At 40.3% G+C, this 71,830-nt stretch overlaps 3 protein-coding genes and 2 long non-coding RNA genes across 16 annotated transcripts; 3 read left to right on the forward strand and 2 right to left on the reverse strand.

Moving 5' to 3' along the window:
* Positions 1-4,716: 4,716 nt before the first annotated feature.
* Positions 4,717-6,818, reverse strand: LOC116060194. The gene is made up of 2 exons (XR_004107451.2): positions 6,559-6,818; positions 4,717-5,512 (listed from the first exon to the last, which is right to left on the reverse strand). It is a non-coding gene; the product is annotated as an uncharacterized LOC116060194 (long non-coding RNA).
* Positions 6,819-13,350: 6,532 nt separating this feature from the next.
* impdh1b (IMP (inosine 5'-monophosphate) dehydrogenase 1b) lies at positions 13,351-30,815 on the forward strand. Of its 10 annotated transcripts, XR_004107425.2 has the most exons (18): positions 13,351-13,898; positions 17,845-17,943; positions 18,111-18,191; positions 21,710-21,758; positions 25,059-25,160; positions 25,279-25,353; positions 25,563-25,568; positions 25,752-25,958; positions 26,089-26,176; positions 26,255-26,454; positions 26,961-27,051; positions 27,273-27,368; positions 27,952-28,095; positions 28,291-28,435; positions 28,534-28,677; positions 28,766-28,849; positions 29,364-29,448; positions 29,544-30,809. XR_004107425.2 is itself a non-coding variant. In XM_031313234.2 (17 exons), the coding sequence occupies exons 1-17, from the start codon at positions 13,678-13,680 to the stop codon at positions 29,383-29,385; spliced, it is 1,854 nt and encodes a 617-aa protein (XP_031169094.1). In that variant the 5' UTR covers positions 13,351-13,677; the 3' UTR covers positions 29,386-30,809. The 10 variants fall into 10 exon arrangements, 9 of the variants coding, with proteins under 9 accessions (XP_031169094.1, XP_031169095.1, XP_031169096.2 ...); XM_031313234.2 differs by having other exon boundaries at positions 29,364-30,809; XM_031313235.2 differs by having other exon boundaries at positions 18,114-18,191; positions 29,364-30,809.
* Positions 30,816-31,006: 191 nt separating this feature from the next.
* Positions 31,007-54,473, reverse strand: prrt4 (proline rich transmembrane protein 4). Of its 2 annotated transcripts, none has more exons than XM_031313232.2 (4): positions 54,308-54,473; positions 47,554-48,700; positions 41,239-41,373; positions 31,007-34,371 (listed from the first exon to the last, which is right to left on the reverse strand). In XM_031313232.2, exons 2-4 carry the CDS (start codon positions 48,605-48,607, stop codon positions 32,312-32,314), a joined length of 3,249 nt encoding a protein of 1,082 aa, XP_031169092.1. In that variant the 5' UTR covers positions 48,608-48,700; positions 54,308-54,473; the 3' UTR covers positions 31,007-32,311. The 2 variants fall into 2 exon arrangements, with proteins under 2 accessions (XP_031169092.1, XP_031169093.1); XM_031313233.2 differs by having other exon boundaries at positions 54,312-54,452.
* On the forward strand, positions 35,333-40,716 carry LOC118493938. The gene is made up of 3 exons (XR_004895976.1): positions 35,333-35,972; positions 36,488-40,516; positions 40,578-40,716. It is a non-coding gene; the product is annotated as an uncharacterized LOC118493938 (long non-coding RNA).
* Positions 54,474-62,737: 8,264 nt separating the features above from the next.
* On the forward strand, positions 62,738-66,396 carry LOC116060147. Of its 2 annotated transcripts, none has more exons than XM_031313582.2 (3): positions 62,738-62,943; positions 64,226-64,881; positions 65,895-66,396. In XM_031313582.2, exons 1-3 carry the CDS (start codon positions 62,918-62,920, stop codon positions 66,254-66,256), a joined length of 1,044 nt encoding a protein of 347 aa, XP_031169442.1. In that variant the 5' UTR covers positions 62,738-62,917; the 3' UTR covers positions 66,257-66,396. The 2 variants fall into 2 exon arrangements, with proteins under 2 accessions (XP_031169442.1, XP_031169443.1); XM_031313583.2 differs by having other exon boundaries at positions 62,758-62,943; positions 64,235-64,881.
* Positions 66,397-71,830: the final 5,434 nt, after the last annotated feature.

Raw genomic sequence — 71,830 nt, forward strand, 5'->3', positions numbered from 1 at the left:
TGGAAAGTAGTTATGTTAACTAATTCTGGCATATTTACATGGTGTTTTTATACAACAATGTTCATAAATATGAATGGTTCCTGTCAATTAAACCAATAAAATAAAATAAAAATAAACTGTAACCCCTGATAGAGAAAAAAGGCTTTAAAGCAAGCTGGTACATTCCCTCACCCTGGGGCAGAGGGAAAACAGAACAGAGGACAAAGAAACATGTCCACTGCGGAGGGCTTAATAGTCTTAACTGTACAATCTCCATGGATTTGTTTCGTTTTTTTGAAAAAAGAAACTCCAGGACAAGCCTACAAACCCAAAAGCCTGATATATTGTTTGGCCACTTCTAAAAATCTCTGTTTTTATTGCATTTTCTGTGTAGCTGTGAAGCACCTTGTAACTTAAGTTGTTATTATATTGCCCGAATGGGTCAAGCTATATGAACTGCTGAATACCCTCAGTTTGTAACAGGCATCTGGCTTTTCAAAAACAGTCTTGTGAAATATTATTTTGTACGGGACATATGTAATAGTTTTGGAATGCACTGACAAACACCGTCATCCTGCCAATAAGGGCTTTCGATTTGAAAATGCTTATATAGTCATGATCCTGGGTTTTGTTTAGTTTCCTGTTTTATTTTGAATGTTCTTCTCATGTGTCATGTCTTGTTTTACTTCTTGCCCTCTTCTGTTATTGTCTGCCCTGCCCTGATGTGTTTCACCTGTCCCTCGGTACCAACCTCCTTTCCCTGTGTATATACAGTATATGTGTTCTCCTGTTTCGGTGTCTGTTTCTTCTGGCTCTCAGAATATCTTCTACTGTGTAGTGTTCTTGTTTTGTTTTTAATCAGCCTTATGTTTACTAAAGCTCGCTTTTTGTTCTGCCAACCTGCCCGACTGGTCTTCTGCTTTTGGGTCCTCCTTTTGAACTGTCAAACCGTTAACATAAATGTGTTGTTTTGAAAATGTTACAGCTCTTAGACAAAAACAGGAGACACATGGATATACCAAATAACAAAGTGATTTATTTACAAATAAATCAAACAAATGGGTAGCACAAATCTGTAAAGTCAGTAGTGTAGGGACTGGATGAGTGGAAGTGGTCTGCATAGGTCTTGTGTTGTAAAAACGAAGACATTGGAACAAAATACCACAACACAGAGGCGTGTGGGGACAGGGGATTGTGTATATTGGACTGTCTGCTGCTCCAGCCTTAGTCTGCTGACTAATACTGCCCTGCAGGCCGACAGCAGAGGGACTGCCAAACAGACAAACAGCAGCTTATGTCATATAGTTAGGAAAACATGTTGCTATTAACACACTGAGCAGATATGAAGCATTCCTTTGGGCCATGTGATGATAGAGTGGGAAATTACAAATCTTTTTGCCGATTTAAATCATTCAGTCCAAAGCTTCATAATCTCTGACTAGACCAGTTTCTTTATTTTTGTCTAAGCTAAGTATATTGGCCTATTTCAGAGGCCAAAAAAACACATCATATAACAGGCTTAATGCATTACTAGAATAAGGTGTTCTAATCACCAGCCATTCATTCAGCACATCTTGAGCTGGAAGAGGTATCAAGATGATGTTTTCTTTATGTAGCTAGGCCGGACTATGTTGTAGGAATTCCACAACTTCATAAACTCAAACAACAAACACCTGCAGTTCACTATGTCATCTGAGGAAAATAAAATCAACTGATGATTAAAGAAAACAATAGCCTAAAAACTGACCTATACGGTAAGCCTACGGAGAGCAACTGTCTTCTCCATGGTGAATCACATCCTCCAATATCTCTCAAAAACAATCTTCCAGTGTCCCAGTTCCAACCGAATCAGACGGCTCTGCAGATCTAATGTGGACCTCTACCGTCAAACTAAAGAGCTTGAAAGTCGCTTCAGACAAAGAGTATATATAGAGAATTAGATTAAAACTTGGAGTAAATAGTAGAAATAAATAGCTTAAAGTAATGACTAAACAGTTCAAGTGATTCACTTAAAGCACATGTGTCAAACTCAAGGCCCGTGGGCCAAATCCAGCCCCTCGCACATTCTGATCCGGCCCGCATATCAATTTAGGTTCACAATATATTTTGGCCCACCTAGTTGTGCACCAAACCAAAAACATGGGAAACTGTTTTTCAACTTGCAATTACGCAACACTCAAAGCAGAATTTGGCAAATTTGCCAACTTTGAGACTCAGAAATTCCCACAGAACCAGAGAGTTTGCATATTCAGACTGTGAAAGAGGTTGTTGTAAGTCAGCTGTGTGGTAGCCTACTTAGAAAATGTAATCATTGTTTTGCTGGATTTGCTAAATTCTAGGAAGGCTTTGGAACTTTTTTACTCACTTTTTCAGGGCTTTATGTGGACCAAACTGTAAGTGAGAAGACATGCAATAATTGAGTCAAAGATATTTTACTTTTTTGATGAAATAAAAAGCATGAAATTGAGTTTGACACTCCTGACTTAAAGTATGGAATAACATATGAAATGGTTAGCTTAAAGCTACGTATAGTGCGTAGTTTCTGTCCTCCCCATGAGGAATTCTAAGTAATGACAACAACACTGTTGGCGCGTCCACATGATACAAGCCTTACGTGATCGTGCATGCGCCCCCAACCCTCCTCGATGCAGTTGCTTGCAGCTAAGGAGGACAGGAGGATTAAAAAAATATGATGGAAGTTACGCACTGAAGCTTAAGCATAGTAGTATTGCATAAGTGGCTGAAAATGGTTAGCTAAAATGAATGGATAAATGGTTGAAACATTCAGCTTTACTCCAAGTAGTTGTAGTAGTAGTAGTAGTAGTATGATTGCTGACTGAACCAACCTTAATATTGAATGTTCAACAAGTATGAAAAAAATTAACAATATCCACTTTTATATAATGAATAGTGTTATACATTTGGAAAAAAAAAACATTGGGAATGGATGAAACAGTACGTGAGTTCATCTGACAGGGCTGTGGGGGGGGACCTCAGACCAACAAGTTTGGGAATCACTGTTAAGCCAAAGCTGTGATGCTTTGTGCTGCTTCTAACTGTCTTCAGTTTAGGAGTACATTCAGTCTGTTGCAGGTTCAGGTTACATTCAGTTGAGTACACATAGCGCTTGTTTCTGTGGTTTTTAACGAGCTCTTAACCAGGAAATGACACGTTGTATGGCTGAGTTAACAATGTTGCTTTCAGTCACCGGTGAGGGGAACTCCACTGCTACAACCTAGTGACTCAGTCAGAGACAGTGGTAATTTAATTAGTACATCTTGAAGATTATGTTAAATATTAGTTTGAACATGTACTTACTTGTTCTACCTGATGACTGTAATGAAAGTGCAGTATTCACTTTCCATTTCAACGTGAGAGAAAAATGATCTGGGTCTGATGAGATTATTATAATGAGACTGAACCACAACTGGGGCTAGCTCAGTCTTGGGAACTGGACTGTCGTCAGTTCGAGTCCCTGTACAGACCAAGTACAGAGTGTGGACTGGTAGCTGGAGAGGTAACTGCTGGGCACTGCCTAGGTGCCCTTGAGCAAAATACCAAACCCCCTGTTCATTGGCAGGCATCTGTTCATTGGCTCTGACATCTCTCCATTAATGCATGTGTATGGGTCCTGTTTGTTCATGTGTGTGTATTTCGGGCCTGTGTGTAATGTAAGTGCCCCTTGGGGATCAATAAAGTCGGTCTTCTTCTTCCATAAAAGTAAAACAATGAACTAAAAGAGGCTGAATTGCTCCATAGGGCCAGACATCACTCATAATTCCCCGTGGTTTTATCTCTTTGAGCAGTCCCTTTTACATTACACAGATGCATCCATTTGATTCATTGTTAATACATACTCATAGACCAAAGGCACAATGATGAAGACAGTGCTCACAGGGCTCCTGTTGCGCAACCAGCCATCTCTCTTCAATTGCCTCTCCTGCGGTTTCTTCAATTTGTCTTTCTTATATGTTGTTTTTTCTTGTACACTGGAGAGTTTAGGCCGTGTTGGTACACGTTGCTCTTGTGGGCTTTACCGATGAGACATTGCATATGAAATCAGTTGAATCAATACACTTGGCATGACTTGACTAGTTAGTTCAACTTGATTTCACCATTATATGTCCTGAACACTTGCTTTTAATTATACAGTAGTATTTGGTATAAAAGTAGCATGTCTTAATTAATTCTATTCAGACAAAATAGACAAGGGATGCAGTCAAATAGTCATTACGTCCTATTCCTAAACACCTTCTCAACCTCGATGAAAAAAAGGTAATGAGGTCAAGGAAAGATGTGAAGGCTGAAAAACACATCATTATTAGTTCAGTTTTAGTCTTGTGGGGTGTTGGGATGATGCTGAGGGGGGTGGTGGTGTGTGGGGAAAAAGCCTAAGTAATTACCTGTAACCTCAGGCGATGTAGTCTGCTGTCCTTGCGGCGTTAAGATGAAAAAGACAATGAATCAGCAATATGTTAATGTTTACGTGTACATTTTAAAAGAAAGGTCAGACAGAGGAAAATAAACAGTAATTATTAATGTGCAGGTGGAAAGAGTTAATAGATATGAGTATTTACCTTAGCTTCATTGTTTACCAATTGTCCTCAATGCACTTAGCTGAAAAGCCAGATAGTCAACCAGTGGTACATCACCAAGTTTTAAACAGAGTCAATAAACTTATGCCACTTTTAAAAAATGTTATACATCACATTGTGATGAAATTGTGTCAGTATTTTCCACCTCATTTTATACTTATTCGTCAGCCTGGCTTCCAACGAACTCTTCAGTAAACAGGAAGCCCATGACTTTTTTCTGTAGCTAAGAGAGGCAGCAGTTCATACTCATTGCAACACTTTTTAAAATTCATTTTATTTGAATACTAAAAACCTCAAAATACACACGTCGCAAAGTCAAAACATTCTCATTTTAGTGCAAATTATTGTTCAGTAGTGATGTTACAGTTCTCATCCAATTTTGAGTTGCTTTAACACATCCTAGCTGATACAGTGTTTAAAAGCATACATAGTACAGCAAACACAAACACATGCTGTGGGATTATCCATCCATATCAACAAACTAACGCAGAACGCATAGCAAGTTAGACATTACATTGATGTTCATACTCAGCAATAGAACAATCCGGATCATTACATTGATGTCCATACTAAGCCATAGAACAATACGGATAATTGTTATCTCCAGTGATTAGAAACGTAGTCTCACTGTCTATTGATCCATTGCCACAGTAGCCAGCATGCCCATCCAGCTGCCATTTCTTGTAAATCATGCCAGATGTCTCCCTCAAGAGCCAATGTTTTTAGTCACGAGCGATCCTCTCTGGTGGTTGCTCGAGGACAGCTGCCTCTGTGTCTGTTGGTCCAAGTCCAAAATGTAGTGATGGTCCTGGGTGTACATCAAACCACCAAAGGAGTCTACTATTCCAAAAATGACTGCAAGGATGCTCAGCGCAGTTCCAATAAAATATAACTTAAGGACTGCTGCCACCATGGCTCCCGTGGTAATCGACGATTAGCTGCAAAAGAAAAACAATGATCAGTTTTAAAGATTAGTTAAAGTTAGTCAGTTACATTTGTTCAGACTGCACCTTGGCCCATAAAGTAAAAAAAAACCAAACAAAAACAACAACAACAACAACAACAACAACAACAATCTATTTCTCTATCTCCTGTAGCAGTTAAAGTAGATCTGCATATTTTATAAAGTTAAGGTTTTTTTTTTTGGGGTGTAAGTGGCTTTGCATAAAAGCTGGAGCCGAATAAATGTAATGTAAAACGCACACACATTTTGGACAATGTTCCAAAAGATGGCTGAAACGGCATCTTCAAATTTCCAAATCTAGGACATTTCACTTCATGTGGCTCACATCACAATCGTAGCACAAAGGCTTTATCAGAGCGTGATGATGTGAGCCAAATAAACAACTGAAATGTGCTGAAATAAAGATATGCTACCTTTTCACCCTTTCTTGCAACATTGGGTTTAGCAATCCACAGAGAATCCCGTTGTTGAAGTCCAACCTTGATACACTTTGGACAATTCCAAACCACAATATACATGTTAAGTATCTTATTGTGGTGCACAGTGTATTTTTGTGCGTGAACTGGTAAGGATTGGGTAGAAAGGACTTGAGTGTGGAGAAAGCGTATATACAAGGAAGCTAGAGACCACACAGGAAGAACCATATAGTGGTGCATTTTAAGGCTGTTGGAATTGTCGTAGGAAATATTTCAATATTTATCCGTAAGTGATGCAAGCGACTATTTATTTTCTATCTTCATTTGACTTTAAAACATCTAGGACTCTGCTCTACATCCACTAAACGCCACATTTGTTACAAGAGTTATTGCGGTTTTGTTCTGCACACACATTCGACTAAATCCCTCACTGAAAATCAAATGCAGACGCTCAGAAACGAACGTGAAGGTATATCCAATGCACATGGCTTTGGAAACGAAACATAAAAAAACCACAACACCACGTAGCGATAATACTTTGGATCTTTTCCTTTAAGCACTACTAAAACTGGGACAGACTATTTCGTTGGTTGTAATAACTTACCAGATGCTCGGCTGTTTTGCAGTGTCTATCTTTCTTTCTCTCGCGTAGCTGTGTAGGTTGAGGTGTTTCCAACAGCAAAAACGGCAGCCCAAGAGAAATCCGCTGATATTTGTTGGTCAAAAAAAGAGTTTTTTCTTCCACCGCTGAAGCTGAAATCACCCAGCTGCTATCTGTCTCTGTCTCCGCTGCTGTGTGTGAGCTGTAGGCTACCTTATGTCAAGCAGTGTTCAATTATAACGCGTATCCTGCCAGTGACATCACGTTGTAAGTATAGTCAGACAATTTCCTGATTCATGTTTACAGTGGATGACCTGAGGAGAGTTGAGGAGTTTCCATGAGGTTATGCTTCATACTTTAATATAGTTATAGGTTTCAATGTGGTTTTTTTTTCTCGTCAGTTCTTAGATTGTGCTCATTTTTTAAACTGTATCACTGTCATAGATAAAGACAAATAGGAAAAAGATAAGACTCACTTTTGTATATATTATTTATTCATTTATGTTCAATTAGCCTAGATATTTCCTGTAGATTGTATCTCCCAAAAGTCTCCTGTCAATTGTAATTATATTGCCTATAAAATAGAATGTAAACACTCCAGGGGCCATATTACAGAAGCTTCCTATTTTAAGTTAAAATTGGAATAGTCTGGATCAACGCAAGTACATTTCCAGGATAATTGCCGACATCACCTTACTCTCCCTGTGTGTTTGCCTTTGTCAAAATCCCTTCGCTTCGGGAAACAACAACAAACTTCGAGCTAGCAAGCTACACGCGGAAAATGGCAAGTTTTAAAGCAACACTACTACAGCTCGCGCGGCTGTAGTTCCAATGAGACAACCTGTAGGGGAACAGAAGAGGGAAAAGTTACATAGTGTTGCTTTAAAGAAAAGTTGCATCGTGTAATACAGAGCGGGTTTTTTTTCCTACCCTAGAATGTATTTGTGGTGTAGCCAGACCCAACTCCAAAGAGCTGTGGAGATAGGTCTGGTAAAGTGGGACTATAGGAAGAATTGTCAACCACATGGTAGTGCTAGAGGGATAGGATTCATCCTCTGGGGACAATGAATGAGATATTTCAGTCTGGACCAAAGTGATGGACAAAGTGATGGACAGACTTTTAGTTTAGTTTTAGAGACTTATGGCATGGTATGTCTGTCTTAGGATAGAAATACCATATACCATGTTTTTTTAATGGCTTTATGGCCCACATGCAACCAAGAGGATTAAGAACGAGATGATATCTGAGAGTTTTTACTTCCTCATTTCAGATCTGGTCATAAAACAGTAAGGTGTTTGTTTGAACAGTTAGGTTGACATTTAAAGACAAAAGGAAAACATTGACTGTTGAGCAATGTATTTGACGTATGTTCTTAGTCACTCACAGGCAAAGTGAGTAAGCATTAAAAGAGATACCTATTGAACTCACAGACACACACGCACGCACGCACACACACACACACACACACACACATGCACATACATTTATGGGATCGCTCAGACCTGTTCCAACACCAGGATCCGCTCTGTATGAACTTGTTAGAAAACCTGCTATCTTTTATCCAAATAAATAAATACAATCTTGGTATTTCCTGTTTATTCACATGCCAGAGTGGAGATTCCAGATTTTGTATCTGGAAAATTCCCCATTCAGCAGAATGAGCTGAACAAAATAGCAGCGCTGTTCTATCTTTGTTCTATTCTTGTCATGATTTCACTTCCTCTGAGGCTTGGCACCATTTTTGAGGAAACTCCAGCCTAGACAGCCACCACAGTTCACTGAAAGCGTAATAGCAGATGTTGGGCTAACTCTTAAATCAACACCAAGCATTTGATATGACAGTATATGATTTATCAGTGCTACCTCATGGTTAACACATTCTTAATTTAAAAAGTGGCATGGTCTAAACTTTCGAGGCAATAATGCTGAATATGGTTTAAGATACTGATATGAGTCAAAAAAACTTTTTCTCACACAAGCCTGAACAGCTAGACATTACTTCCATCATTTCCTCTGTGCGTTGCTTGTTACTTTTGTCCATTGTTTCCTTTCCGGAGAATCATGTCTTATGATTACCCGAGGTTTAAAGAAAGTTGTGTAGGAATGGTGTAAGCAGCTTTGAGAGACTACTCTGCGGTTTTCACTGCCAGAAATTGGCAGGCAGCCAGTAGTTCAGATTACTCAACTACACACAGACATTCATTTCTTTTGTTTTTCATTTCACTGACTAAACTTAAAACAGGTTAATCTCAATGAGAAATACTGGTATTTTTCTTAGAATTAATCATAGGCTACTGCTACTGCTATACACTGAAAGATTGGCAGAGCCAGTAAAACAGGCAAACAATGGGACAGAGAGAAAGCACAAGATTATATCAGAGGAACCTCTTTTGACCCAAAATCCATCCAAATGTTGGAGCGATCATTAAAAGTGAAGAAATGAGCACATTATGAACAAATTGTAGTAGTCACTTTTAGTATTTCACAGTTGCTATCCAAGGATAGGAAATAGATCCTGATTTCCTTTTGATACATGGTACAGTAAATCTGTGCAGAACAATGATTAAACTGCACTCAAATCTGACCCATTTTCAAAAAGTTTCTATTACAGAAATGTGGGTTTCTTTCAACCAAATTGTCAAAAGAAATAACGTGGATGGTTCTATACAATGCTCTTCACAAGAAGAATAAATGCTCAGTCCACTACTTTCATTGAATTGTCTGTGTTTTATTCAATTTTATAGCATTTGAAAAAAAAAATTGATAAAAGAGCGTTGAAAAAAGGGACAAAAATGTCGGAAAAAGCTTCAAAAACATTGGAAAAATGAAAGAAAAGGTTGAAAAAGTAAAATGTTGAGAAAAGCTTCAAAAACATCGGGGAAGCAAGAAAAGGGTCGTAAAGACGACCAAAAAGAGTTTAATTTAAAATTTTGAACAAGAAAAACAAAAAGTTGCATGGTTGAACGGAAGATAACACAAGGGGTTAAAGGTCCAGTGTGTAACGTGTTTTGTTGTTCATTATCAAAATCTGTGTTGCCCGTTCACAAACTTGTCCTTTTTCATGAATATTTACCTCCACCATCAATTCCAAGTATTCCTATTGGCTTGAAATTTAACATTTGCATTCGCATGAACTGGGGTAGACCTTAGACAGTATATAAGAATGGACCAACAGATCCCGTTGCTCTGGACGGAGACCAGTGAAGGCCGTTAGAAGCACTTTTCCGGTGAGCGCTGAGCGTTACTGCGCAGCATTCAACTGAGAGAGACGACGTAAATGTGCCGTGAGCAACGTGTCTGAAAGTTGTAAGTCTTCTGGTAGCTGTGCCAAGAGAAATCTCAATCATTCCCAATCTTGCAGAGACGGAGAGCGTAGGTATATGTAAGGAGATAACATAGGCACAGGCTAATTATTGATCACTAAAATGATAGTTAACATTAGTAATTACACTTAAACAGCTAATGTGAGACGAAACTGCCTGCGCGCTTCTCCTGTACTATACGGTAATTACTCTACTATGCGACAGTAAGTCGCGTGGTTATGACACAATCGTTAGCCTATTTTTACAAAAACGTCTGCTACGGAGCCATAACGTGAGATACAAGGTAATGGAGTCTTTTATACATTGTCGTGTTTCTTTAGAAATAAACAGTGGACAAATAGAGTATTTAAACGCTTCAGATGTAAAGTTATTCTCTGTCAAAGTGACGTCAAAATGAATGGCAGTCAATGGAATGCTAACGGGGGGTGATCGCTTTGTAGCATTAAAATGGCGCCATAGGAGGTTCGCGGTCCGAGGAGAAGCTTACCCCCTTGGGGTATGTCGGTACACGATCCATATTCATGCGCCATCTTGAAATACGTTAGCCGGTAAGGGACATACAGGACATACTGCTCCGCCTTTTGCGTTTTCGCTGTCACATGATAAACTCACAGGTGCTACTAATGCTGCTAATGGGTATCGTAGCTTCCCGGCCCCGGCAAGTTTGAAGAAGGAAACATAGAGGACCACACGTATTCAAAATCCAAATTTCAGGAACAGGAGTCTTCGCCCAGAAAAAGAAAAATTATATTGAAAAGAGCAAGAGACCAGCTTTTTGAAGCGTGAAGGCTACCGCAGCTGTAATACGTACTTTGAACTGCGTGGTGCGAGAGAGTTGATTGCGATATATGATCTCAACGCTAGATGGGAAAAATTCCTACACATTGAACCTTTAAAGAAATCCCTTTTACTCATGAAAGTATAATGGTGTTTGGGGTAATAAAACATTGCATCCACTAGATGTCAGTGTAGCACAGTTAAGAGCTCAGAGCACAGGTTTCAGGCTTGGAGAGTAGAATTTGGCACTACTGCATTTCAGTAGAATGCTGTTTGTATTGTATATTTAGTTTATGTATGTTGTGTTTAATCAAAGCACCACACGCACTGTTTGTTGTCTGGGAATACAATGAAGCTGCCATGTGGTGAATGTGTATGTGACAGGGTACATTCACAGGGGATGGTAGGTGGCAATGGACCAACTGCAGAATATTGCCCAGAGTTTTTTGTAACTCAGGCTGCCCTGTTACTTTCTGTGACGTAAATCCCTCACCACAGCCACAGAATACATTATACAACTATTTTCATAGGCTGCGTAGTACTTTCCATGACTAGTAAATTGATCTTGATGTGAAAAATCAAGTTTTACTTAATATGTTCCTCTGTTAACAACTCTATACTGATACTTCTGCCTACTCTGTACATATGGTTTGCTTGCTCTTATCCTGAGATGATACTTATCTTTGGTAAAAAAAAAAATAACTGCAGCAATTACAGTGAAATAAAAACTCATAAATAACAGTGTATCACAATTTCACTTGCACTTGAAGTGAAATGACTGTTTTAGAGGACATTATACCTGTCTTTAAAAAAACACATAATAGAAAAGGAGACACATTTATTTCCAGTCCCTTATAGCTGCAGTTCTACTTAAAAAGAGGCCTGTGTTGCATCAGAGTAATGTAACGTGAAGTTAATTACAACTTCTACCTGACTTCCATCCATCTGATAAATTATATCTTCAGTGGCCAGTCATTCACACACAATGAGTACTCTTTTGTTGGGAATGGTTAACCTTGTGGTAAATCGTATGACTCTGATTTGCCTGAGCCAGCCAATGAGTATCCACACTGTGCACATGACATTCATTATGATAAATGTAAATGAATGAGTGAGTGGAGTTAACAACTTAAGGACATGCACATGTGAAATTAAGAGTGTGCTCCCATCCCTTTTAGTGCATGAGACACTAACCCTTTAATGCCATTGATAACATGATCTTAGGGTACAACAGCAGCAAAGGTCTACAGTCAGAGGAGCAGCATTTTGTCAATCCATTTACAGTAGATTATACAAATGTATATATTCAGAATGTATCTTTGATACTAATAGTCAGTTTTCTAATTTGTTATCTTCATTGTGTTGGGGGGATGGGGTTTCCGTTACCATGTGTTAAAGATAAATGCGAGTTGTAAGTGGGGAACCTCAGAGGACGGGCTTAAGAGGATTTTCCATCTTAACATCTCACCAACTGTCACAAACAGTCAGTCACCTGGAGGTGATCCCTTTGAGAAGAGTAACGGCCCACTTGTGTGTCTGTGTGGAGGGGAAACATTTCCCCTTGCTAAATTTCTACACTTGTTTAGCAAAAAAAACAACGGCTAACACAACACATACATTCTGTACATTGCATACTATATGCACATCCCACCAAAGGCATGAGTTTACACCATTTTCTGATGTCAGAAACAATTCATTTGACATGTGAACGGATGGCGCTGCATGTAAAAAACATGCTTGCAGACCATAGGGTGCATTCTTTTGAAAACAAAATTCTTAGAGTGATTATGTAACACTGGCACTTTGGTGCAAGCTTCACTCGGGAGAGTCAAGGTACAAGTACATGTTGTGTCAGCTTGTGAGTCTAATCTCTGCCTTTTTTTAGGAGGTGGAGTGGTTACATCAGAGCTTATTCATATACAGACTCATTTTGTATAGCCCCAGTTTCACTTAGCAGTGGATTGGAAACCCACATTTTCCACGAGGCTTGGACGTAAGCATAAGAAGCATTACAAAAAACACCTATCGGTCCTGGTGTGAGAAGCTAAATTTATCATTCAAGTCCGGAGTCGTTAAAAAAAAAAAAAAAAAACGCTCCTTGGTGCCAAATATTTCCAGAAATGATATGTGTTGTATGTATTTGGTTTTAGTGGAGCCCAGCGAGACAAATAAAAAGAACACCATAGTGATGATCTTGCTGTTTGCGCTGCAAAAATGTGCTGCTTTTTTTGCAAAGCTCATCTCTAGTCCTGTTTATTTTAATTCTGAAATCCTCTTTGTGAAAGTGACGTGGTGCCACCGATAGAAAGCAGGATTAACCCATACATGGAGAGGGAGCAGGACATAGAGAGCTTGATAGAGCACTCAGCAGGACAGTAGCACTCACTCCATTCAACGTGTAAAGGAAACGCTCGGGGCAATGAGTGCTTTATCCTACATATAAGTACAGTACAGGGCTCATCTACCCTCTCCATTACCCTCTGCCTATATGACAGAAAATCTTCTCCAAGATTTCGAAGACATCACCACAACAGTCTCTCCACAACAACGCTCTGCTGCTGGCATCATTTCCACGGTGACACCCTCTCAGTGGGAGAATCTCCTAGGTGACGCCCTTTATCGACACGCCTAGAGGTGGCTGGTGCCTTTTTGTAGGCAGGTGCATCCTGTGCAGGGGCAGACGGAGTAGCCTGACAGGTCTTTTTTTCCTCTGTGTGGGAACACCAATGCAGCTCCATATCTGGTCTGGAAGGCAGAGTAAATAGAGAAGACAAAGGAATTCAGATAAGAATATTTAGAAACAAATGGAGAGTTTGCATGTGTTTTGCAAATTGTCACTCCTCCAAACTTGGGTTATGAAGTTCATATGAAATCAGGGTTTCAAGAAGTCTTCCGTTACACATGTAATCTTCAGCTGTTGGATATTTTCACTGACTTTGTAAATTTAATTTAAAGCAAGCAAGCAAGCTGCACAGCAAAGCGAAAGGGCCACTGGATCCTGGGACTGACCTTGGACGGACGATGGAGGGGTATGGTTATGAGCACTTTGGTGCAGATGCAGCGAGGGAGAGCCAGCAGGTGGATTATCGAAGAATCGTAGGAGACACTCAGCCCCCACATACCGACGTTTCATCCCAGGAAGGGCAACATTATGTCCGGCAAACCTCACATGGCCATGGACATGAAACTGCAGCCCAGCGATACAGCGCCACACGCATCCAGGCTGGTCTAGGCCCAGAGAGGTGAGTTGCTGAGAAAGTATATGGAGAATGAGCCACAACTCAAACAATATTTAGGTTAAAATACATCTGTTTGTTTTATTATTTTCACAGAATGTGAAAGCTTTTTGTAGCTATTTGTAATTGCAAAGTTGCCTGCTGCAGATTTAATTTCTTACCAGGAAGTGTGAGTTCTGCAAAAACATTTGTAAAAGGTAAAACTTTTCCCCCCAGAATTCACAGCTAATCTTGATTTTAAAATGATGCATGTTCAAGTTCAAAAGCAAAAGCAAGACTTAAAATGAAATGGAAAAATGCCACAACAATATCAACCCTTAATGCCAATATCCAATGTGAAATCAAAAGACAATGTGATGTAAGTCCTCTGGCTTTCATGCTTTATTTCTTGCACTGTCTGTGCCTTCACAAGGCTGCACATGTAAATTAACTTCATGCCGTCGGGTCAGTTTACATGTCCACACACACTTGCATTTGGATCAGTTTGCAAATGCCCTTGAGGCGAAAGCCCTTGCTTTGGATGGCACACTTAATTTCTGAGTTGTTTGAAGGCCATGTAGATAATATTTATGACTTATGAGCGGATGCTTAAACAACAAAAAATGACTTATCTTCTAAAGTTGTTTCTGCACACAGACAATTCAGTGATGCACCATCAAGGGAAGAGTGAGCAGCATGCTGCAGGGGGGATAAACAAGGCTGAATCAACTGCTCAAAATAGCTACAGTGCATACAGGAACCATTGACCCATATCTGCAATGACCCACATTTAATTTGACACAAACACAGAGTGGGAAACAGATCCAACCATCACCTATGAGTAATACAGAACAAGAGGACTTTGAATTATATTGGGTAACAGAGAATATGATGTGGTTCTCTATTGCATTCAATATCTGAAATGTAATCAGTGAAACATCCCTGCAAGAAATAATCAATATATCGGAAATGCCAGCCCCAAATATAGTACTCAAGTTACCTAATTGCCTGTTGTCACAAAAAGTGTAAAAAATAATATCCCTTATTTTTTGGCAGCAGATACAACAAAAACTGTATTGGTAGTGAAACATGTCACTCTGATCTGCTCCATGAAGCTGTAGTAAGCAATATTAGCAGCATTTTAATATTGCTGCAGTCTGGACTTATTTTAACTACACATACTGTTGTAAAGTTGAATATATGCCAATGCATAGTATTTTATAACATGGCAATACAATTGGTAGGTAAATTGTTAATCTGAAAAGAAGGCATGTGTAGTGGAGTAAAAAGACCAATATCCTTTTAAAATGTTGGCTACTGGTAGGATAAAGAAGCATTATGGAAGAATGTAAAAGTACCTCAAAACTGCACAAAGTAAATGTGCATAGCAAAGGTGGAATGTAACTAAGTACATTTACTCAAGTATGTACTTAAGTACAAATTGGAGGTACTTGTACTTTACTTGAGTCTTTTCTTTTCATGCCACTTTCTACTTCTACTCCGCTACATTTCAGCGAAAGATATTGTACTTTTTACTCCACTACATGCATCTGACAGACAAACGTTTACCGTACCCGCGAAACCGCGAACGGCTAGAGCGAGCTTCTACCATTGAAGTCTGATAGTTTCTATACACGGTCTTGTACCTTTGACTTTTTTTTTTTGCCGTTTTCAAAATGTTTTTTTGCGCCGACTCAAATGTGTTATGCTCACTATTCATCTCGTAGCTGGTTGGCTTGGTTCCAGACTTAAAACTCTATAAGCAATTTTCGAAACGTCAATCAAACAATTGAATGGAGAAAAACACTTCCGGAGACAGAGCTGAAAAAAAGTGGGCGGTCACTGTTGAGCTCTATTGGAACCATCAACTTGTCAGGGACTAAGGATGAAAATTTGCCTTTGGCTATAATCCTGTATATTTACATTCTTTGAAATGTTTATTAATATACACTCTCCCTTTTTGAAATAAATAAACTTAAACTTTTTCGTTCCACGTTAACCAGTGTAACTTGATTACACAAACCATGGATGACACAGACTGTATACAGCAGCAAAAAGGCAGATGTTAAGCACGCCTCCGTGAGGAGGAGAGGGGATGTGACGCTGCTGCTAGTACATAACACCAACACGCACTGTCTGCAGCGCCAGGCAGGCAATCACTTCTGAATCACTTTACTGCCAACCAGTACTTTTACATCTTGGAGCCACGAACAGCCTGTTTTTTCTTCGAGATTGTTCTTCAAGGTAGAAGAAATTACTGTGTCTATCATCGCATTTCTTAGCCCGACTTCTGTAGATTCACAGCTGGAAAGTTGCTTTCCCTTGGTCAACGTGGGCATCAGCTCCAAAAGGTTAGCTATAACGTTAGCTAACGTAACTTCGTCTAGGAAAATATGCTGTAACGTTATTGCACGATAGCTAAGAAGCTACGTAGTTTAAACCACTTGGTAGCCTATCTATCCAACGGTAGAAAAGCTTGATTTAAAGTCTCGGGGTCGTTTTCTGTAGGGCAAGCCAAAATAACCAAGCCGCTAATGCTAGCTAAATGCTAACGGCTGCTCCCACATGTCTGTAAGTTGAACGTAGTGTGGACTCGGCTCATGTCTGGTCTGCCAAAAGTTCAGTTGCATGTAGCTACATTAGTAGACAATTTCAACACATCTAACGTTACACCAGTTGGGACAATTGTATAGTAGTAACGTTAGCTAGATAGCTAACAATTAACATTAGTTGTTGTGGTGTTGACTGTAAACAGATATTTGTGTAACGTTAGTGTTCAGTGCTGTGAACGTATTTACTCCATCTAACGTTAACTTTAATGGTAACGTTAACTTTACTATTGCAGATTATTTTCCGTTAAAGTAACGTTACATCACCTCTGCTTCGTATTTCTAAAATGTTAACGCTAGCTAGATATAACGTCTTATCACCCTTCATGTACACACAGTACATTGGCATGAAGCCCGAATTACGCCTGAACGCAGCACCAATCTTTAATCCAAAATAGTGTTTCCTCTGTGCTAGAAAATTCGTATTGTTAGGTAGAAAGATATTTTAGATGCTATAGTATAAAAAAGAGCCACTCTTTAATTCGGCATGCATTAAACTCTCAAAGACGGTTTGCAATGTTTGCTAGACCGTAATGGTTGGTGACTAAAAATGTAAACCAGACATTTGATTTACTCTAAAAAGCGCTGCTTTGTGCATAATGTCAGTTTCCAACACAGTGCTATGGTTAACCAGGTACTTCTGAGGTGAGATATGTGGTGGGCTAAAATTGATACAAGCATGGCTAATATAACGCAGATTATAGCAGCTTTTACTGTATAAACAAGTAGCATATTTTAACTAACGTTACGAATGTGCAGTGCAAGGAGATAGCTAACGTTAATGTCTGCTAGCTCATGATAATGCAATGCAGGTCACCAGGCCAGTAGCTAACTAGAGAAAAACGACATTTTGAGGATGTCGTGTTCTTCTTTGGACAGCGTTTCAGTGAATATGGGTTTACCATTACCTTTTTAAAATAGTGTAGTGCGTGGTTCAGTTAAATGTTAGTAAGTCACCCGGCCATATTTTGCTTTAGTTGAATTTCTACAGTGACATATGCGTTTGTGGTACTTTGTGCGATCTAATGTTAAGTAACGTCTTCTCCCGTGATGTCTCCGCAGCAGTTATAAAAACTATGCCTCTATTTAGTGTGTGCAACATTGTTACAAGTGTATCACCGAATTATTAGTAGCTTGTTTTTGCAAGCAGATTAAGCTGTTGCCACGTATGCGCACTAACCTGCAGCTGGCTATGGGATGTTGATGTTGCTATGGTTATGTCTTTCTGTGAGAAGGTCACTAAAGCTCTGCCTGCAAAGTGGATGTGTTCTTGCAGAGCATCCTTTTACTGTCTTCAGATACATATCTTTATCTGAGTGTCTGGGCTGCACAGTTGATTGAAGTTGGCTCTTATCATTTGGCAGCATGGCGGATTACTTAATCAGCGGTGGTACAGGCTATGTCCCTGAAGATGGACTCTCAGCTCAGCAGCTCTTCTCGATTGGAGATGGCCTAACATACAAGTAAGTTTCCCTGCATCACAAACTTTGATTTGATTTTCCGAAAATCTCAGTAAAGTAATGAAATTCATTCAAAGTAAGGTCTCCTGATTTTAAAACCTCACCTGCGTGCAATGGTGGGTGAAGTGTACGCAGGAGTGCTTTGTAATGGCCAACACATTTTGAACCAGCAGATCTGACCAACAGTGCGTTGGCTCCGATGGTCATACGGCTGAAGAGCTATGCTCTAAAGGAGATGGGTTGACTTACAAGTGAGTAACACAGTCATCTTCAAACCGTTTTGAAACTGTGCTGTTAAAAATCCTTTGTCTCTCCAAATAGTGAATCCATAAAGAGGAAGCAAATGACCCTCCAAAGCAATCTGGTGCCATGAAAGTGCATGAATGGAGAAGATAAATGTTGGGCTTAATGGAATGCTCAATCTGATCTTGATCATGGGGATCAAATTTGCTTCCAGTGCACATAACTGCATTATTAACTTTAACTACCCTCAAAGTGCATGACCTGTCCTGTGAATGCAACATGCATGCCAGAGCAGCTCATGCACTTTATTATAATCACTTTGCTTTACCTAAAAGTAATAATTAAGTACTAATTTAATTTTTTTCTTACTTAACCTCACTCAGCTCTGGTAAGCATTCCGGTGATAAACAAGAAATGCGTTGTATTTGCACTTATTAGGATTTTGACAATTTTTTTTCTTTGTTAATCCTTGTAACCGCACTTTTATTTTGTCATGAATAACATGAAGCAAAGGGTTGTACTACTTAATTGTAGTGGGTGTTGTACACTGAGAAGCATGCCATTTCTCTTTTAAAACGTTGTCCTAAATCCATCACAGTGCTTAACCTGTTGAACATGTTTGCCACAGGTTCTAACAACCTCTACAATCAATACTTCAGATGCTCTCTGTGTTCCCTGAAAGTACATTAGTTAATGTATTACCGCATCATCGTCTGCACACAAAAAAACTGCATTTCGATTTAAGTTTAGTTGGAAGGTTTTATCAACCTAAAATCCACCAGTTATTTGCTTTAATCATGCTGCTTCTGCTTTACAGAAGCTAATTGAATAGAAAACGTAATTATGTTTGAGTGTGTCCGCGTGTGATTGAACAACCTCTCCACACTGTAATGAAGTGCATCACGACCGAAGGAAGGGTTGCGCACATGATGGCCTGAATTGACCTGTGTAATGCAGGGGGAATTGGGGTGGGTGGGGTTGAAAGTGTCTGCATCACTCTTTTCAAGCCAGATATAGTGGAAGTGTTTCAACTTCTGTTGCAAGATTTAAAATGTATGTCCGCTTTCCCTGTACTGTATATGCCCAATGACTTGATCAACACACATACACTCCTGTCACAGGTACTGGATCTAAGAATACAATCAAGCAAGATATTGCTAATTTATCTTTTTAGTATCTTTTTTATTTTAGGTTATTAGTTAGAGAAAAAGGAAGTAAGCCACCTAGAAAAAGTGAGACAGAGACACAGCAAGGTGGGCATGATTGTGAACATGCTCTTTCAATCAGTGCTCCTTTTGAACTCTATTTTTCTGTCAACGCTGCTGAAACAGCCTAGAAAGTTAAGGTGCCCCAGTGTTTTTGCCTCATCATAGACCGAGATGGGTGAAGAGTTCTTAGCTGTTAGCTTTACATTGTGAGCTAAGGTGATGAACTGTAGAGTAAAGTTTGTAAACATGTATACATTGTAAAATAAATTGACAAACAATCCATGTAATCACGTGCCTCTTATGCCACTTTCTCAAGCTCCAGGCTTGTTAAATACTGGGTCACTGCCATTCACAGAAGACTAGACACAAAAGTACTTCAACTAAACCATATCATTTAAACTATACACTATAGAGTGTTCACTGATCATTGACTGAACATTTACAGCCTTATGGCCAAGTTACTTTGCAAACAGAAACCAACTATTAAATCATAGTTGAATATGAAGCAGTTGATTACCTCAAACGTAGGGCTGGCATAATAGCACTTATTTCTGATTGTTGTTACACTTCTGACAGAACTACTGTAGCAAATAAATCCCTGCCGCTAACTGTAGTGTAATAATGGTCCTCTGTCAGCATCCTCGTCACACAAACCAGTTACAATCAGACATACAGGTGTTGCGCCGCGTTCTATTTACCTCGGAACTCGGTTTTAACGAGGTCAAAGTCGTAAACACGCCCCCTGACCTTGGATTTCCAAGCTCGGAACTCGGACAACCTCGCAGTAGCCCGAGTTCAAAATCCAACATGGCTTCCCACTGTATCAACAGTTGTGAAAAGCTGCAGTAACCTAAAGTTATAAGCACTTCTGTCTTATTTGTGTCTCACTAAATCAGTCGTTCACACAAGCATGTCCAACTTCTATCTGTGGACATGTTGTTACGCTGTTTGCATGCACAAAAAAACGGCGTAATGCGTTATCAACGGGTATTGCTAACACGCGGCATTACTCATTTCAAGTTCACCCTGTTCAACTTGCTGCTACAAGTACAGAACACTGGGTGCCATGCCTTCAGCTGAATTGATGTTTTTTGGGTGGGGTATTTCTCCTTTATGACCAGGCAAGGACCGGTGTCGGTACAAGCAGGGGAAGACTCCCGCTTAGCATCATGCATTCGTCTACACTTACCACTCAAATGAAAACCATAATAAGGCAGCACCAAGCCAGTGTTTTCTTTAGAATTCAAATGAGCTCCGGTGTAGCGCTGACCCTGAGTCAGTAGGTGCAGCCTGTGTGTCGCAGCTGAGGTTTGTGGCTGCTGCTAAATGCTAGCAGATGTGTGCTGGACTTCTGCTTGTCGTTGATGTTTGTGGCTGTTTTTAGCTCCAAAGTGAGGGAAACAAACAGGACTCCTCCCTTGTAGTGTCCCATCTTTGGCGACTATTTCAGCAAAAGAAGCAGCAGAGATCTGTTAGCGGGTCAGCTCTCTACTTTCACTCTCAACTCCCATTCTCATTTAGACTCTGTTATGTCCACCTGTCCTGTACTGCTCACCATCTACCTGTTTCACATACCCTCGCTCTGTTGTTTCCCCTGCAGTTTCCTCCAACATCCATCCACATGGCATACAAAGCTTTCATTATTCCTGCATCTTTCCTTCGGCCCACTGCCCTGTTTATTACACCCACATATGCAAAAAACAAAAAAACAAAATACAGGCTGTGGTTTAAAAACAAACGCACTGATACAGATCAACTGTAGCTTTTTTACCAAGTACAGAATGCACCCAGCTACACTCAATGTCTGTTCTCAGCCACTATGTAACTTAGCAATAGTCTGGGAACCATGGGAAACCCTAAAAGAGTATCCAACAATAGGTTGCAGGCTCTAAACTGGCGTGAAATTCTTATACAGAAGGAAATGAGTAGAAAGAGATCAGGTAATGACAAACTAATTAAATATCTAACACATGTATAATTCAAATGTTCATTTAGGTTGTTTGGCATTCAAAGTCTTTCTTTTTTGTTGACCTATCTCATTTGTGTTTACCCAAATTCTTTATTTTAAACACAATTTTGTTCAATAGTACTCACCATTTGATTGCTTTTCAATTCACCCTGTGAGCACCTTATAATGTAGACAAACATTTTCAGTTCTCTGTTTGGAGACATTTTGCTGATTTTATGCAGATAGTGTTTCCATGTTGGTTTAAACATGAACTCTTTAGCTGCTACTATTTTAATGGATACTTTTGAACCTCACAGCCATGCTTAGTTGCATCAGCCCCTTAACTTTACATGTTGTTTATGTCTTTCAGTGACTTCCTGATATTACCTGGCTTCATCGACTTTACCTCAGACGAAGTGGTGAGTACACCTATGTGTGAAGGACATACTTGAGAATACAAAAGGGCATGCAAGGTCGGTTGTTGTTTCAGAAGATTGTTGCAAGTATCGTCACATCTGAGAAGAGACTTTCCTGGGTATTTTAAAGGCAAGCCAATCATTTCTTTAGTTTCTTCTAGGGCTGAACGATATGGACAAAATTTCATATCTTGATATTCATGCCAGATATCTCGATATCGATACGATACGGTATGACTACGGGTTCGGTGAAAATCAAGCATTTTTCAGAAAAATACTCGATTTCGCGGAGCTCGGATTCAACCTTCATTTTTCATTCATTATAGAGTTTTGGAATGGCCACTTGGTTAAAATGTGTTCGGGATGGTAGTTTATAACGCTTGTCCAGCGTGCGAACCATTTTTTGAAAGCCCTCTTTTGAGACTGTGTACACGGGTACCATGTCTTTTGCAATGTGATAAGTTATAGCGTCTGTAATGTCTTTATGTCTGGTGGACGTCGACTCATATGGTGTAACACTACTGAAAGCATCAGCAATCATACTTTGCTTGGGCCTCTTTTGGGATGACTGAGAAGTCCCCAGTGTTTCTCTCATTGTCATACACTCTTCGTGCAGCACATGATGGTGTTGTTTCAGGTGGTGAAACATGTTTGTTGTGCTACCTTGCTTCGTCGCAATTTTCGCCAAGCACGACTTGCACAACACCTCGCTCTGGTTGACATCATCCTTTCTAAATCCAAAATACCTCCAAATAATGGAGGACGATTTATGTTTTGGCACAAAATTAGTTTCTGCATCGCCACCGGCCGCATTATCTTCCGCACTCATGTTACTTTTCTTTCGTTTCGATTTCCCCGCTGTGAATGTCCTGTGTGTGTGTGTGCGTCAGTCTCCGTCTCCCTCACTCCTGCCCTTCTATGTTTGTCATTGGCTGGCTTCAGCTGTCGATCCACATGAATTAAGCTTTGTGGTTGGCTGGCTGTAATGGTGCATTCAAGGGCAATCGTAAAAGTGAATATGGTGACTGCCAGATCTGTACATGCAGGGCGTGCGCGGAGGAAAATCTATCGTTTATATCGTTACTTTTTCGATATTAATATCTTGAATGTTCATATCTAAATATAGATACGATAACGGTATATCGTTCAGCCCTAGTTTCTTCTACACCCCTCATGATGATAATGTGGCAGTGTCAGCAGACAGACCATTCTTGGCAGAGCCACTTCCTAAACCATCAGACTTATTACAGTGGAGTCTCTTGTACTCCAGACCTCAACCACGTTTATAATGGCAGCTCTCGTTTTTTTGCCCAATTAAAACCGTCTGCATCATGTCTCCTCTCCCTGCTATTTTTGCCCGATGTGGTCACCCACTGGCTGCTCCCTCACCCTTGTGTTTACATTTGTGTCTGGTCCGTTGCTCAATCCACCTCTCAGCAGATGAAGGGAGTTAATCTCGGGGCTTTAGATGTAATCCCCTCACTTCTGCTTCGTCCATCTCAGCGGATTGTAATTTAATTGATATCTCTAAACTCTCCCCATTTTCTTCAGAGTTACAGAGAGCCCTCGTTGCTGTGTGAGATGCTTTTCTGCCTCGCCACGTTGTCATGGACTGGCTGTCTCAACAGAGCCTTTGTCTTGCCCTAGTTTTTCCACAGGATAGTGAGTCAATTCAAGCTTGAATAACACAAATGCTTCCACATTTGGCCTCAGTCACCAATTTGAATGGAGTAGTTTATGTTCACACAGGGACTCGGTAGATCGGACTTACATTTGTAATATACTTTCTAGCTTTTGTATGGTGTTTTGTATGGAAACATGAAGAGGGGCCACATGTGCATGGAGCTGTTGTGGGAATTTCTTCGGGGTCGTGATGTTCCCGACATGTTTTCCTAACTCTCAGTTGAATTTAGCAGGTTAGTGCAGTTGTGCTTTCTAAATGGAGAAGGGGTGTTAGTTGACTTCTCCTGCCTTGACCGTGAAGCCCTGAGAAAAGCCTCCATAGTTTATGTCTGTCACAGATAAGGAGTAAAAGCTTGGACACCATAGAACTCATTTGCTGGTTTCCCATGTGCAAGGAATGTCATTATTTTCACACACACAGTTGACGATAGCAGAAGCTGGTGTTGGCTGTCGTGGGAATCAGTCAGATATTAAAGTTAAATGTGAAATTTGGAGACACAGTGGTATGGCTCATTTCCATTTTTCCAGACAGTCAGGTTTCTGTCCCAGAGAGGACGAAATGTTTTTTGATGGACCGTGCCGTTTATTTTGTTTGCAGAGATCTTGTATCACAGGTGATGCACAAAAGTTTAAATGACGTACACTTTTACAAAGTGAAAAAGCCCAAATGCACTTACCATCTCCAACAGAAAAAACACTGTTCACAAACTGCTCCAAACTGCTCTATTGTAGTCCAGCCTTTACTTCCGTGACAAACGTGCGTCACTTTGTAACACACGTTACAATGCTCGCCTAGCTGCTAGCGTGGCACGCCCTCATACTCTGCAACTGACTGGCTAGTAGTCCTCACCCAGCTACTGCACAGGTGCGACTCCCAACGAAGATGGAACAGAAGTGTGATGCCTCACTCTGTAGCTAAAACAGAGAGCTCAACACACAGGGTGAAAAGAGGAGCTGCAGCAATGTGCAGTACAACAAAAATATGGTGTTTTCTGAAAATTAAAACCACATAAACCTATTCTGGTACAACCTCTAAATTAGAGGTGTTGAAATTAATCAAATAATCGACGCATCGAATCGTGGACATGGACGATGCTGCATCGATAATCGACCGGGCCATAATCGATTATTTCTGTTTACAATTTAATGTAGGCCTAACAACATTTCTGTTTACATATTCTGTTATGTTTTGCACATTCAGGAAGTGCCATGTGCTCAGTGCTGTAGTTTTATGTATCCAATTTATTTAGTGTTAGAGCACTGCAGAATGTTTTGTTTTTGAAGCTTGAAAAGCTATGAATTAAATATCCTATATGGCTTTAATAGAAAAATGTATTTGACGCATCGTGATGCGTCAAGATATGGAATCGAATCGCTGACATGATAATCGTAATCGAATCGGGAGATCAGTGAAGATTCACACCTCAATACAATTATGAACCTGAAAATGAGCATAATATGAGCACTTTAAAGGTAAAACCACTCAAAGACACAGTTGTACAGTAGATTGAATCTGCCAAGTTTAGTCTGCCCCCTGGTGGTTCATGTGCAAAATAACAGAAACAAGCTCCTCTTTGTGAAGCCATTAAAATGTGCATCCCCCTCCTTTTTGTCTCTTAGGACTTGACATCAGCGCTGACCAGGAAGATCACATTGAAGACCCCTCTCATCTCCTCCCCCATGGATACTGTCACAGAGTCGGCAATGGCAATTGCTATGGCTGTAAGACACTGCTTTGCCAAAACTGCTGATATATTAAGAAACCAATTTTTCATGTATTGCTTAATTCTATTTTGGAATACATTTTTTTTTTTTTTTTTTTTTTTGTATTTTTTGGTAGCTAATGGGAGGCATTGGTATCATCCACCACAACTGCACACCAGAATTCCAAGCCAATGAGGTCCGCAAGGTTAAGGTAAACCATAATTATCCTTCATGTTTACAAAGGACCATTTTCAAAACTTGTGTTTTATGTCACACCATCTTAGCATTTTCGTAGTTAAGTCTTGTTGTCATCACCATTACACACTCGCATGTGTGTCTGTACAAAACAAAATACATCAAAAGGACTAAAATCTCACCTTGACCTGTCTTCTCCTCTTGTACTGTTTTGTCCCTATATAGGTTCTGGTAATTGTCTTCCGTGTGTGTGTGTGTGTGTGTGTGTGTGTGTTTTTGTGTGTTGTGTGTTACTGTTTTCTTGTATTGGCATGTTAATGTGTGTTTCTTGCTGTGTGATGTTTTGCGCTGCTTTACACAAACGAAGAGAAAAACAAACTGCAATCCTTTTGTTTGGTTTCTCTTGCTTTCCAGAGGTTTGAGCAGGGTTTTATCACAGACCCAGTTGTGATGAGTCCGCGCCAGACAGTTGGGGATGTGTTTGAGGCCAAAGTAAGACATGGCTTCTCTGGTATTCCTGTCACAGAGACAGGCAAAATGGGCAGCAAACTGGTGGGCATCGTCACCTCCCGAGATATTGACTTCCTTTCTGAGAAAGACCGTGGCAAACCTCTTGAGGAGGTGTGTATTTTTATGCTTTTTTTTTTTTTTTTTAAGAAACCGTTTATCCATCAGTTGAAAAAAAATGTTTGTTTTGGGATCCCTCATTTAATTGTTCTAACATTGAAATGATGCTTACATCATCTCCAAGGCCATGACAAAAAGGGAGGAGTTGGTAGTGGCTCCAGCCGGTGTTACACTGAAAGAAGCCAATGATATTCTGCAGCGCAGTAAAAAAGGTGAATACAAGCCGCTTTTTCTAGTTGGATTTTGAGCACTCTCATGCAATTTAATAACCTCACTTTCTCCGTGACCAGGCAAGCTTCCCATTGTAAATAATAACGACGAGCTGGTGGCCATTATTGCCAGGACGGATCTGAAGAAGAACAGGGACTACCCGCTGGCCTCCAAAGACTCACGCAAACAGCTGCTGTGTGGCGCCGCCATCGGCACCAGGGAGGATGACAAATACAGACTGGACCTGTTGGTGCAGGCTGGAGTGGATGTTGTTGTACTGGTGGGTGCTTTTTAATGGTTGAATTATGGCTTATGTATATCCTATCACTGGTGCCAGTCTGTAATAAATGTGTGAGAATGCCTGGACCAAAGTTAGGTCATTATTTGAGCATAGGTTGCAAAAATCCATACTGTTTTAGATGACTTCCACTGATGAAGAGGACGTGTGCTGTTGTGCAAGACCAGTAGGACAGTGCATTAACTAATACTACTACTACTACTATATACTACTATACTTGTGGACAGTGTAAATTAGTAGAACCATAAATCAAATATGGTGGAGTTCCATGACTCAATATACTATAACTTACTGGGAACTTACTTTTTTTATATCATTAATCTGGAAATTGACCTTAGGCACTAAAGGTAAAGTATTGTCTAAATGTACAGTAGGTGTGCAGAATGTGTGTTCTCTGTGTGAAATATGTCTGTATAATACACACGCTGTCTGCATTCCTTAGCCTGTATTATCTGTTACTTAAACCATGAATGTTTTTGGATCTCCAGGACTCTTCACAAGGCAACTCGGTGTATCAAATCAACATGATAAATTATATTAAACAGAAGTATCCAGAATTGCAGGTGGTGGGAGGAAATGGTAAGTTTGTTGAAAAAAGAAACACTTGTTACAGCTGTTGCCTCAGTTAATATACATGTCAGTGGAAATACTGTGTTAGTCAAGCAACTTTGATTTTGTTCACATAGCACTGCCTGCTTTTTTTTTTTTTTTTTTTTTTTTTGGTAGTTTTCTTATAATGTCACCAAAATATAATGGTTTGCACACGTTTGCTGACACACATTTATTCTTTTTACCTACAGTGGTTACAGCCGCCCAGGCCAAGAATCTGATCGATGCTGGTGTCGATGCTCTGAGAGTCGGCATGGGCTGCGGCTCCATCTGCATCACTCAGGAAGGTACTCGCCCCTGTTTTTAAATCTCCTAAACACACTCCTTTTTTTTCCCCCTCATTATCAGAGAAAAGCAGAAATGGAATTTCACTTGAGATAAATGGTTAATGTATAGCACCACGTTAAAACAAAAGATAATGTTGTGATCATATAACTGGCCATATAAAAGAATAAATTGGGACACAGAAGCATATATATTAAACTGTAGCACCCGAGTGCCTGCTGTACCTGGTCTTAATCTGGCTATAAACTACAGTGAGAAGAAAAGGCTTGGTTGCCAACGGTAAAAAATACCCTGAGATCCTCCTAGTTGTCATGGTGATCTGCCAAGGCCCCATTCTGGGTTGCCATGGGGACCGGCCTCTCGTGCTCAGACTGGGTCACGTTCGCCAAGAAGAACAGAAGAGACATGTTTCAGCAAAGAGCCATGAACCTAAAATAACTTAGTCACCAGTGAAATAGACACTGCTTCTTATTATTTAAGCTGGTTTCTGTTTGTTCAAAAGTCTGATCTGATTTTTTTTTTTTTGTTGTTTTTAACCTGATCTGTTTCCATGGCAGTCATGTTGCTATGCTTTCTACCTTCTAGTCATGGCATGTGGGCGGCCCCAGGGGACCTCTGTGTACAAGGTAGCAGAGTATGCCAGGCGCTTCGGTGTGCCAGTCATCGCTGATGGCGGCATTCAGACTGTGGGCCATGTGGTGAAGGCTCTGTCTCTTGGAGCATCGACTGGTGAGATTTCAAAGATTATGACACACAGGTGTAACGTTGTGAGAAGAAGGCCTTGTCTAACAGTCATTTTTCATACTGCTTTTTAATCTTAGAACAATCCAGTCTTCATAGCAATCGTGTTTATCACAGCAGCGATGATGTTAGATTGGGTAGTAAAACAACAGATAATTCTCTCCTTCCTGTTTCCCACTCCAGTTATGATGGGCTCGTTGCTAGCTGCAACCACTGAGGCTCCAGGGGAGTACTTCTTCTCAGATGGTGTGCGGCTGAAAAAGTACCGTGGTATGGGCTCCCTAGACGCTATGGAGAAGAGCACAAGCAGCCAGAAACGCTATTTTAGGTATGTGGGAGGCTAAAAGTAGTGAAAGCCAAAATTCCAGAGCAGCGATCACAATGCGTGATTCCAGTGGAGAAAATTTGATTGATGTCTTTCCACAGTGAGGGAGACAATGTGAAGGTAGCCCAGGGTGTGTCAGGCTCGGTCCAGGACAAGGGCTCCATCCACAAGTTTGTACCTTACCTGATAGCTGGTATCCAGCATGGCTGCCAGGACATCGGGGCAAAGAGTCTTTCTGTTCTCCGGTGAGTAGCATGTGGGTGAATTACTGGTTATAATGCAGATATTAACTTTGATGTGCCTTATATTTGACCATCTTTCTATCTTTTTTAGTTCCATGATGTACTCTGGAGAGCTGAAGTTTGAAAAGAGGACCATGTCTGCACAGGTGGAGGGAGGAGTTCATGGACTTCACTCGTAAGTACCAAAACTGGACTGAAAGTTGGACTGAATTGTAGAGGCAGTTTCTGCACTGAGAGCAGGTTATGTCATCTGTCAGTCCCAGAAGCAGACATGGAACTCTAAACTGTGGTTTCTTTGTCGACTCTCATACCTGTAGATGATTTTCATCATGACATTGCTAAGAAACAGCTTGGCTCTAATATTACTTCCTGTTATGTGTTGGCATTAGCAAACCCAGCATGGGAAATAAACCTGCTCTGTAGTTGCATAAAAGAAGGGACATTAACTTTAACTTGACTAGCAGCAAGCTTTATCAAAAAGGACTGGACAGGCTGTATCACATGTCCCACACTGACTCTTGTGCAAATGCAATTTAGCAGTTTTCTGCCAAATGCATTCAGAAAACATGTAAAGGGTAGATGCAGTTTGCTGAATTAAAGTGAGTTGCAGTTAGCGTACTTGTAGCAGCTAAAGTCATTTATATTCGAGCATGCGCTGATTTCTCTCCGATTCTTCTCTGCCTCCACAGTTACGAGAAGCGGCTTTACTGAGCGGGGGGGATGGAGTGCAGATCATCGTTGCACGTGACACACCCAATCTAACAGTGACCAAATGTTAAGTCGCCACTTCTGCTAAAATACTCACCACCCACTACACCCTTTTGCCCCATCCTCCGTCGTATCCACCGTTACTCTCTCTCTGGTCCCAGCCGGCTACTTTTGGGAGGAAAGAGGCAAAGTAGCGAAGTGAGAATCTCCAAACTGACACCCGACTCTCTGAACACCTGGGATTTTTGCACTCAAGAAGTGGCGCATCAGGGATTTCGGAATGACATACGCACCTGTATCTTGAGTATGCAGCTGATCCCAATTTAGCATGTGGCTTGAAAGTAGTGAGAGAATGAACTGCGTGCCTGTTTGGTGAATTAAGGGTAGTGTGTGTCCAACTCTGTGATTTAGTTTAAAATGTGTCTTTGGGCAGTGTGCTAATATTAGTGAGTCTAAAATAGCCATGGTGCAGATCACATCAAGCATCTTATCTGGCTTTTTTAGGATCCACACTTACCAGCCCGCTCCCCATCTCAAGTCTCTTACATCCCAGCTCTTAAACACACTAGTATGTGCAGAAAACAAGACAAAACACTTGTCTCTTTATGTGCAGTGTGTCGGTGTTTCATGGCAATCTTACCTTTTGTCATCACAGCTATAAGCTACTTGATGAACAGTAGCTGCTTATATTTCAGCGCATATTGTTTACTTCCTGTATTGTGGATTCCGAGGTACGAGATCCTGGTCGTGACGATTATCCTTTCGACTCTGTATCCTCCAGTGTCCCCTACAATCAATAGACGGCACCCAGACCCACAGTCTCGACTACTGTGGACATTCATTTTCCCTTCAACGATATCTTGACAAATAATCAGTATCCCATCTTAGTGCATAGTGTTCGTATGTTGAGCATGGAAGGGACCAAAAGCTGAAGGTCAGGAATGTTTGAAAGAAAAAAACCTAAAACTTATCAAATCGATCAAAAATAGTTCGCAATGAGGACAAAGGACTATTTCTCTAACTTTAATTTGAATACTTTTAGATAAAGAAAAAAACTTTATATTAAACCTGTATTGTCTTTGGGGGGCTTTGAATTGAGCATGAAGTGTTTTTGATATGCATGTTTGTTTTTTCACTAAGCCAAACATGGCTGTATTTATATTCTGCTTTATTGTAATTGCATACATACTGCCAAGTGTCTTCAAACTTCCTCTGACACTTTTCTTTTGTGATTTCAAAACCAAAATTGGCGCAAGAAGTCACTTGTTACCTTGTCGGTTGTTCCTTCCTGCATTATCAGTGTGGCAAAGGTTCTCTGTTACCATAGGTGTATTTTAGTTCTGATTTATTTGTTTCTTTTTACCAGAGATATGCCTTGAAACGGGGATGAATAAAAGCTGTGTGACAGCTCAGTGCAAAAGCATAAAGCTACACACCCTCTCGCCTCTTTTTCTTACTTTAAAACAGAATCGCTGTGTTCGTTATTAGCTTATGTAGGAGTAGGCTTTGCCAACATGTTCATACTGGATGTCCTTTTGGCCAGATGTAATGTTTTTTTTTTTTTTTTGTTTATTTGTTTTTCTTTAAATAAAATGTCCCAGATTATAATAGTTGAGTTGCTTTCTCTAACATACTATGTACTTGACCCTGCACAGGGTTCACTTGACTAACAAAAGCCTTGCAATTGGACTAAATAGCAAAATAAATGTACATGGAAATATATGAAGAAATATATAGCTACCTATATCCAGTTGCAAGTGACTGCTGCTTGTTTTCAGTTTCCCATCTAAAGCGAGAATTCAGGTTTATAAAATGTATTTTTTGTAAAGTTCTGAGTCCTGTTAGTCCATCTAAAAAGCACAAATATGGGGAATAGTGAGTTATTTGTTGTTTTCAGTCTGCAGTATATTGCAAAGCTACAGTTGCCAGGACATAGTGGTCGCTTCTCCAACCAACAGCCAAAACAATAAGCATGGGCTTTTAAGATGGATGGAAAAGACTCTGTATTCATAAATCCATTAGGTTATTTTTTTGAAGAATATCACTTCGAAACATGTTTACAGTAAAACACTCAACAGAGGAAAGTTGCTTTGCTTTCAATATGGTAAAAAAATAAATAATAAATAAAACTGTGTATGGACTATTGTTTTTTATTTTTTTTTTTTTTTAACATGAGCTGCAAACTCACCTTGCCGGATGTCACTTTGAACCTTAAGTAAAAAAAAAAAAAAGCCAAATATTATAAAACAAACTTTATTAAACAATATGTTGAGCACAGTTATTTTTGAACATAAATAAATAGACCGGTTATAGAAGATGCTGTCAGTGTATGTAGAAGCACAGTTCATTGGTAATAAATGTAGGAGGATAATGCAACATAGTGTGCGTTTTACCAGTAGAGGGCACTTTTGCACCAGAACTGCAAGTAAGATGTGTTGCATATTGGTATGGTGAGTTTATAGTTTGACAAACTTAATTTTAATCTCATTTATTCAACATGAGATTTAATGACACTGATATTCTGCTGAATTTGAAAGCATAAGACCTCAGTAGTATTTAATAAGTGCTTAACTTTAGTCACAGTACTATCTATTGGAATGTTGGAATGCAATAAAAACATTTGTACAAATTCTTGTTATCTCCACTCAGTAAAATGTTACTATTCTTTTGTCTATCAAACTTCACCAGCCTTTATCAAACATGTAAAAGTTACAAATTACCATTTGGCTTTTGACATTCTTGGCACATAGACCCTCACTAATGACCACATAACAAAGCTCCAAAAGCTATTTGGGCAGCTATGTCTTTCATGGTGTATGCAAAAGCTACCATGCACTATCAAATAGCCTGTACAAATCCTTGATAGTCCCCCTTCTGACATCCTTCTTAATAAGTCCTCTGTGTAACCCTTGTTTGACCAGACTGCCCTTTATAAATCAATAGTCTCGCTGCAGATGCTCAAAGCATCGATTTGTCTGCAAACACTGATGAACTCCTCCTGCACGGATCGGTCTGCCTCAGACGACATGTCCAGGCTCTCCTGTGAGGCTGCGCCCAGTGTTTGATACTGCCTCTGTGGGTCAGCATGGCCCTGGTGGCCAGAGGATGCCACATGGCCCATACCCCCTTGCTGGAGAAGCTGCTGCGCATGTCTCTCTGGGCTCGGGCAGAGGACCAGTGACGAACCTCCGAAAGATTCTCGGTAGAGGGAACAGGAGGAAGAGCTGCCCCTCCAACGTTCACGAGATGAACAGCTGGAGGAAGAGGACAGGGAGGGAGATGGTGGAGCACCTACAATAGTGTCTCCTTGGGTTTGGGCACAAGACAGCTGGGGTTGAGAGGCCATCTCCACGCAGGAAGAGGTCCGATAAAGGCCAGGGTCCATTGAGAGAGGATCACAGAGGCCATTGCTTGGAAATGCACAGTGGTTGTTAATGGATAGATCACTGCAGCGAAAAGGCCTAGCAGGGCTAAAGAGGCTCATGGGAAAGAGTGCCTCGCTGAAGAGTGCTTCGTCTATGCTGCGACGCAGGTTGATGGGCGAAGGTGGCCGCAGGTCTGTGGTGGAGTCACTGGTAAACGAGGATCCACCTGAGGGCTCTCTGGCTCCTCCATCCTCAGGAATTCCTGAACCATGTAAGTCCAAATCCAAGTCCAGGTCTCTGTATGCCAAGGCCCGGTTGCTGTGGTAGAGGAGGTCCAGGCCGTTCAGACTGCTGCCAAGCCTGTCATCCACCAGAGTGTAAAGAGGAAGGCTCTCTGTCTCTCCAAGCCCAATGGTATCAACAATTGCAAGCTTCTCCTGCTGGCTCAGGGACCACTGGTAGCTCCCAGGCAGGATGGGTGACTTGGATGCCAACAGTTCAGTCCAGCAGCTCCCTGCAGCTGGTAGGTGGTCAGAACAGTAGACTGGTTGTGCGACCACCAAGGCTAAGGTGAGACAAACCCCGAGCTCACACAGTCTGCAGCTAAACTGAAAAGCCCACCAGGGCCAAGGGTGGAAGACCTCCTCTCCACCTGCAACACCCATAGCATTGAGCATTGCATATAACTGCAGTCCTGCACATGCTAAACAAAACAATGCTGAAATACAGACGGTTACAGCTGCACGGTTCCAGTCCCGGCTCTCAGCAAAGGGGCATCGGTTGTAGCGCTCAGCAGGTGTTGGAGATGTGTTATTCAGGTGGTAAATGTGCTTCGAATCTGCCCGCACGTAGATGTAGAACACAAAATAGGCAGCAGACAGAAATGTGGCCAGTGCTACAAAGGCTCCACGGGAGATGAGTGAAAGAAAGAGGCAAAGGGGAGGCTTTTGCTGGTAGAACTTCAGTAATGTCACCGGTCCGAATGCGGCACCAAAGTGCAGGACAACCAGGCAGGCAAGGAAACAGGGTCTCTGGAAAGCTGAGTAGGAGAGCTGCATTCTTGAGCGCATTGAGAGGAGAAGGAAAACCAGGCCGAAAGCTGCAGTCAAGCAGGGAAACGGTGCTTCGTAGAGTATCAGTGAGGCCTCTGTGGAGGGCAAGCGGTCCTGGTGGCCATAGGCATCGTACAGGAGGGAGAAAGATCTGGTGCAACCAGCAGCTAGTAGAAACAGGCTGACCAGGGCAAAGTATCCACATCCGGATGGGCATCGTAGTGGCAAGCAGAGCAGATTAAGCGTTGATGCTAGCGTGAGCATCGCAAAAACGCAACCAGCACCGTATACATGCGCCTCCCAGGCCAGTCCCCAAGCTGCCATGGCGCTGTTCCAGTCGGTGTACAGCGGCACCAACATGAGTGGAGCTGGGATCAGGAGAGGGTTGACTGATTGGTTTGTGGCAGTGATATTTTGTGTGGGCTTGACGTCCGAGGAGGTTGTTGCGTCCCAGGTGTCGGAGAGGTTGCAGATCCCGGAGCGCTCTTTATTGCAGTCTGGAAGGAAGGTGGCGTTGCTGTCCACCGGGTTGGACATCCAGTCTTCAGTGTACAGAGGAATATGGGGAGTTTCTGGGGGAAAGCAAGTAGAAATTCTGTTTGATCAAATCTGCTTTAAATAGCTGTGGTAGAATAAACAAGATTCATATTTTAATGAGTAATTGAAGACAAGAAAAATCCAAAACTTGGAAAAGGCAACAGCTGTAAACTTATAATTTTAATTCACTTTAAAGCATACTTATTCACTTACTCATGAAAATACACAGAAGCATTTAATCAAGGTTCAAACTATCTGAGCCAGAGAACAAATTGGCTGAGGTCCAGGATGGTAAAAGCATGCTTTCCTCCTAATGTGCTAATCCTGTTTAAAAGCTTGTAGGAAGGCAACTTTAAACTGAGCGGGGCCCAAATCAGAGGCTGTGTGTGTGTGTGTGTGTGTGTGTGTGTGTGTGTGTGTGTGTGTGTGTGTGTGTGTGTGTGTGTGTGTGTGTGTGTGTGTGTGTGTGTGTGTGTGTGTGTGTGTGTGTGTGTGTGTGTGCGCGCGCGCGCGCGCGTGTGTGTGTGTTTTAGAGAACAGCCCCAGAACCACAGAGCTAGTTTCTCTTGCATTACGTAAGCCATCTGGAGTTTCCATGCGAGTACAGTTAATCATGATTGTGTTAGACGTGTTTTAGCACTGCAAAGGAAATGGTTTAGCTTTGGAAATTAAGGGGTAACCATGTATATATATATATATATATATATGTGTTTGTGTGAACACTACAAAGACGCCTGCAAAGCTCATCTGCGCCGTATGTTTATGTTGTTCAGTTACTGGAGGATGACTTAAATTGGGACATAGCACAAGACGTTTTACACAGCATAATGCCTCACAGATGGGCAAAAAGACAAACATGAGCGTCACAGCTTAATGGACCTTGTTCTTTTTCATAAAACATAACCATCACCATACACATACTATCTTTTCACCACAAAAAAGAACATATTGAGACCGTCACTCTAATAATGGCAGCTTAAAACCTTGCCCTATTAGAAAAGCAGCTACTAACTGCATCTGTCATTTGCACACACACGAGCTCATCAGTCATTTTGCTGCAGATCAGAGACAATCACTCCTCCATAAAGAGCCAGATGCTATAATGGACCACAGGGATGAGGACAAATTAACTTGATAAACTGACAGCACATTAAATCACACATCAGGCAGGTTTAGTGGAGTGTACACTCAAATATATTTTGCTGTAATTTCTATGTGATATTAGAGACTTATTTGTGTAAAAATGTTGGTAAATACAGCCAAAAAGCATTGTCGTAGCTCATGTCTAAAATAGTGAAAAGGGGGGATTAAATATGTCCAGCGAAGCCTGGGGAATATATTATGTGGGTTGGTTATGTTATGTGCCAGTTTAAGAACTTAAATGTGCAAACATCAGCACCACAAAACCCCCAAATCTTTACGTATAGATTGTCTAATTCATTTCCTAAGTACATCTAAAAGTGGGATCTATGTGGTTTAGCATGTTTGCTTTAAGTCTCTCTCATCTGTCTTTTAATGTACTTTTATGGGTTGTATTCTTGTGTTTCCCACCCCACCCTGTCCTGGTCCCCTAATTCACTCTTTTGTTTATGATTTCCCTTCAACATCTGCCTTCAAAATGAGGAAACTCCCATAGGTGGGTTTGTTATTTTTGAACTAGGACAGTTTTCTGTTCTGTTCTTCTAGACTGCCCAGATTTTTTAAAAGTATCTTCCCATGCTTTGTGTTTTCTGCTTTTGCTGCCCCCCCAATTGTATGGATCCAATGCATGGCAGCTGCTGTTTTCATTATGTTTAGGTCACCATGTGTAGGTCTGCAGCTCTTTGAGGGAGAGTGAAATGGTTGACAGTGTGTGTCTGCTTATAGCACTTTAGCATTACCAAGGCAATGCAAACAGCCTAAAGCGTGTTCACTTGGATTAATGTTAGTGGGCTTCCTGTACAATTTGTGTCTGTGTGTGCTCATATTGGAGTGTGTACCAGTACATTTGCATTTATTTGTACTGTTGACACTTGCTGTACTCCAGTAGCTCTGGTGAAAAAAGCCTTGCTCTTTCCCTGCGTCAGATCCTCAAGAGTGGCAGAGGATTTTTACAAGTGCTTTACCTTTAGCACTGCCCTACTGTCTGCCTCATTTGTCTCCTGACCCCAGAGCTGAATCACTGTCCCTGGTTGTGATGAAAACGTCAAGATCGAGGAAATAGGGCCGCACTGCCAGATGCTGGTGCATCTATTACTATAGCTCGACAAAGCAGATTTACTTCAGACATCCTGAGCTGTCTTTTGAAGCTTAATCACGTCCTCATCAGCAGGAAAAACAAGGATGGATGAATTTTTGAAAGGCTTTGTTTTTGCACTGATGGACTGTTTTTTAATTAAACCCTGGTGAATCTTTAACAGCAAAAAGTGAAATGCTGTTGAGATGGCTCCCTTGTGCATTGTTCTAATAATGATCCTTCAGCATCATACTGGACTATATTAAGAGGAAATATGGCAGGGAAGAGAATTAGCCAGATGTGTGAACATTAGTCAGTACGTTCAGATGTGCCACACATTGTGTGTTCTGCCAGGAAAGTACAAGCAGTACAGCCATTATCTCAGTTTAGCAACTGGACTAAACATTCTGTTTCATATTGACGTTTAATTTGCCAGGAAAGAATGACTGAATTATAAACACAGTTATTGATCTAGAATAACAGCAGCTTCCTGAGGTGTCTGGAACTCCTATTACGTTTAAAAAAATAAAATTGTCCTGAAACTATTTTTGATTAAATTAAGCAAATGACAGTAAATTAATCGCTTATGTAATTTATGAAGTTAAATACCAAATATTTGTTGGTTCTAGATCACAAATTAACACTTTTTTATATAAAACTGTTTTATATATATCGCTGTAAAATTGAGTGCCTTTTTAGTTTTAATCTGCTGGTCAGACAGACTTTTCACTCAAAACCACAAATTTTAACCTCATGGTAGCACTAGGAGAGAAGTTGGGAACACTGAAGTCATTAGGATTGATCCTCTGGGAACCACGAATGTCTGCAACAAATTTCACAGTAATCCATCCAGTAGTATTTGAGATATTTCAGTCTCGACCAAAGTGATGGACCGACTGATTGACAAACATTGCTGTGCTGCTAGCATGGCTTATAATCAACAGATTAATCAATGATGACAACAGTCATTACTTGTGACCACTCCATATTGAATCAGTGCAGAATGCATGAAAGCTGTCATTGATACACCGGGGTCATGCTGAGAAAATGAGGAGGTATATTTAATCTGGTTTAAAGTGACGTTAGCAGCTTTTAATGAGGGCATTAACTATGTCAGTGTTCTAATAAACCAGCACTGTACTGACAAATTCCTCCTATCACAACAGACAGTAGCGGTGTGGGAAATGTGGCTGGAGTGTAAAACAAACACACAGCTGCAGGCATTGTAAATGTGTGGGTCACTGATAAAGTAGGTGGTGTTCAGTACAGTGTTATGACTCGTCCGTCCAACTGTTTACTTTCCAGGGCGATGGTGGTGATTTGGCTGCCAGTCAAGCTGACTGGAAAACGTGACAGGTATTGAATCAGTGCCATGTTTTGTGGCCTCGCTCATGTCGATAAATGTCACATCTGAGCTGCCGAGCGGCCTGGACGGGGTTTGGTATGTAATGGCTACAGTACAAGGATCAGAGCGTTACGTTCCACTGCATGCTGCTCGGTCATCTGACACATTCCTGTGGGAACAAGTCTCCCATGCTAGGGGCAGTAGACATATCTGCAGTAGACAGACTGAAAGCAAAGTGACTGTGGACACAAAACTGAGAGGTCATTTTAACTTATAAAAAAGTCAAAAATGTAATCTTTTAAAGACCTGGAATTTCCACTGACTACACTACCTGCTCTGCATCAGACAGACACAGCGACTAGCTGGTGCTAGTAACATATTGCAGCATTTAGCCGCTAAAGGGCCGGCTGTGGCTCAGGAGTGGGTCGACTTATAGTCACAAAGTTGACGGTGCGATCCCTGGCTCCTCCTGTCCGCATATCGAACTGTCCTTGAGCAAGACACTGAAATGACACTCAACCCCAAGTTGCCCTCACACAAATTCCTGTTATTAGCTAGATGGGTATGCCAACGCCTTGCATGGCAGCTCCTCCACCATCGGTGAATGAATGTGTGTGTAAGGTAGAAAGGCGCTATATAAATGCAGTCCATTTGCCATAAAAAGCCAGATATTTCCCCCAGGAATTTGGGTTCGTAGACCCAAAGCCGAGCTAAAAGCGTGAGAGGCTGTATTTAGGTACAGCAGTATTTTGAGCCATGCTAGCGTTAACATTTAGCTCACATAGGCATTAATAACAGGCTGATGTTACGCAGGTATAATGTTTACCATGTTCAACACCTTAGTTTAGCGTGTTAGCATGCTAACATTTGCAAATGAGCACAAAACACAAGCACAGCTGAGAATGATAGGAATGTCATTAGTCATTTGTAGGTATTTGGTCTTAAACCAAAGTAATGGACAAACTAACATTTTGAACTGATGATGGCGCTAGCTAGGGGAAATGCCATGGGGTTCACCCAAGTAAGTAGGATTCATCCTCTGGAAAACATAAGTGTTTAGCCCTTCTTTCACAATGCCTGCAGCAATTTCTGTGAATATTTAATGTTACATTCAGTATAAAGTGAAAGAACTTAGATCTGTCTTAAGACAATTCACTTAATTATTAATACGGACCGATAGTACACAGTCTAAAAGATAAATGAACACTAACTTTCTGAAAATCAGCAAATCCACATTACAAGGCTTCAGATTTCTTGTGAGGAGTGGTTTCATTTAGGTCTCAGTTGAAACACTATAGTGCACAGGGGCTTTATTTATGTCTTAACTTCTTTGGGTTTTGCTTGTAAATCCTAAAAGGTCTCGCCTAAGGCACCTTAATGTGCAGACCAGCCTAGGTAATAAAGGTGAATGATTCTACTGATGTTAAATGGGCGACAACCCCACACAAATCTTAATTGGCTGCGTGTTGATTCTGCATCGTGAAACTGAGAGCTTCATGTCGTTTTTATCTGATTGCTTTCATTTTCAATTAGGATCACCTCAGAAAAAACAATTTAGTGGGAGCTCATGGAGAAGTTAGATCATGCATACTGAGCAGGAGCCAGTTGCGTGTGTGAGGCTGAGGGTTTATCTGCTTCCTCAACACTTGCACTTAATGCTAAAGCACCTGATCTGGGTCCCTTAAAACAAATGGGATAGCTTGTATGATAACTGGAAAGTTGTTAAAGTGCAGCAGATATTACCAACAACAGATTTTTGCTTTAGGCAGTACACATTTAAATGGCAGACAGACAGACAGACAGCCAACATTATTGTTTCACTCACTCACTCGTGGCACACCAAGATAGAAAGCCTCGTAGCGCCCTTATCATCAGAAAGTGGCACATTTGACAGGTCTGTTTTTGAAAATCACTCGACAACATCTGCTATTCTGGGCGAGGTAATGTGGGTTACATCTGCTGCTATGAACTGCACTAAAAGTGAATCTTTCAATAAACATATTTTACCAGAAGTCAAGTTCATGATGATGGAATAATATAGTACATGATAGATATATGTGTACATTGAGATTACACCAGATTTTACAGTGGATGATGAGAATCTTTTTTGATTACTGAAGCTATTGATATATAATATATTTTTTTACTGTTAAAAACTCCCATGAAAAGACCAAACGCCAATAATGAATTGTTTGTACTAATATTGTCTGTGTAGAAAAGCCTAATATAGCTCATTGTTCTGTGCCATAGACCTCCATTGTTGCCCCAAAACTATTAAAAACACATAAGTGATGAACCAATTCATCTCCATGAACATAGGCTCTGTAGTTTATTTTGAGTCAATCCTGCATACACCGCCCTGTTGCCATGAACTCCCTACAGCACCAACTGTGTATTAATCTGCCGCTGAAAATAGTCCCCCCACAAATGCCCTGTTTACTCCTGTTTGAGTAATGTTTGCTAAATGCTACTATGCCCAGCTCTTTGAGGAAATTACTAAGCCTTTTGTAAAAAAAAGAAACTATATATTTGTAAGCAGTTTTTAAAGATTTGCGTCATCAGTAAGAGCCAATGAGCTTAGTGCTGAGAGTCACAAACAGGATATATAGGTTTGTTGGAAGTATTGAAAGATGGTCAAATTATTGGTTTTAGTCTTTTCATGGGATTCGTTGCATAGAAAGTTTAACAGGTCGATGAAAACGCACTTAATAACAACAATACAGAACATTGCCAGCCTTAATTTAGTCTATTATTATGTACAGTATTTGCACCTAATGTTTTTTGACCTCTAACTTGGTATTAAATCACACATCTATAACAGGAGCAGTTTGACACCCTGCATTAATGAATAGATTCCCAAACTGAATAAATTATATTTTATTTGTAGAAAAGCCTGCGCAAGCAGCAAGTGCTTATTTTAAAGTACTCTGCTGTCATTGGCCAGCACTGAATTACTTGTGTGTATTTTCAGTTTTTTAAAGGCAGCTATTGTCACCAGATCAATGATTACTTAACTGAGAGACATATTTGTTTATCGGGGTAGGCATTGTTTCCTATCTCTTCTGTTCTCAGGAGTTCTCCAAAATCGCAGCTTGACTAAGCAGTCTTCTCCTCCCATTGGAAGCAATTATTAGCTTCAGGCAAAGAATGCAGGGTAATAGTCAATCTGTCAAAGGACTGGAAGAAACAGATATTGGAACAGCTACAGGATGGCTTTTGAAACAAACACCCTGCAGTCCTTTTAGTAGTCCACCTCACAGCATGCTAGTGCAAACGCATGCTTAAATGGATGGGATTTTAAAATTAGTTTTTGTTCACATCTCAAGGGATTTGTTTGCTCACCTGTGCTCTGTGGTGTGGACGTTGTTAGCAGCTTAGCGGATGGTGTGGAATTGTCTGCCAACCTGGTGTCACCATCCCAGTCAGCTGAAGGAACCACACCTTCCTCATCCTCCTTATCCTCTTTGCCTGGCGGCTCTGGGAAGACACATGCAATTTAACCTCTGAGCGATCTCAAAGCGATCAGGACTGCAATTTAAAGAACGCGACATAGTAGCTCCAAGAAGTCTGAGAAACAAACAGATTAGCAAATCTGGAGCCTGGCAATAGAAAAGGTTTAACCCTCTGTGTTCTCTGCTCCCAGTATGTCTGAGCTTCACACTGTACAACATGGAAGGACTATATTTCTTAACCCAGTTCTGTCAAATGTATTGGCCCATCGCCCACTTAGTTGAAGCCAGTCATCCATAGCACAGTAGTCTGGCCCTCTGTAGTCTAATTACATTGACATCCTGATATGTGTGTGCATGTTTGAGAGTGTGTGTACATCCTGATCCATTACAAAATCCAGACCCCAGGCCTGTTTTATTAAGAGAACAGAAAAAGAAAGAAAGTAAGAGACACAGAATGAGAAAGAGCCACATCACTCTATTTTCCCCTTTGGTTCACTCACAAAATATGTCTTCACAGTCAGCCCTCTGCACAGCATTTGTGTGTTTTACAACACAGTGCAGCAGTTATAAATAAGTGATGGACCAGATGAGATTTGGAACAATGAGCTGACTGTGATGAAGCCAGGGATAGCAGCAGGTACAGTGCTAGTTTATAACTTCAGTATTAATATTAATAAAAGACGCCGAGGCATAGGGCTAGCGGGAGGAATAATGAGTTAAAAAAAAAACAGCAACGAGGCAATGCAAGCCACTATCGTACAGTATGATCTAGGTCATGCTCACAGCACCCGAGTTAATCGTAAGTTTTAAAAGTCTCCAAAGCAAACTCTGCTTTTGGAGCTGGAGATCTGTCTACACCAAAGGAGAGGGAGATCGCTGAGAAACAAATACTGACACATACGACCTACCTGCACATACGATAGATATTTATTCCACTATAAATCTAGTTAGTTATATTTTGAGCTACATATACAAATAGAACAATTGTAAGTTAGATTTCTGGGTTTGTGCGGCGTATTTTGTTCAAAACTTGAGATTTTAAAGGTACCCCATGGAGGTTATGACCAGTAGGAGCAGAAATGTTTTAACGACCAAGTCCCAGTCTGCAGTCAGTTGTCTGCACACAAGAACTCACATCACAACACACAGTCGCCAGTTGTCTCGCTATTTAGCTGATCGATAGTTGGAAGATGGTAATTTTCAACAAAACGTAGCAACGCGGCAAAAGGCAATGAAGAGGAAGACTTCAAGCTAGTAAAAAGAAATGTAAACAATGCAGGACTAAACATTTTCAAAAAAATCATCTTTGCAAATGTTTTATGAGGAAGATAATCGTATTTGACACGTTTGTTAGACCTCAAAAATGCCTTTGGTCGCATGCAGGGAAACAGTCTGCGTGGAGAGCACAAGCGTTTGCCGAATGGCAATATCGGAACCTATCGGCTATCGTCTGATTTCTGCATTAATATGCAGATATCTGTTTATAGAGATTTTCCAAAATGTCGTCTGTACCTGTCGTCTGGTTGCTAAAGGATAAGACTGTGACCAGCACACGAAAGACGAATTCTTGGCCTGATATTCGCTGGCTACACCGGAACCCCCCGAAATTTTGGACGTTGCCGATGGGTCAAGAGATTGTTTGGTGAGGAACACTGAATGTGAATGAAAATGTTTGTTTACAAAAAAACTCCACAGGTTAAGTTTGAGTCGTTACAGTTATCTGAACAAGATGACTAGTTGGCAGAAATATTTGTATATTTGTTTCCTCAAACTTTTTTGTTGTCACAACTTTTTTGTTATCATGCCAAGGTGCTCTTGAGCAAGGCGCCAAATCCCCCTAACTGCTCGTGGCGCCTGTCCAGCAGTCGCAGCCCCCTCACTCTAACATCTCTCCATTTGTGCATTTATAGGACATGAGCATGTGTGTGTGTGTATTTCAGGCCTGTGTGTGTAGTGTGTTCTAACAACAGAGTGAAAGTGTAATTTCAATAAAAAAGAGTATATATATTGAAAATTGTTTGTTGATTGTGTCAAGTGAATTGGAAGGGGAGACTGTACACCACAGCCGGATCACTGCAGCATCTCAGATCTGCAGTACAGATGCTCGGATGTGCCTGCACTGCAGATTAAATTACAACATAACAAGATCTGCTACAAATAATAAGGATCATATCACATACTCACTCAGTACAAGTGGAACTTATCTCTTGAGCACAAGCAAAATCACTGATGACTGGCTATTTACAGACTGCTGACAGAGCAAAATAAAAACAAAAAGATATAAAAGATATTTTACTGTTTACCTAATTAATACATACAGCATTTCATTTAGCCTTCATGAACTTAAAGTATGATGTTGTATCAATTGTTTCTCAAAAAATTCCTTCCTTCCGTCTCAGACTGTGAATGGATATTTCTCTTTTAGGTTTCCTCCAGAGATGCAGCCTAAATTGAATTTAAAGTTGCACCTACAGTGGGCAAAATCTTTGAGGAAATGATGACCATTTTGGCGTGGTAGTTCTTCACAGTGTATAGTGTTTCAGAGGCTCCTCATTATCTCCGGCTTCCAGAAATAATAAACAAAAGATGATCTTGGACTCCATTAAACTCTCCTTTAATTGCGTAAGCCCAGAGTGAGTTTGTGAAAGCATACATTGCTTTGTAACAAACACACTGAGCTTAGAGTGATAAGACAGAAATGGAATACGTTGGATAGCAGTGCAGCAGAGAGTCGGATGTGCATAATCAGATCCATAAAAATGGGATATTATGACTGAGATACCTCATCTCAAATGTACTTGCACACAATTGCATCAGGTTGTTGCTAATTTGGTTCCATTTTAAGATAGTTACTAAGGGATTCATGGCATTTTCAAACTTCATTACACTATCTTACTTAAAAATCAGTCCATATAAAGGTGAGAATTATTCCAGATTGTTCTATAATTGCGTATTTGCATTAGTCAGCTTTATTCAACCTGAGAACTGTGGGTCAAATCCTAAAAACAAACAGGCCTAACCCATTCAGTTTTCTAAAACTCATGGACTCTGTCTCGCTAAGGGAGTCATTATGAGAAGATTAACATAATATTAAAGTCACCACAGTTTTCGATTTGCATTAAAACCCTTTTTCCATGTACGTAAATATATTGGGGCATTAGATCACACGCTCTGTGTGTGCGAATCCATTTTCTTAATCAATTAATCAATGTCAGTGGCCGTGCTTTAGCTGTTTGTTATAGCACTTAGATCATAGAGACAATATGTCCTTGCAGGTATTAATGGAGTATGTTAAGGGTCTAGTCTCTGCCTTTTAATACAGCATACAGTAATGGAAAAGGTGGGAGGAGGGGAAAGAAGGAGCAGGATAAAGGAAAGCTTATTGTAAGAAAATGAACAGCAGTGGCTATCTGAGAGGCTTTAGAAATCCTACATTTTCAACCTCCACATCTCATCAGCCTCAACCCCCAGTCCCTCCCCCCCCTCCCCCTCCCCCTCCCCTTTTTAGCTCTCTCTTCTCATAATTGCCCTTGCTGTCAGATGTTGGAGTGTCCCTTAGTAGAGGATTTGACACAGATGCAGATCATTGCTGTTTTTTAAATTTGTTTTACACCTGACAGCCTTCTCAAGGGCAACGCCACATAGCAAACACTCAATCAATGAAAACCCACCCGTTTGTGTGGTGAAGATGTTCCATACCTCCAGTAGGGAAGTGATTCACCCTGTGTAGCTTAAAATACATTACAGCACGCGGATAGCATGTTCACATTGGGATAATGTATGATAATGCAGGGGTGTCGTGCTTTCATTTTCATATAAGTCTCCCCCTGCGTCCTTTAGCAAGGTGTGCTTATTTAAACACTGCAATACCACACCAAGCAGACTACTAGGGTGCATAAGAGGACCATATTTCTTATTGTTTTTTTTTTTATTTCTCCATGGATGACTAAAAGCTTCTCTGATCCCTGTCAGGACATTTTTACCCTTTAAAGCAGTCATAGCTGACATGTATGTCCATGGAACAAAGTGACAGGGATTTGTGTTTGTAAAAAAGATTGCAAGCTGGGAGGGAGGAAGGGAGGGAGTAGACTAAATGGCGAGAAGCATGTTCAGCATCCGTGAACAGCGACTGGCGAGCGGATGGTCCCACTGGAGACGAGGTGGTTTCGCTGAGTGTGCGCTTGGAATACTGATACGAGGCATACAACATACAACAGCCCTCCCCACCCGGGCCAAGCCCCCTATCTTTTCTGCATGCCGCCAAACGATGCACAACCGAAAACAAGTGTAGACACAACACCGGGCGCTGTAGACAAAACATAACACCACCAGTTTCAGTACAAGCTGCGTAAAGGTATGGGAGATGCAAGATTTGGAATAATTGTATTCCAACACTGCAAGAAAACATTCCCTCTAAATCTGTATTTGATATTGAGCGGAATACATTGCTATCTGTAAGTATCCAGGAGTGTCTCAAAGTCCATTTCTGACCTTGGAAACAGCAGTTGACAAAACAATCTGATTTCAAGGTCCATTTAGTAGCTATTCTCAAGCTTTTCACTGTATCACACATGAATATGAAGTCCTTAAAGTGATCAGAAAAATAGAAATCCTATGATCACTGTTAATTATGATTGAAAGCTCCAGAACAGCTACTAACCTTAACATGAGATTCTTTTCAAGCAATAAGCTAAAAGCTGTTTGGAATAACAAGAGAAGCCAAGAGGATTTGAGAGAAATCTGCATTTTTAAGAGAAAAAGGGTTATGTATTGTAAAAGGGGTAATCATTTTGTTCATGTATTACCATTTAATTGCTTCATTCTGTTTTGGCTAATGATTTGTGTAATTATATAGGGACTACAATTAATTAAAATTGTATTATTAAAACAATATTTATCATTGACTGATATTAATGGACATTTGGTGGGATGCCAGCATTAAATTATAGAAGTTAATCAATATGCACCCACAGAATATTATTATGTACATATTGCAGACACTACAGTGTGTATACATCCATCAAACAATCACGGGTTTATCAGGTGGACACCGAACCTCTCCGGCTAAGAATAATCGACTCATCATTTTCTGGCCCAACCTTTGACCCTACATGATAAATGCATCTGTACCAGGAGGAGGACGTTCCTCTGAAGGCTCATTAAGCATACAGACACCAGACTACCACCAGTGTTGGGGGATGGGCCTTGAAGAAGGAGGTGTTGCCTCAATGTCATGTTAAAGTCCCCTGGAACCTACTGGCTACCAGTAGCTGTTTTAGCTCATCATCTTTCCATTTTGATTCTCTGTGACGAACAAAATCCCCATTGATCAGCCTTCAATCAAATCCTCTTTCCTTTCCTTCACTGAGGTAATGGCTTATGCAATAGGCAATTTTCTTTAAATAAAAAAAAAAAGGATGGTACGAATGACTCACTGGCAACAATTGTGAAATGCAAAATCAACTTAGTCAACAACAACAAATCACTTACAAAAAGCTTTTTAACTATCCACAACAGATTGCACAACAGACTTTGATGCTTTATTCTAAGTTCCGTCTACTCTGTGCCATGGAACTATTTTATTGAATAGCTTTAAGTCTGTGGTATTGGAAATACAATAAATATGTTTCATGCTGTTGTAGATGGTTTTGATCGCTGTATTGTGCAACTCTCATTTCTGAAAGCTGTCATGTTATCGCAATATAGCCTGAGACATTAAAACCACCACAGAGATACTGCTGACTTTTGTTTTATTTCATGTCTTGACATTTGTGTTATCTCATGTCCTAGAATGAAATCTTATTTCCTTGCTAAATAACTCATGAACTGATCTTGTTGTATAACTGAGGTGTACGTGCAGGAGGGGGAGTGCTTACGGGAATACTGCATGAGAAGGACAGGACAACTGATTATATTTGGTCTCAAGGTGAACAGAAATTTCAACACATAACCCATCATTGTAATTATTGTAAATGTAGATTCCAGACTTGTACCTAATGAGTGTTCGACAGGGTTTCAACAACATCTGGATTTATGCTAAAGTCGGACCTTTGACTATTCACCATGTCAGATATGTCACCGATCAAGCCGAACTGTTTGTAGCCTTTTGACAACCAGCTATTGAACACTTAAGACCTGCCTGCCCATGATTGATCACATCTATAAAGTCAATCCAGCCACCATTGATTGGTTTAACTTTGCTTACCTCCTGCTATTGAGAAGTTAACCCTTTGGCTCTGAGTTGTGCTAGTTATGGATTCCGTCACTAGTTTGTGATTGATCCCCATGGCAGTGGTGATTACCCCCAGCTGTTCCTCCCCGGGCATTGACCTGGCCTCAGAGAAGCCCAGGTCAGCCTTACTCTGAGTGGGGTGAGTTTCTGTCATTGTGGCCTCTCCAGCATGGAGGGTAACACTGACAGTAGAGTGTTGTGGTTTTCTGGCAAACATGGTTTCTGAGGACGTAGGTGGAGTTACAGGCCCCAGAGGGTGTCTGCTGGTCAGTGTGGCCTCCACAAGTCCTGGGGTTGTTGTGATTTGGGCTGCTGCCCATGTCAAGGCAGTGGGAACTGTAGTTTCTGGTGCTATCGTCAAAGAGATCTTTTCTGTGAAATCTTCAGCCTCCTTTTTATCAGTGTGTTCCCCTGGGAGGTGTTGTGTAGGGGTGCCAATGCTGGGTCCGGCCGCTCGTGCCGTGCCCCTCGGTGGGTTGGTATGTTTTGCATTTTGTTCAGGAGTGCTTGTGCTGGTGGGACTGTTGGTGAACAGAGTGTTTCTGATAAAACTGCTTGTGGGAGAGTAGGAGTCTGAAACAAGAGTGTCATTGTCGCTCTGTGTTATGCTGCTGTGTGGAGAATCTGATGTCCCTGTGGGAAGTGATTCTGTTCTTATCTTTGTCACGCTGGTTAGGAGCCCCTGAGCCGAAGTGGTGGGTGATTCAGAGGCTTCAGAAATGCTCCCTTCCCCTGAACCTGAGTGGTCTTGCAGGTGATCGATTGGTTCTGTCAGCCCTTTGGCGGTTGTGGTCAACGCAGCATCCTCGTTGTTGCTGTTCGAGCTCCCATAAAAGGGGATACGGAAGGGTATGGCAGGGAGCTTTTGCAGATATGGGGTCAACCAGGAAGAGCTTTGTTTCTTTTCAGATGGGCTTTCTCTTGATGGCGTTGGTCCCCAGAGGGCTTCTTCATCAGCCACAGCCTGCCTGTGAAGTAGCAAAAAACACCAGAAGCAGAAAGCCAAGGTCCGGAGGAGGCGAAGCATGCTGTCGACAGTGGCGCACAGATCGGTCACATGTTGTTCTCCATTCTCCTCTGCTCCCTGAGGCGGGTTTGTCTGATTCTCCGGCAAAATGGCCTAAAAGACAAGAACACACAGGACACTGAGTGACACACTTTTCATCCACTCTTGGTCGGCTAAATTTGAGTTGAGGAAAACTTGATAGAATTTGCATCTGTTCGTTTTTCTTTTCTTTGAACATTTTCGAGTGTGACCTGCTTTTCAGCTGTTTTTCCAGACTGTGAAGGAAATCAAGTATAGAAACTATGCCATCCGTTACAAGAGCTTGCTGAAGTTAGCAGGCTAAAAAAAAAATGTCACCCGCCACAAATCACAACAAGAGCTTAAGTATTATGAACACCCCACAATTAGTGGTGTCCCGTTAGATGTGGTGGTCAGTATTTATGTCGGGCTGTTGCTCACATGCATGCTGTGTAACAGTGGTTGGGCTGCTACACGGACTGACCAATTAGAGGACTTGAACTTAAAGAACTTCCATCCATATGTATTCTATTCAGTGAGGATTGGTCAACAAATAATGTGCATGTGAGTAGGGTGGGGGGAGGTTAGTGAAGAATTAGGGTCCGGGTTGCCAACATAAGAATAGAGGGACCTCTTTTTCTTTTGTGGGGGCAGAGTGGTTCAAAGTCACTAGCCTGTTGCCTCAGTGAAAAGACTGGAGCACCAAAGGAATTTCCCCCGTGAGAACAACAACCTGTATGCTTTAGCTGTTCTTCAACTCTCCCCCAGCTTTGGCCTTACTCTCTTTCAATCTCCGATGTATTTGTTCTTTAAAGCAGAGGGAGAAAGATCTGTTTGCATGGGAGAGAAAAACAAAACAAAAACATAATATGCATCTACAAGATCAATCAGCCACTACTATAAGAGTCTCAGGCTTGGTCTCACTGATCTGCAGAGCAGAGACTTTGCCGGCCATCTTCCCCTCCCTTCCCTAACCCAGTCTGTATATACAGTCAGGTATGGAGATATGAAGACTGACTACTGGTTGTTCAAACATAAAGCTTCCCACACACTCCTTAGTTTTAGCATTTTGACTGAACAGCATGACAATCAGTTTCCAATGAGGTGAGGTTGTTTTTAGATGCCTGTGATCTCAAGCTTGCACCAACAAACCCACACACGGTCACATTTCATGCGTGCAGAGATATGATTGTAGATGAATTAGCATCTGACTGAATTGTGTACTTGTTCGCCCACATGCACTGTTCTGTAGGTACACACACCCACGCATGCATACTTTGTTGGCTTCTTCAAGACATTTTGCCAGCTATTTCTAAATGCTTAGAGAAAGCCAAATTAACTATTAAATGCAGCTTTTAAAGAGAAAGGGAAAGCTGTATTATTTAGGAACCAACTGTATTTTATTATGTAGAGAAACATTTAAATTAGTTTTAAAGCGTGGGGCAAATTATATTCTGTCCTTGATTGTCTTTTTGTTGATTTGATGGATAACTGATCAAATATTTAGCCAGTGGGGTATATGTATAATTTATTTTGGCACTCATTTTTTAACACTCTCACGTTTCACTTCAGCATCACTTTAGCTCAGTATCACCTAGCGTGGTAAAAGAAAACTCATGTAGAGCACAAAACGCTTACTTTACTTTACAGTATAATCTTCCAGCATGTTTTTTAAGTGAACGTATTTTGTAGAATCAATCAATCAAAAAGACACCACAGGAGCAGTTTTGGGTAGAATTGAGGGTACACAATCCCGTTCTTTTCCTCAAGTTCTTTGACTCGGGTAACATACCAGATGCGATTTTGTTGATGGCTGACTCATCTTGTCATTGCACACATGATAACGCCTTTTCTTAAAGATAGATTATTTTTGAGTCTTCCACCTACAGAAAAGTAGTTGAAGTTAGAATTCACTTCAACTTTTGATGATAATATTGCAATTGTAATGACCCAATAAAGGATTTAATTTAGGTGATCAATCATTGGAAAATACACATACACTTTTCAAAGTCATGGTTTTTTAACATAAGCTATATTCCTAGATCCCACTTTATTTCCCGATACACTGTAATGTCGCTCCACTTTTGTCAAACCTGCAATAATTAATTATTTTGGCCACTGTGGGCGGGATCGAACTGTAAACACAACACATCCATATTATCACCTTTTAAGTTGATATGGTAAACTTATCAGCAAACAGTAGCATAGTTACACACCCAGCAGATACTTATTAGCATTAGCATTATTAGCCTTTAGTTGGAGTCGTGTTTCTGGTCACCCCCAGCAACTCCTGAGGGAAATATCGGACTCTTTAGCAGCTCATTGCTCCACTTTGTTCAACAGCTAGTCGCTAACTTTGTCTGTGTAGAGTTTGGTGCTGTTATGTACAGTGGGTTAGTCAGAGCTTCTTGCTAATCAAAACTTTAAAGTTGCGGGCCATAAAACAAAACAATGAGCTGAAAGACACTTAAATGCTCCATAGAGCCGAGGGTAACTGCAAAGTTTGGAGATTAATAAAACAAGAATATTGCTAATAGCAGCTTAAACATGTAAACACATTTTGTTTTTAAAACAAGCTAGCAATCAAGCTAACACATTATCTACAGTGCTAGCCACTAATGAATCAAAAACCACACCACAGTTTGGGCTTGTACTCTGATTCCAGATTGGGCCACTTGTCACCACATCAAATACGTGCCTGGTAGTGAAGGCATTGTCTGCTTTGACAGGCAACAGAGCAAGTGGAAAGGAACTATAAAAAGTGTCTGTGGGGAATTTACAAGTCCCCTCTATTATTTTGCTGGCGTTTTTGTCTCGCCGCTCCTAACAAAGACGGGGCCTTCCACTGTAGTGTGCTCAATGGAGCGGAGACGGAAGAAGAGAAGGGCAGAGAGCAAAAGACAAGGGCAATAGATGAGAGAGAGAGAGAAAGAGAGAGAGACAAAGACACCATATTGACATTCAGTTGTGGCAGTCGTAGTCCAGGAGAGTAAACTCTGCTGCAGTCTCCCTAATGCTCATTTTAGATTATTGCCAGTGACTACTTTATTAACTCTGCAAACAGACTCCTGTCTTTCAATTTAGTCGGTGTGTGTGTGTCCATGAGAAGCCCCCCTCTCTCTCACTTCTCCCAGGACCATCAGCCATCTTGATCTCAATCCGCCTTCACCTGCTGTAACATATTTCTCTATGAAAAATGCTCTATTCTGACAGCAGTATTATATCATTACAAGCCCCTCTTTGATCATATTAAGGCCTCTGTAGTAAAGCTAACGACAGAGAGAAAGATGAAGAGAGGAGTCCAACGCAGTGACTGAATTAAAGGTGTGTGTCACTCCTGAGTGATTGAAATGGAGAGGCTCTATGCTAAGGGGAGTCACAAATGGAGACCGATTGACTGTGGCCCATGTCATTACTATTTAACAAACTTGCTATAAGCACGTTAAGGTCTGTGGATCAATAACACAGTCCAAGACAATGGAGTAATTTACCTCCCTGCAAATGGCTACTGTTATGGGTGAAAGTTTTCTGAATCTGCTGTGTTGGCGTGCATATTTACAAACAGTTCTCACTGTAGTGTTATTTCCATGGTTATATGTAGGTGCGATTGTATTAACATGTGCATCCTCCCACATGCTTTTGGGTCAGATTGCAGCGCTTTAACATCACAGGGCTCTATCTCCCATCTAAGGAGTAAACATACGGTGTTTTCCTGTTGTCCTCTCCTGACTTTGGTGCTATGCAGGGATGTCAATACTGCACAGATTCAATCTGACTGGCCGCTTTAAGCCAGCAGGGATTTATTCTGCATAAAGCAGTACATTTGAAGGGCTTTATAAAGTGTTACAGAGCTTAACTGGTGCCCAAGTGTCTGACTATCCATCTATTGTATCCATCTAATGTCCTCATTTCACTAAAAATAACAATTGTCCACTGTTTAAGATTCATTTTATGATTGTTTTTTTTCATCGTTACGGACAACACTACAATATTTCTATCAATAGAGATTGATTAGATAGTATATACCAAATCAATTTTGTAATCTAAACTCACGTTATTGTATTCTAGAGTATCATGTTTTCATTGCCTGCATATTGTGTGCAGTAACATTGCCACTACTAGTTGACTATAAACAAAGACAGACTGTTGTTGTCCTTTTCAGTGCATACTAATTTTAAAGGAATAGTTCAACATTTTGGTAAATAGACTTATTCGTGTCCCTGCCGATAGATAGATAGATGAGGAGCTGCGTACCACTCTCCTAGCTGAGAGTGGTATTGATCTCCTCATCTAACTCTAAGCCAGATAGGAAATAAGCATCCCAAAATGTCAAACTTTTGTGAAAGTGATCAATTGCAATTTCACTTAAGCGCATGCCAATTTAAAAAAGAATACACAGATTCTTTGCCTGTGATTTTACTGCTATTTGTGTTTTATCAGTCCCTGTCTAAGTTAACTGTATAATTCCTTGTTTGACATCATTTTCAAGTAGATTCTCTGATTCCCTGGACATTATTGACCATAATGACAGCTACTCTCATGTCTGACAATAGACAAACCGCTGGTCAAATGAGCAGCATCACTGGCAGGAGTCCTAACAGGTTACAAATGTCCTCCTGGAGGCTTTACAACCAAACAACATCCTGAGTCATGTTATTTACAAACAAGATGAATGCCTTGCTGTTCTAATCTGTGGGGTTCCTCCGATGATTATTTGACATGCCAGCTTACAAATCCATTTTCCACATGCAGAAGTCCTATCAGAACTTTAGCAGTACCATTAATAACATCTTCCGGACTTTAATTTCTCTGTGAAAACTTGTTGATTCACTCAATCTTTCCTTTTTTTCTTTAGTTTGGCTCTCCGAACATCTTCCATGCCTCCTTATACTACACCTCTTTAAACCCCCACTTTGACCACTCATGACACATATTCCCCATGCTTGAGAATGACATTAATTGTGCCGGGCTAATGCTTGTGTTAGCCCTGGAGCTGATGAATGTGGTGAAACTGCCGATTACAAAGGAAGCTCTCAAACACAGGCGTTCCACCGGCTGCCTTTGCCATGGTGACAGCTGAAGCCAAAGACGTCTTGCTAATCCTCGGGTTTTGAGCACCTTTTGGACTCTGCTGTTCCGCTTTTTGGAGTGTGCTGCACTCACATGCAAATGCACACACACACACACACACACACACACACACACACACACACACACACACACACACACACACACACACACACACACACACACACACACACAAACAATCCATGCTTTGCTGGTTTTCTAACATCAAAACCCACACACTCTCACACACACATATGATTGTATAATCTAAGCCAGTTATTAATACAAATTGCATATGTTAATCTTTATATATCAGGTTTATCCAGATGACACGCTCACAGACACTCTCCTTAAATACACCTACCAACACACACATTCCATGTTTGCCTATAGATTTACCACTAAATGACTCCTTCTTAATCCTGATTGTAATTAACACAAGCCCTCTTATGTGTTAAAGGAAATATGTTTGTGTGTCAGCGTTAACTGAGTGCGTCTCTCAGCGTATAACAGCATACATATTGGAGTCAGACCCACACATCCCTATTCCTAGATGCAGAGCAGCTGATTAACATACACACACATGTAGGGAGAGAGGTACAGCTATGTGAACAGAGAGATGAAAACATGTCTTACCTACAGATGTATGGAATAAGATGGAGAATCCACAGCCAGCAGTGTGTGTGTTCTGCTGCAGGAGAGACCGTCTTTCTGAGCCAGTGTAGGTTTGACTGTGTGGAATTGAGTTCCAGTCTCTCTCTCTCTCTCTCTCTCTCTCTCTCTCTCTCTCTCTCTCTATTTGTCTCGATCTCTCTCGCTCACTGCATCAGTAGTCCACTGTGTGGCTCCCATCACAATGCCTGTGGTCACACCTCACCGAGCAAATCGTTCATTAGCGGAGATCACCCAGTGCCGCGGACACTGGGAAACAGAGTTGTGCAAACACACACGCTGAATATCACATGTGCAGCTTTTACACAGCTGCATGTGCACACGCACACAAGCTGTAAGCTGGTCAAATCTGAATGCAGCTGTTTTCAAGCACTATATTTAGACCTAATATAACTAGTGTGCTGATGTTGGCATTCTGGCTTTGCAAACAAATCACCCACTACTCCACAGAAAAATGATCTTCCTATTAAGTCGAACTTTAACAGTTAATTCCAATACTTTACAACTTGGGTCTTGTTTTGGTAGTTTTGGCATCATTCCGTTTGCTTATTATAAAATCCAACCCCATCGCCAGACAAGAACATCAATATTGGAATATTGTGTAAAACCCAGAATTATGTTCAATGGCAATAGTTTTAAAATTGTCTTTTTCTGCTATATCTTATAACAATACAAATTGTGGTTATGGCAAATGCACTTTAGTTAAGGTATGGTTAAGGTTAGTTTACTGTTAATATACATGCAAAAGTTCAATGCAGGTCTGACTGGAGGTGAACTCTGGTTACTGCATGAAAGTAGCTATACACCCATCTACCATCCCGATCTTCAAACCCTAACTTTCCACCATCCTACATATCTTGCACAATAACTTCCTGTGTTGGCACTAAATGTTGGCATTGGACATCAATCTGTGAGGTACAGATACTGGGCTGCCAAAACTACAAAATAAGCCCCAAGTTAAAGCATCAGTTTTATTAGTTTTCATCCCAGCTCTCTGAAGCACAGAACGACTCACGTCATGTCCAACCTGCTACAAAGTTTACACAAGGTCGCAGAGACTCACCTTTGACACAGTTTAACACAGTCCCTGACTGATGTCCAATCAATTGAAGGAGTCATTGTTGTGCACCAACGTTGGCACAACATTCCCCAGATCTTTGCTTCTATGATCCCTAGGAATTTCCTAAATATAGAAACAATCAGTGAACTATCAGCCCAAAGAAACATAATTTCCTGAGCGGTCCTGTCTGTGATGAGATCCCCTCTCCAGCTCAGCTCAGTCCCGCCGGCGCAGGCAACATCGCCTTAATAACATATTTCACCTTGACTCTCCTTACTATTATTACCACCTTTACTTTTACCCCGGTGAGATAAAAGACTAGTTTCCTTGCTACACAGCTGCTGCTTCTTCTATTTTTAAGTCAATGTATTGTCATGTTTTTAAATGGAATAATTGGAGTTAGATTGGACACACGTATGTGTCCAAAGCCAGTCTTTTAGGCTTTTGATACTTCATTATAAAGAATAAACTGTTTTGTGGTAGGAGCACACTTTTTTAGAGACAGTAGATATCGCACAAGGTTTGTTTAAAGACTGGTTTCATGCCCTAGAAGAAATCAAATCATTTCTGTAATAACTGTAGACAAGCGCTTCTTTCCAGCCTGCAGGTTTTGCTTAAAAGCAGTGAGAGATATGAAAGGTGAAATTAACTCCCATTCTGATCTCAGGACAGATTGAAGTATTTCTTATGAAGTTATGAATTTAGAACAGGATAAGCTGATCTTTAAACTGTGCCCGAGGACAAGCTCTAACAACAGATGACACAAGTATGTGTGTTCTAATTAAGGATCTTTAGTCTAGTGCCAGCTCAGTCTTTATTTACAACCCTTAAAGTGTTCTTGTCTTGTTTTTATTCTTTACATTTTAAATTATCCCTTTGCAGTAACACAAATATAAGAAATGACTGAGGGCAGACAACTTAACAAATATTTAATATTAAACATCACAATACTTGGTAGACCTTGACTGGAAGATAATAAAATGATTTAAAAAATTATCTTAAATACGTGATATATTAGTGTGTATATATGCATTTCTTCACAAGTGCATCAAATGACTCCTCAAATGTAACTTGTCCTTGTAACAGATATGAATACTGCTCGAAAAACAGTCATATGGTAATACGAGCTGATAAGATCAGATTAGTTGATCCACAGAAACTTATTCAGCAAGTATTTTGATGATCGATTAATCGTTTGAGTCCAGTTTTTCCACTAAAAATGCCAAACATTTCCCGGTCCCAGCCTCCCAAATATGAGCATTTGCTACTTTTTTTTTCTTTTTCCATATCATTGCAATTGAATATCTTTGGGTTTTGGACCGTTGGTTGGACAAAACAAGACACCTGAAGACGTAACTTTTGGAATTGTGATGAGAATTTCTCACCGTTCTGTGACATTTTATCCAATTAGTAGAGAAAATAATCAAGGAAATAATTGTTGCAGCTCTAATTGACAATAGATTATTTATTTCAACTGCTTTTCCCCTGCTGTGCGGTTATTTAGCTTCTACTCAAAGAAGCTCCAGTATCCCACTGTAATACTGAGAAAACGTCCACTTCTAATAGAAGATAACCTCTGCGGACCGTATCATGCACTTTTACACATATTCCTGTGTTATCAGTGTGACTAATGGCAGTGGACTTCAGTGTGTTAAAGGGACTTGTCATGCTTTCTCAGGTCTGGCCGGCATCTTGAGGACACAATGAAGCAGATCGCCGTCCCCCATAGAATACTAAGAATTCCATGTGTGTGTGTGTGTGTGTGTGTGTGTGTGTGTGTGTGTGTGTGTGTGTGTGTGTGTGTGTGTGTGACTGACATCCTCTCGTTGTACAGTCCACTAGCTCCAGCAAACGGAAAGTGCCAGACAATGGCTGATTGTGAGGTCAAAGAAAGTTTCTTTGTCTTGAAAAAACAAAACAATGGACTCTATCAATAGTTTATTGGCTCTGCCATCTACACGGACCCTGCCTAGAGCCCTTCTGCTGTCTTTTTATAGTGACAGCAAGGTCATGATGCCAAATCTCCCCAAAACTTTAGTTAAAAAGGTTTTTTTAACTTCTGCTTTCATTAAAAAAGCATGTTTTTGAGCCACCATCTGTGAATATTTGTTAATGATGGTTCACGTTCACAACAGACTGAGGTGTGTCATTAATCTAGGTCTTAGTAATATAATGGAACGGCAGCAGTCACGATATAAATGTGACTTTTGAAAGAAATCCATGCAGACATCACTATAGCCTACTCACGATACTAAAGTACATGCCTTTTATGAAGCAATTGTGACTATGAGAGCTCAATTTAAAGATGCATTTAGGAAAAAACTAAACTGATGAGAGCCAAAAGACTGAACCATGAGATTAAGTTTAAAGCTGTGCCATGAAGCAGAAGTACTGATACCTGCAATCTCATATATCTTGCAAGACTTGCAAGCCCTGTTATGGAATTTTACCTGATACCTGCCATCAGAAACAAGTACTCTCCGTGCCCATGGTGCACCCAAATTAACAATATCGCAGATTGTTTAAAACACAAAATGACAGCTAGAGCTTCCAAATGGGATATTGCTGCATGTGGGCTTGCCATCTGTAATCAATGACTGTATGTTTAATACATCAGCTCAGTGCACCTACTGGGGATTTAACAGGGTTTCCATACCAACAAGGAAGATTGATGGGATAAAGAAAAGCTCCTCCCTCAGACGACAGGTGTCGTACATTAACTACAACAGCTTCTAAGCATGTCATGAATGCAAATCACAACCCTCACATGGAGAAGGGTGAAAGATGGATGGAGATGAATAGAAGGTAGAGAATGATGGAAAAGACGACAGAAATAAAGAAATGGTGGATGAACATGCCCAGTGCTATGTGAGAATTAATGCTGCTTCCTTTGGGAGGTTTTGAGGGAAATGTATATATATATATATATATATATATATAAAGCAGCTGTTATTTATATTTTATATCAACAATGGATTAAGTAACTGTGTGTTTTTAGTAAAAAAGCTCTACACCACTGTACATTACCTGCACTGCATCAAACGGCAAACAAAATTAGCAACTAGAGAGCTAAAGGAGATGGTGGAGACCAAACTAGAGCTAGATGCAGAGTGGATATTGGGCTTATATTCACCGAGTGGCCAGACACATATGGCTCTAAATGAATGCATCATCAAGTTTTACAATGTACAGTTATTAGCAAGTCAGGTATTGTAACCAAAAGTCAGACAGACTCCTATTTAGCTTTACAGTTTACAGTTTTCATGTTCAGGATGAGCCAAAAACACATTTGATTCCACTGATTAGACTTGAGCTGAACATGATGGAGTTGTGCTCTTTACCATAAACTTCAGATGTTAATACCATTGAAGAACAAGAAGAAAAAAAAAACTGCTGGACAATGATTTGCTACGCCTTCCAAGCATGAGTAACAGTTACAGTATATTCTCAACTCCTTACGCTGTAGTTTGAGTTAAAAACAAACAAACATATCAATACCTGTATTTTAGATGGTTTTGCTGTGGTCATTTAGCCTTAATTGGCATTGTTGTCACCTGCTTCTAAAAACTCAAGTTAAAAGTAAAACGTGTGTGTTTTAATGCCTCAAACATGCTTCGGGAAATTTCATCCTATGCGTGAAGAGTTAGGAAGGCACATGATGCCAGGACGAAATCTGACAGAGATGAGTGAGTGGATTAAAAGGGAAAGACTGGGAGAAAAAGCAGGAAGCGGCAACGGAATTTCCACACCCTGATGTGGGTGGACCCCTCCTGCCCAGAGAACAGAGAGGGTACATTCTCCCCTCCTCCCCTCTTTTTCTTCTCTCCCAACTTTCTCTGTTTGCTCAGACAATAGGGGCCATGGTGAAACAATGCAAAAAGGAAAGGCAGGGGGTTTGTGCGGCAGCAATATGGGGGTGGTCTGAGGTGCTGAGAGGGGAAGACGGGTGAGAGGGCCTTGGAGCTTTATGGGGGGAGGAGGGGGGGGGGAGTGATTGAGGCTTTATTTTCCTGGGAGAGAGAGTTTTGATGAGGGGAATGTATAGAGAATCAGCAGGGATAAGGGGGTTGTTTAAGAGGTTGGGAGGATATAGGGTAGAGAGGGGTCGCTAGAGCTGAGGGTAACACAGTCGCATGGCCTCCAGGCTGAGGGTTGTGTTTTTGTGGGATTTAAACATTCTTCTGCCTGACTGAGCCTGAAAGTGATCGTGCTGAGCCAGGCAAAGAAAAGCTCTGGCTTTTTCTGTCGCACACACAGGTTTGCACACAAAATAAAATTGGTAGCCACACCTTTGAAATTAAAGCTGGACTAATAAAGATTTGTATATTTACAGTTGATTAAATGACGATGTGTAAACATAGAGCAGTTAAGCAAAAGCTCCTCATTGCATTGCTTATTATTGAATATTTTGTTTAATTGATGATAGGACCAGATCAGAAACCTGGATGAGGTGATTTCATGCCAGTGTCCTAGTTTAACGGAGTACAGCCAGAAGGTTTCTCCAAACCAGGTTAAATGCTTATACAGGATTCTGAAACAAGGATATTATATTTACATGTGCAACACATAACCAGGATACCATAAAACCAGTCACAACTGGGATATTAATATGCTTGTAAATAGAAACAAACCCAAAAATTAATTCTAATATTATACTGGAGTACTGGAAAATATAAGGTAATGTGCGTGCGTGTGTGTGTGTGTGTGTGTGTGTGTGTGTGTGTGTGTGTGTGTGTGTGTTCGGTGGGGGAAGGTGCAAATGGCTGCGGAAAATAGATCCAGAAAAAGAGAAAAAAAAGAGAAAGTGAGTGAATGTGATGACCTAAAACTGCTTCTGCTGCCTCTATGTGAAAGAATGGAAAGACCTGATCACAACTGTGACAGCCATTTTAAAGTCACCTACACACAAAACACTGTCATGACAACCCTGACGGTGATGTCAGCAAAGTTTTTTTTTTTTGTGTGTGTGTGTGTGTGTGTTTATAGCCACAATGAAAAATCTAATGCACTTCTAAGCTTAATGCAAAAAACATAAATCGGTAAACTTGTGCTGTGCAGCCAGGCTTCATTCAAAACCTCATACCTTTATTTTAAATTTGAGTGGAAATCTCAAAGTTTGTAATAATACCAAATGCATCAGGCTGAATTACGGGGATGTGTATACAATTATGCACAAGAATATTTTTCCAAAAAAAAATTTAGGTTTGAATATCTCACTCAGTGTAAACACTGTAACTCGAATAAAGAGTTAAAACAAGCAAATAAATAATAAGTGTGTGATGCTGTTAGCAGCAGATACTGTTAAGAGGCAATAGGATGCTTTTTAGAATCTTAAAGCTACTTAAGGGGATTTCAAAGAGGAAAACTAGAGGTTAGAAGAGTTAAAGGATACACCAGGGATAAAATACACTCTTATAAAAGATAAGTACCTTGTGTTTCTGTGCCAGTATGCATGGTTTGGTGGAAGATATTCCTTTTTCCCACTGAACCATCTAAATCTAGACGTAGACAACGTGACACATCAGGATGTTTCCAGCAGCTAAGATGGATTTTCCTGGTTAAAATGATCTAAAACAACTGCAAACATCAGATTTTGCGGTCAGCATCTCAGGATCAAATGGCAACTTTGATGTAAATAACTGAAATGGAAGAAGACAAGGCATTTTAATATATAATGATGTAATCAACTTTATTTATATAGCACAAAAACAGTTATGTGCTTTACCGTAAGACAAATGAAAAATAAACACAGATAAAACTATGTTAGTTAAATACATTACACCTAATAAAAAGCTATATGGACAAGGTGTAAGGTACATTTACCTAAACACTGTACTTACGTACAATTGTAAGAGTATTGTAATTTTACGCTACTTTATATGAAAATATAGTACTTTTTACTCCACTACATTTATCTATTTATTTATTTTTAATTGTGGAATATCTACATTTACTTAAGTAAAAGATGTGAATACTTCTTCCACTACTGGATAAAGGTGGCAATAATAGTTTCCAGGTATCTGGTAAAGCAAGTCAAGTTTATTTAAATAGCACTACTTGGTAGATAGAAATTGCCCAATCTTTGAAATATACAGTTAGTAAACAGGATGTGTTTATGTTAACTGCTGTCAAATGTGATACCAGGATTCCTACAATGGGGTTACAGAATGAGACAGTGTTCCTATAATTTGAGAATAAGGTATCTTGTTACTATTAATTTGGAGGAAATTCTGAGACATCCACGTATGAATGTCATGAAGGCAGTTTTGGAGGGATTACATTTTCTGGAAATGGTTTGCGGGATCACTGCTTAGATACATCTGAGTGGTTTGAAGAAAGTGGGCAGCTGAAAAAAGGTAATTATAATGATAATCATGACTATAATAATTTGCTGGAATGTATTACATTTTGCTAAACGACTTTATCTAATTATAAACATTTCTCCAGGCGTGGATTTAAACGTAGAATCATGAACACCATGAGGCCCAAGTCACTTTACAAGACATCAAATCCACAGAAATTCATAGAAATGACATATCTACCACTTTTACAACTGAATCAATACACGATTAATTATACACATTCATCAAAGTGCTCCACATACTGAAGTAGTCAAATTCTATTCTTTCTGTGTTAGCCTCTGGCTCCATCTCGTGGCATTAACATGTCTTGCAGTTATTTGATTAGTAGGTCAGAACAAATATAGGCCTACTTCATAACCTTCTAATGTTTCCCTATTTAGATTTTATGTGACCTTATTGCCTTGTGGTCAGGCAGCTTATTCTGGCCACGAGGTCCTTTGAACTATCAATAGCCTAACAGATCCAGAGATAAGCTCTGTTTAAACTGCAATATCTCCCATCAATAACTCTTTATTGCTATGTTTTGGAAAAGAGGACACATGGAATTTATAATAGATATATTATAATATAACAGTAACCCTTTACAATGCTTGGCTTTCACTAGAAATGTTGGATAAACTTGCTGTTTGTGATAGCTAATAGAGATATTAGTAGCGGTCATGCACCACTTCCTTGTTTGCCAACCGCCCAAAAAGACAAAAACCCAAAAAGAAGAACGCGAAGGAGAAGTTGCTACGTTGACGTCGCTGAGCCAGCACCGGCACCGGACGACGTGTTCTGATTGGCTTAACCTGGTCTTACCCTAACCCCAGAGTCAGAGTGATATCTCTATGGCTCTGCCCAGAGTGATAGAGAAATGGCTCTGCCCAGAGTGATAGAGAAAGACATGGCTCTGGCTCTGCCTAACCTAACCAATCTCACTCCTCATGCCTAAACCTAACCAATCCAAACAACGAAGGCAACGAGTACTAACCAATCAGAGGCAGTAGCACGGGTCATGCCTTCGCCATCCTAGGCACCGGGCACCTTCTCTTAATACATCCATGACCAGGCACCGACACCGCCACCGCGGCAGATCGGACCGACCTTCCGAAGTCATTTTACAGGGAACCAGGAGGACCAGGACGCTCCCGCACATTCTAGCCTCATAGAATGGGAAATCTGCTGCTCGCCATCGGGTAACAGAATGATATGTTGCTGTGATAACATATTGCGTGTGTGTGTGACCTGTCTTGCGGAACTAGCATACATATAAAAAAACAAAAGCAACTGGCTGATGCCATAGACGGTATATAAAAATGATGATGATGAACTGATGCTGTGCTATATCCGCATGAGAACCGGTGATTCTTAAAAACGTTCCAGTTGCACCGCCATCGGAGGTTACCTAGAGGTTACACGGAGAACGGTGAAGCGTTGCAGCGACCACTTCCCCTCAATCTTCGTCATTTCAAGTGTTAATTATTAAAAAAAAATAGTTCAAACTGTATTTAGAGCATGTGTCACATAGATCATGGGTGATATGGCAACCAAAAATTACACATTTATGTCATTGTTAGTATACCGTTCTGCTCAACTGCTTGGTAGAGCACATTTCAAGTCACTATATCTCATTGAAAACTGTGTTAAACAACCTGATTGAGCCATCTCTACCATTCTGTTTTGGTAGGCTAGCTATGTTATGATAAATATGTCTTTAAAATGTCTTTGTAATGTAAAAAGTATACATTTTTAGTTCGCCCTCCTACAGAAAGTTAGTAACAAAAAAGTCATTCCAGACGTAGTGAAGCTAAGCCAATGTAATTTAAAGGGACTTTTAATCAAATCAAATACAACTTCTGATCATTCATTGTTGTTATATGATACATCTAATGTTATTCTATTATATATATATATATATATATATATATATATATATATATATATATATATATATATATATATATATATATGCTGCAATCATTTCAGGCTAGTGATGCTGAGATAATACATGTACAATTTTTATGAAATATTCACTATTGTAAATATCACATATTTAATGTTATTTCATTATATATTTTATTTTAAAAAATATACATCAGTATGATTTGTTTTACCATATCTGAGATGTTTTGAAAGTACTGGTAATAATGATACATATCTAATATAAATATGTCGATATAATACTACTACTGGTAATAATACTAGTACTATTTCCATGTTAACAAATTGACATCTATGAGTATAATAACCTATCACTAGCATTATACAGTACATGGTTTGTAATTTAAATGTTTTTGATTTGGACTTAGAACATATAAATACATTTTTAAATCAACGTGAAATGTGTTTCTTTTCATCCAAAAGACTTATATTATATAGTTTTATAGTGAAATCCTCAGAAATAACATATACGTAGCCTAAACCATTTCAGTCTTTGCTGTCAGTGTGGGAATGACTAAATTGGTTTATTTGTTGCAGTCTCTTCAGGAATGACAGCACCATGTCTGAACAAGTGAATGGAGGGAGGTTCATTACCAAAAGGATCAGCAATGGCATAACTTATTATTACACTCCTTTCTCGGAGGCAGGGGAAGAGACAGTATGTGCTGTCAAAGCAAACTCTCAAACCTCCACTTCTGTTTGCCCCATATCACCGTCAGCTCTGCCCCTCAGCGACTCCTCCTCTGCAGGTCCTGCCTCCTCTCCGTTGCTCTCAGATTCACCTTCACACACACCTATCTCCTCCCAAAATCAATCAGATTCTGCAGCCACTTCCCACCCTCTTCTTGTTTTCTTTTCCTGGCTCGGTGCCCAGCCAGCGGCGGTAGGCAAGTACAGGGACCTTTACTTGGACCGTGGCATGGATGTCCTCCTGGTTCAGACTAATGTAATGCACTTCCTGTGGCCTCGATGGGGGCTGGACCACGGATTGGAGGTTTTGAAGGTTCTGGAGGAGCCTCAGTTCTCAGGGAGGGCGGTGCTGGTCCACGCCTCATCCATCGGTGGCTACACTTTCACCCAGACACTCACCCACATTGCTCAGGGACAGAAAAAACATGCATGGCTGGTCCAGAGGGTGATAGGGCACATCTATGACAGCTTGGTGGTTGGCACTCTGCATCACATGGCAATAGGTGAGTGAGTGTGATTCCCCTCAGGTTACTTTTGTGTTTGGATATGTGTGTCAGATCTTTAAATAATTCATTAGACAGCTGACCTGCTGCTCCAGTTTGTCAGGAGTCCAGGAATTATTTGTGACAGCTTGTTTCTAACCTGCCTTAGGACAGTGCCTGCAAACGGTTTACATTGTTCTCTGTTTGTTTTTTCTCATGAAAATGTCCTAAATGATTAATCAATTATCAAAATATTCGCAGATTAATTTCACGTTGATCGACTAGTTGGCGCTCTTCTTAGAAAGTGGGGTTTTAAACGTCCTGAGTTAACATGGTAACGTTTTTTTAAAGGGTTATTCTAATATCTTTTAGAGTTGGTATGCTTAATCTTGAATGTTTTAGGCTATATTAACACAGAGTCATTATACACATATTTTTTGATTCAGTGTGACTTACAACTTCCCAGGATTCCATTATCTCTGATGTCCATTACGAATAAACATAAATCTTCTTAGAAATCGTAGAAGATAGACGCCCCTTATAACTCCAGAACTTACAGAAAGCCTAAGAATCATCACGTTTTTAAGTTAAAAAAAAAAAAACAGTGATAGTTGTCTGCTTATCCATGGGTACATTGCAAACAAGAACTGTTAATAGCTAATTCTTCATACTTTTAATGGTGCTAATTTACCCAAAATGTAAACAAATATAGGCAATAAACAAGTTTTTGCCCACAACATAAGTCACGGAATCCATGGCAACATTATACTCTATAAAGAAATATGGGAACTGTAGTTCCAAAACTTTGAGCATGAGTATCCTCCAAATAGAAGTAAGAAAAAGAATACTAGGAGTGGCAAAATCCATTAATATTAATTTTGTGGGTGGTAGAGAGTGAGACACATTTTCCCCGGCACTCATAATGTTTTGAAGCTACAGTAATAATACAATAATGTGTTGTGTATATGTCATTGTACTCTTAATTATGAAATATTAACCCTTTTGATATTTCACTGTCTCTTGTTGGTATTCAGGCCTTGGCAAGACTCTGATGCCACGTTTTTCCAACTTTATCAAAAACATCGCCATGCTTTACTTTTGGCTCTTCAAAACCCACACAGCAGACTTCTACAACAACAGCATCCAGGTTTTCCGCAACAGCCCAGTTAATGCACCGGCCCTCTTCTTCTTCAGTGAAAACGATGCCCTGTGCAACCTGGCTGACATGGAAACTTTAATTGACCTGTGGAGGAAGAGGGGCATGACTGTGGAGAGCAGGAAGTGGAAGGAGTCGAGACATGCAGCCCACATGCGATGCCACCCAGAAGACTATCTCTTCACGCTGGAGAAATTCTTGAACTCGCTGCCCATTTCCTCCACCAAAGTAAAAATGTAAACTGTTGGGGCGACCTCTAGCTCACCCAGTAAGAGCATTTGCCCCACGTTGGTTGAGTCCTGCAGTGGCGCAGGGTTTGAATCTGACCTGCTGCCCTTTGCTGCGTGTCATGTCTGTGATCTAAAGCTTGTATCATGTGGATGTGCCAACAGTGTTGTCATTACTTTCCTCATGGGGGAGACAGTAACTATGCACTATAGCTTTAAGCATGTTTGACTTTGTTGTTTTGATTTGAAAAATTGTTACATTTAAAGGGATATGCACTCCTTTAATCAATTATTAACAATGCTTGTTTTGCACATGAACTGTTGGTGCACCTTGATACCAGAGGTTTTTGCACAATATGTGAAATAAAACTTTTCGAGCTCATGGTGAATTGCATTGTTCCTAACCTCTGTTTTTAATCTTTGCTCTATTTAGTTCAGCATAATGTCTATAAACTGCATACATCAGATTTAAATGGTGCATGGTGGGATTTTGTCAGATGGCAGTTTTGAACAGGCATGATGCAGGACAGCTAAAGGCTGAAATGGCCCAAGAGCTGGCAGCAGAAAGGTCTGTCACCGTGAATTTCAAACAGGTGGTGACAAACATGGCCGATATGCAGCCAGTTCCAGTGGGTTAGAAGAAAGGTGAGTGACTGGGGGGAAGTTAAGTAAGTGCAAACGAGGTTTTCTATGACGCGTTTTGTCATAGTGATGTTTGTGTTGTCGTCCACGGTTTTATTTGATGCAATAGAAAATGGCGACGCCTGCTGGACAGATTGTGGTATTGCACTTGAATGGCTGCATTCAATCTAGGGCCAAAATGGAAACCGTCAAACTGTCGAGTTCTCTGCTTTGAGCGTAACATCACTAATGAAACTGGTGGTGTTCTAGACATATGTGTATGGCGTGCTGCTTGCTATGATGAGGTAGCTGAAGAGGCTTGTTTGCTGGATTGAGCAGCAGAAGCTTCTGTTAGCATTTTAATGTATAATGTATTTTTCTCATCCGTTTGTATTGTATACCTAAACGTAAATTCTCATTAGTGTCAATACTTTGACGTAAAGTATAAGCACTTCTTTCATTTTGTATTAGATCTTTTTTACTATAGTCATATAAGTAATAAGAGTGAACAATATTTAGGTTATGCCTCAGGTAAATAATAAATATATATATATATATATATATATATATATATATATATATATATATATATATATATATATATATATATATAACCTAACAATGAATGAAAGAAATCTAGATTTTTAAAACATTTGAATATTGTCATTTTAAAAATAATTTAAATGTGCTATTTTTATGTGGTGTAATTTTATGTGGCAGGTTGACCAGACTTTAAAAATATTAGATTTGTTTTAATGCAATAACGCACAAGTAATATCATAAAAAAAACATGCTTTATGGTTTTAAATGTTTTCATAAAAAGACACCTTTGACAAATAATACAGGCAACACATTTTGACTAAAATCTTTATTGCAAAGTTTAACATAAGTTACATTTCAGCTAAAAAGTCTCACATCCTAATGTTTCTGCTCAATACAATATTACATCATAAAAAGTGCAATTCAAATGCAATTAAGATTGCACATTCATCAAATAGTTTTCCATACTTGTTTAATATCTTGCTCATAATAGAATACACATACCAACACATTCTTTTTATTGTAACACATGGACGAAACATTTGCTATTGTTTTTTTATTGTTTATTCAAATTGTTAAAAAAAAAAACACGTCTACAGATCATACTAAATAAAGCTACAGTTCAAATATTTTCAAACTTTTATAAAACTTTGTCATACAAAAATATGCACCTCAAAATGTATTTGCATTTAGCAACCAGAGGAAGATAATTATTGCAGAAATATGTATAAAAAGAAATGTGCAAAGACAAATTACTTTGTTTACTTTGTCCTTGTGGAGAAGAAACTTCTCTAGTAGCGCTGCACCCTTGTCAGAGTCAGGTGAAGGTGACGGGGAACACATTGTCACTGGTCTCCCCTCTGGGTCTGGCCTGGATAGGACAGTCCATTGCCAGGGCGAGGGAGCGCACCCTTCCCTCCAAGCTGGAGACATCAGCCTGGATCTGGCTGAGGAGCTCTGTGAGAGGGCTCTGTAGTTCGTTATCCAAAAGTCCTAGGTCATGGCTGATACTAATTAGTCCCTCAATGGAAGGAGTGCTGGGTTCTAAATGCCATATGATAGATCACATCTGTTTGAGTCAGATGCTTGGAAATTAGCACACATCCTGAAATAAATGTGAAATGAATTTCCTTTGCTGGAACGAGGTTCCTATGAATATCTGTTTTTATCACTGTTGTTAGAGACAAAAGCAGCAACAAGAAGTTAAAGATATGAACATAGAAACGGCACACACGCAGTTCATAAACTATGGCGGTTTCTGGAGGTGTTTTTCGAGTTCTGTCTAAATAAATGTATGTGGAAAAAAATACTTTTTTCCATTTTGCTGCATTTTGCAGGGATGTTCCTCTTTGTCATTCTTCCAAAAAGTGGCTGCTTCATGCTTTTGTCCTGTGACAAAGTCATGAAGTCTCCATGCAGTGTTGGAATGTAACTAAGTACATTTACTCAAGTGCTGTACTTAATTACAAATTTAAGTATTGGAATTTGAATTTCACTTGAGTATTTCCATTTTCATGTCAATTAATACTTCTACTCTAACACAATTCCGAGGGAAATATTGAGTAATTTTTCATGTAAGAAAAATTCATGTTTCTACTTTGTTGTTGTTTCTGTTTTTACTTGAGTAACATTTTGAATGCAGGAGCTTTACTTATAACAGAGTATTTTAACATTGTTGAATTAGTACGTTTACTTAAGTAAAGGATCTAAATATATCTTCGACCACTGCCTCCATTTGCTCATAATGCATTCTTCTCTGGCTGACCTTTGTGTCTTGATGCCAAAAAACATCCTAGTAAGGAAGCTAAGAGTGTCCAACATCCAAGCTTCTCAGTGCTATGGCTATTTCCTGGGCCTGACTATTTCAAGTGAGAGAGTCCTGCAGCTGAACCTCCTTCGGAGATACCCAGAGAGCAGAGACCCCATCAAGGACTAATGGTCCGTTCATGCCACCTGGGAATATCAGGGACCGGCCCCGTGATTACGTTGTTTTTCCGACTGCCAGCGTTCATGTGCTTCACTGTCTATGCGTGTTCTTCTTCTGTTATATTGGCGTTTGGCATAACAACTTGTTGCATGACTGCCACCAACTGTTGGGCGTAGCCTAGAGCATCAGGTGTGTGAAAACATGGAGGCCACAATAACAAAGAATTGGTTTACTTGTTACTGGCAATAGCACACAACTTTTATAATTAATTTAAGTTACTCTGTTGAAACCAACGGACGACTACAACCTAAATCGATAGCATATTGTGGACGTTGGCAAAATATATTACATGCAGGTGTGAATTTTCTATATTTAGGAAACGTTTCTCACCCTTCAACACATTTGAGCGATCGTCGCCCATGTTTCTGTACGTCAGTTGTCAACAACGCGTCACCGACTGGGAAACTCTGTTAGCAAAATCTAGCCCCAGTTTCCCACCTCTGATTCCCACATGAAGTGACGTGAATGATGACGTTTTCACTGGGAATAATGTTTTTCCGATGCCCATGAACGCACGGTTATTTTAAAAGGGGAAGCTTTGGTAAAGTGACTATAAAATGTGACAGCGTGAAAATGCTGGAATGAAGGAGAGGCTAGAGATTAATTAACAAAGATCAGAGCGGGAAGGAGCTTAAATTCAGACACTTGAATTGATCAGCCAGTCATGTTTTCCAGTTGCCGACACACAAAGACAACAAAGAAACGTGCATGTTTTGCATGCCTCTCAGAAATTCCAAAACGCACTTATGTACTGTATGTGAAACCAACCTGTCATTAAACTGCTCTTGTTGCAATTAAAAGTTTTAGTTCCAAGTAGTTTTTACACAATTATCTTCTTTGCCTTCTAATAACTATGAGCAAACTATGCAAAAATAAACATTCCTTTGCAGATGGTTAGTGGATAAAATGAGTCCCTGAGCCATGAACTATTCCAGTAAACTGATTCTTCTTTGAGTGTTCTTTTCACAAGCTCATCATTCTTGTCTCTACTGTTGTGTGCACCGTCTCCCCTTTTAAACTCGGTGCTAATTGATACCCAATTCTCTCAGTGGTGACCCAGTGGCACAAGATTCCCAGAACTTTAACTAATGTTAAGTTTTGTTGAGAGAGCGAGAATCATAAAATGTAGCTTGCCAAAACATGTTTCGCCCATCCACTCGGTGCCGCAAACACATCACTCCTTTTTGCCGGAGCAACAAAATGACACAGATGGAAATACTTTGCTTCTGGAATAGATGATACACGAATAGGAAAAAGGGAGGAGCAATTCATTGGAAAGCCGGCTTTGGTCAATTCCAGTAAGCTGACATGGCACAGGGCCGACTCGATTATGGTAAAAAAAATTTCAGTGCACCACTGTGATAGGGAACAGTCTCGGGAGTATAGGTGATGACTAGTCTCCAAAGGAAATACTGTGGTTTATGACGCATGACTGAGGAATGAGAATGATTGTACAGTAAACTCCCAAAGGATCAGACATCACAGACAGGTTTGTCTAAGGTCCAGTTAGTTAGTTCACTTTGGTCCAGACTGAAAATCTCAAAAGCAACTGGATGGACTGCCATGTCATTTTGTACAGACGCCCATGATACCTAGAGGATGAATCTTAATGACTTTGGTGATCCCCTAACGTTTCCTCTCGCCCCACCACCAGGTTGACATTTTTATTTTGTTGTGAAATAAAAGAAATCCTGACAACTGTTGGATGGATTGCCCTGACATTTTGAGACATTGTACACTGGATGAATTTTAAATAACTTCAGTGATTTCTCAGCTCGTTGTTATCGAGTGCCATCATTATGACAAGATACCTTCAAAACTAACAATATTAGGCAGCCTCAGCTGTACTTTGCATGTGGTGCTAATTAGGTTAGCATGCTGAAGTTAGCATTTTGCTCCAAGCACTACTATTGCTAAGTGAAGCCTCACAGAGACGCTAGCATGGCTGTAGTGTTAAACTGTCTTTTGCCTAAATGTAATAAAATGCTAACTCTTGAATTAGCATTAGCTGGGCCCCTAATAAGTGTTTCTCCTTTTTTCTGTTTAAACGATGGTTCTTAAAAGTAAAGCCGTGTGTAGCTCTACTTCATGTTGCAGCTGCAGTGTTGAAGTAAATCCACATGGACATAATCCATGTCAGTTTTCTCTTGTGACTATATTCGGTAATCTGCAGGTTTTTCACTGATTACTGTTTGTGCAATTTCACATTCACTTAACTCCTTATGATGCTGTTTTAACCATCATTTTGATATAACCAACTGGTTGCTCTTGGAAGAAATATGCACCTACCAACTAGATGTGCTTTTTCTTGCATCATCTCCAGTGGCCTGAATGACAACACAATATTGTTGCCAATCCTACCAGCAGCACAAATGACTGGAACAAGATTCATTTTCTGCTGAGTCCACTTGAGTCACTTCAAATCTGTTTTCATGAGTA

The sequence above is a fragment of the Sander lucioperca genome, chromosome 20 (genome assembly GCF_008315115.2).
Source record: "Sander lucioperca isolate FBNREF2018 chromosome 20, SLUC_FBN_1.2, whole genome shotgun sequence".
NCBI lineage: Eukaryota > Metazoa > Chordata > Actinopteri > Perciformes > Percidae > Sander > Sander lucioperca.

Excerpts from the sequence above, each read along its gene's own strand:
- prrt4 (XM_031313232.2), bottom strand. The coding sequence starts at position 48,607 with ATGCTTCGCCTCCTCCGGACCTTGGCTTTCTGCTTCTGGTGTTTTTTG. Across the intron at positions 41,374-47,553 it reads TAACTTCTCAATAGCAGGAG|AGCCGCCAGGCAAAGAGGAT; the intron begins GTAAGCAAAGTT and ends GTGTCTTCCCAG. Across the intron at positions 34,372-41,238 it reads GTCCACACCACAGAGCACAG|AAACTCCCCATATTCCTCTG; the intron begins GTGAGCAAACAA and ends GCTTTCCCCCAG.
- LOC116060147 (XM_031313582.2), top strand. The coding sequence starts at position 62,918 with ATGGGAAATCTGCTGCTCGCCATCGG. Across the intron at positions 62,944-64,225 it reads AATCTGCTGCTCGCCATCGG|TCTCTTCAGGAATGACAGCA; the intron begins GTAACAGAATGA and ends TATTTGTTGCAG. Across the intron at positions 64,882-65,894 it reads TCTGCATCACATGGCAATAG|GCCTTGGCAAGACTCTGATG; the intron begins GTGAGTGAGTGT and ends GTTGGTATTCAG.
- impdh1b (XM_031313234.2), top strand. The coding sequence starts at position 13,678 with ATGGAGGGGTATGGTTATGAGCACTTTGGTGCAGATGCAGCGAGGGAG. Across the intron at positions 21,759-25,058 it reads ACTTTACCTCAGACGAAGTG|GACTTGACATCAGCGCTGAC; the intron begins GTGAGTACACCT and ends TTTGTCTCTTAG. Across the intron at positions 28,850-29,363 it reads GGAGTTCATGGACTTCACTC|TTACGAGAAGCGGCTTTACT; the intron begins GTAAGTACCAAA and ends CTGCCTCCACAG.